A 72,089-nucleotide genomic window follows, 5' to 3' on the forward strand; every position below is an offset into this window, starting at 1 on the left:
GGTTTTTACTGATGATCACTGTACATACAGCTAAGGTTGTGAACCTTTCTGCACTGTAGCAAATAACCTTGGCCTATGGAGATTGAAATAGTTCTTGCCTGGAGGGTTTTTGACACGTTTACTTTCTGTCTGCCAAGAGGGCACGTTGAGTTGGCAACATGGTTTACTGGCTGTAAACCCAGAAACAGACTTTAGCAAAGTAACAATGACCTTTTAGAAGAGTTTTTAGCTACAGCTGGTAGTTTTAATTGGAAACAAACACTCACTCACTTTCTTAACCGCTTATCCAATTAGGGTCGGGGGGGGGGGGGGGGGGGGGTTGTGCTGGAGCCCATCCCAGCTTTTCAATGGGCGCAAGGCACACAGTAACACCCTGAACGGGGCGCCAGACTATTGCAGGGCAGACACACACACCCATTCACCTATAGGGCAATTCAATGTCTCCAATTAGCCTGACTGCATGTTTTTGGACTGTGGGAGGAAACCGGAGCTCCCGGAGGGTAGGTGGCTCGGTGGGTAGCACTGTCGCCTCACAGCGAGAAGGTCCTGGGTTCGATCCCCAGGCAGGGTGGTCCGGGTCCTTTCTGTGTGGAGTTTGCATGTTCTCCCCGTGTCTGTGTGGGATTCCTCCTGGAGCTCCGGTTTCCTCCCACAGTCCAAAGACATGCAGCCAGGTTAATTGGAGACACTGAATTGCCCTATAAGTGAATGTGTGTGTGTGTGTGTGTCTGCCCAGCGATGGACTGGCGCCCCGTCCAGGGTGTTACTGTGTGCCTTACGCCCATTGATAAAAGTTGGGATAGGCTCCAGCCCCCACCCCCCGTTGTTTTTCAACACTATTAAGACTCGAATGTGGCTTTAAGTTCCAAACTGTATGAAAGTAGCCATACTACCATTGCTCTAGCCTCCACAAAAATGAATATCGACCTACCTGTTCGCTATTTTACATTACAACTAAATCCCACCAACAGCAATGAACAGCTTAATTATTAGTTAACACATTTTAAGCAAGTATACCAGATGTTAAAAGACATTAGGAACCTGTGCCTTTAAGTTTGTGGAAGTGAAAGAGTTTAGATGCAGCTCCATGTGCTTAATGAAACTGTCCATTTTATGTCCTTTAATTCCCCATCTTTTTATTTTCATGTACTGTATGTTTAATCATTTATATTTTTGGGTTTTTTTTCTGTCACTGGCAAATTTTACTTTTAGAATTTATATTTGTCATTGATTTCAGAGAAGAGCACTGTTAAACATGCAAACAAAAATGTTTAATAAATGGAAGGTGGTTATGTGTTTGGTCAGTTTTTCTCTCAACTCAACATGAACATTAAACAACACCGATCGGCCATAACATTAAAACCACCTCCTTGTTTCTACACTCACTGTCCATTTTATCAGCTCCACTTACCACATAGAAGCACTTTGTAGTTCTACAATTACTGACTGTAGTCCATCTGTTTCTCTGCATGCTTGGTGGTGTGTTAGTGTGTGTTATGCTCATATGAGTGGATAAGACACAGCAATGCTTCTGGAGTTTTTAAACACCTCACTGTCACAGCTGGACTAAGAATAATCCACCAACCAAAAATATATCCAGCCAACAGCACCCCGTGGGCAGCGTCCTGTGACCACTGATGAAGGTCTAAAAGATGACCGACTCAAACAGCAGCAATAGATGCGCGATCGTCTCTGACTTTACATCTACAAGGTGGACCAACTAGGTAGGAGTGTCTAATAGTGGACAGTGAGTGGACACGGTATTTAAAAACTCCAGCAGCGCTGCTGTGTCTGATCCACTCATACCAGTACAACACACACTAACACACCACCACCATGTCAGTGTCACTGCAGTGCTGAGAATGATCCACCACCTAAATAATACCTGCTCTGTAGTGGTTCTGTGGGGGTCCTGACCATTGAAGAACAGGGTGAAAGCAGGTTAAAAAAGTATGTAGAGAAACAGATGAACTACAAAGTGCTTCTGTATGGTCAGTGGAGCTGATAAAATGGACAGTAAGTATAGAAACAAGGAGGTGGTTTTAATGTTGATCGGTGTATTAAGAAAAGCTTCTGATTTGTGAGTATTTCTGAGACATTAAGAAGAATTGAAACCAATTACATCAGATATTTAAATTATTAGAGGGATTTGAGGTAAAATTTGTAGCATTTTGTATCAGTTGTTAGTAAGATAATGTGCTAAGCTTTTAGCTATGTGCTAACGTTACCTACATACATTATTAGAGGAATTTGAGGTAAAATTTGTAGCATTTTGTATCAGCTGTTAGTAAGCTATTTTGCTAAGCGTTTAGCTATGTGCTAACATGACATACATAAATAATGGGCTTATAAATATAGTGTTTTGATATTTTGGAGATGCCCTTAGCCAGTCAAGTAGTCGATTTAGAAAATTCAGAGAAATCTCAGTCCGACCCGTCTAGTTCTCTGGGCCCCACTTTATCTCAGATGGACTCAAAGATAATGTGTGCTTAAATCAGATGAGTCTACATTTCAGCTTGCCTTTGGGGACAAAATAGAAGTTCTCAGTGCCAAAGATGAAAAAGGTCATCCAGACTGATATCAGCGAAAGGTGCAAAAGCCAACATCTGTCCAGACATGGATGACTCACATTTAAGTGAAGAGACATAATGACTATCTTTGAACATATTGATATACACTCACCAAGCATGTTATCACACACACCTGTTGGTATGTACATTCTTAAGCCACTATTTTATAAGCTACACCTACCATACAGATGAACTTGGACCATAAATGAAGGTATACAATTACAATATACAATGACAGTAGCGTATCTGTTGTACATTTTGTACTGGCTTACTTTACACATTTTAATGGCTTACACAATTAATACTGGTAAAGATAGTAAATAAAATCACTTGAAATAATCTTTATTAAAACATATTGGAATACAGTAAATTACTATAGTAAAATGTAAAGTAATATCAAAATACATATATCTGATATATATACAGTGCTCGTCATAGGGCTGATTTTTACTTCTGTATCTGCAAGTGTGCAAACATGAGCTACTACACAAAAACACCTCCCTTTTCTTTACATTTACTTTCAATAGGGCAAGAATTGCATAGACGTGTCATAATATTTAGCACCTTTATTCCTAATATTAAAAATGACTAAGAAAGGAAGTACCAATAGTTTATTTTATAATGAACAGAACTATAAATAAAACTTATTATTGTAAAATACAGTTACTGTTGGCGGACATAATTAAAGCTATGCCAGCTGAGTCAAAGAAATCAGGGTTGTCGGAATATTTGCAGCCAATTAGAGGTAAAAATGAGCCGTATTTCGAAGATGAAAGCTTTAACGCATTAACCCCCTAATTATTTCACTTGGGTTACAGGTATATTGTCCTCTACATAACCTAAATCATCAAGCTGAGTAATGGAAGTACAAATCAGCCCTCAAATATGACCGGGGTTAAATGCTGACAGTGTGTGGAGACAAACAGTAAAGTACAGGAGGAAAAACAAAGTTAGACATGAGAAACATGGAAGACAAAGAGGATAGACGTCAACAGTCTTTGCTGCTCCTGGGCTCTGTGGCTTTGGTGAGGTTCCCCGTCTCTTTCTTTAAAACGTTCAACAGGGTCTGTGAACTTTCTAGAATCTGAAATGAGAGTAATGAGAATTATATTTACTTAGTTTAAAATCAAAATCAACCATGCCAAAATACATTAAATAACCAAAAGTATGTGGAACAACCCTAATTACTGAGTACAGGTGTGTAACCACTTTTAAGCAAGGTCCATAAAGACATGTTGTGATGAATTTAAATGGTGATTGCTCCCCAGGCAATCTTGTACAATTTAGCATAGCCAATTAGTCTTTCTCGACTGAGGACCCTGATCTCTTCAGTAGAAAGTATATTTGACACATACACAGTCCACCAACCCCTGCAAAAGCCCATACTTTAATAATTGCATGAGGCCAGAGTCACACGCTGATCGCCGCGTTCCTCCACTTCTGTACAAGTGCCTTGGGCTACTAACCATGGTCCTTACACAGCTTTGAAAACCCGACCCCTTCTTTTCCCCACCCAGCAGACTAGTGGCCAATTTTGGGCACCCTTGTACAAAACAGTAGAGTGGATGCTGATATAAATGCAGTTGGAGGAGGGGGGTGATGTCCACATACTTTTGGCCATGAATTTTATGTCAAAACTAGTTAAGTATTGTTTTAAAGTACTAGGGGCTTTAGGGCACTTTAATGTCACTGAATTAGAAGCTGGTTTTAGAATTCAGTAGTAGGTTTCAGTTGTTCTGTGGGTAGTAATAATAACCTTAATGAATGCTGTACATGCAGGCACACTCCCCCCCACATGTGGCTAATTAAAAAACAATACAGGACTGACGAGATCATTACTGGAGTAGCTTTGTGGGGGTGGGATGTGGCAGGAATGTCCACTGGTTTGTGTTGTATTTAAATTAAATGTTTTGTAACATGGAATCAGATAATCTGGGCATGTGCTTTTTTGAAAACCTATTATCTATAAAAAAAAAAAAAAAAGCTATTCTAAAACTATGTGAACCATCTTATGGATGTATTACATTAGTTTAGGGCAAAATAATAGATTTGTATAGAGTGGGATGGTATGTACAGTGGGGTCAAAAAGTATTTAGTCAGCCACTGATTGTGCAGGTTCTCCTACTTAGAAAGATGAGAGAGGTCTGTAATTTTCATCATAGGTACACTTCAACTATTGAACAATTGTAAGAAAATGGAAGACATACAAGACCATTAATAATCTCCCTTGGGGTCAAGATCTCATCTCGTGGGGTCAAAATGATCATGAGAACGGTGAGCAAAAATCCCAGAACTACACGGAGGGAACTGATGAATGACCTGCAGAAAGCTAGGACCAAAGTACCAAGGCTACCATCAGTAACACACTACGCCGAGAGGGACTCAAATCCTGCAGTGCCAGGCGTGTCCCCCTGCTTAAGCCAGTACATGTCCAGGCCCGTCTGAAGTTTGCCAGAGAGCATATGGATGATCCAGAAGAGGATTGGGAGAATATCATGTGGTCAGATGAAACCAAAATGGAACTTTTTGGTAAAAACTCAACTCGTCGTGTTTGGAGGAAGAAGAAGAACCCAAGAACACCATACCTACTGTGAAGCATGGGGGTGGAAACATCATGCTTTGGGGCTGTTTTTCTGCAAAGGGGACAGGACGACTGATCCGTGTTAAGGGAAGAATGAACGGGACCATGTATCGTGAGATTTTAAGCCAAAACCTCCTTCCATCAGTGAGAGCATTGAAGATGGAACGTGGCTGGGTCTTCCAGCATGACAATGATCCCAAACACACCGCTCGGGCAACGAAGGAGTGGCTCCGTAAAAAGCATTTCAAGGTCCTGGAGTGGCCTAGCCAGTCTCCATACCTCAACCCCATAGAAAATTTGTGGAGTCCGTGTTGCCCAGCGACAGCCCCAAAACATCACTGCTCTAGAGGAGATCTGCATGGAGGAATGGGCCAAAATACCAGCTACAGTGTGTGCAAACCTGGTGAAGACTTACAGGAAACGTTTGACCTCTGTCATTGCCAACAAAGGTTATGTTACAAAGTATTGAGTTGAACTTTTGTTATTGACCAAATACTTATTTTCCACCATAATTCACAAATAAATTCTTTAAAAATCCTACAATGTGATTTCCTGGATTTTTTTTTCTCATTTTGTCTCTCATAGTTGAAGTGTACCTATGATGAAAATTACAGACCTCTCTCATCTTTCTAAGTAGGAGAACCTGCACAATCAGTGGCTGACTAAATACTTTTTGGCCCCACTGTAGACTGTGGATGGTATCCTGGGAGATCTCCGCCCAGACCTGGATCAGGGCACCAGTGAGCAACTGGACAGTCTAAGGCACAGCTTGGTGGATTCAGGTCTGGTGGCCAGTCACGGCATCAATGCCTTTGTTATCCGAAAATCAGTTAGTAAGGATAAGGAGGGAATGTGTCTTTGGCCACCACCTGTAAAAGTATTTAATTTTTTGGGGTTGTCTTGTTGGTTCTCCAGTCACTTTCATTTCTGCCTAATAATGCTTTAGCTACATCTTTATCCTTTGAGGTCAAGAACACTCACATAGCATTTCCAATAGTTCCAAAAATGTCCAACAGTTCGGTGCTTTTACACTGCAAAAATCTGGTTCTCAGCCAGAAAAGTTGGTGACGTTCTGGCCCCATAATCTTGTTGGTCTGGAACCAACAAAAATATGACGCAAGTGGCCGATTAGGGAAGGGGGGATGTCGTAGCATCACATAGTATCTGTGGTTACACACTTTTTTTGCCATTGAAGAGAACCTCAGCAAAGGCATAAGATGCTTGTGCACATAAATAGAAATCAGAACAAGTGCCCACTGAGGTCACAGAATTTGACGGTGACAGATGTCAGTGCAACACCCTGCATATAAAAACCGTACACAATCATAACAGATGAAGCAAACGAAGCACTTGCATTGCGTCTTGACTTGCACTGCCGTGCACAGACGCCGATGATAGAACACCCATATCTTCATACATAATCGCTGGGCACTCAAACCGGTGTAAACAAGGGTCCGTTCTTTAAACGTGCACCAGTTCGCAGGAACCCGCACCAGCTTCGACACCACCAACAGCACTTTTGTTTATAAAGGGGTGGTATCACTCTACCTGCATTAGTGTTATTATATTAAAATGACCACTTCAAGTCTAAATCCAAACCTTCATGTAGGCCGCCTCCGTCTCTGCAATGGTGCGATCGAAATCGGCACGGGCGGTGAGGCGGCGGGACAGACTCTCATTTACGCGGCTCAGCTTCTCAGTCAGCACGCGGATGTCGTGCTGGAGACGAGCTTTCTCCTTTTCCTCCTGCTGGATCTGCTTATTCAGCTCCTCCCTTTTAAAGCAGAGCTCCTCTATGCCTGAAGAAACACAACAAATTTAATTACAGAACCCAGATGAATGCATAGCTTATTTCTTAATTAAATCTGACTAAGCTATGCATTTAATGCTCAAGCCCACCAATGCTGAAATCTCAAGCTCTCGAGTTTCACTCTCATCTGTGCAATTGACAGTAGGCTGTGCCTGAGGGTATTAAAGGTTGAATGGGTTCCTCATTGCTGCTGCAATGATGACCTCTACTGGCTGGTCAAGGCACCTGCACAAGTGATGGTTAATTCAGAGATAGCAGTGTGTGATACTGCTCTCTGTGAGACCCTCTCTGACAGGTGAAAAGAAGTGGTCGGTGTCTAAATGCGAGTTGGAAGGGGCACTTGATAGTCTGCGGCTCTCTTTGTTCTGGGTGTGGGTTTATCTAAATTGGGAGGTAATAGGGAAAAGATTTGTAGTCCACTGCACTGCACACCCAAGAAACGGTCCTTGTCTCGTAGGTGCAGCACTGCTCCTGGGGAGCAAGGTTCAATCCTTGGTTCTGTTTAATGTCTGTGAGCAGTCTGGCATCAATTTTCAATGTTCATCTGGGCTTTCTGCACATGCTAGGGTTTCCTTTAACTCTTTAAAACATGCAAATGGTGGATTTGCTGCCTTATTGATCTGTGGTTAATGAATAAGGAAATGATGACTGTTCTCTGCACAACATAATCACCACTAAAAGCATCAGTGTGATGCTCAATATGGTGCAGTGTAAGTGAGCATGGGTCATTAATTTATTCACATGGGGCCAAATTTCCATTTTCAACTAATCAGGACAAATTGAGCATTTGTTTTTAATAAAAAAGAACCGACATGGGAGCATTAACCACTTTCACTTAATCAGTTTCTATATCAGTGCTAAATTTTCCCCTATACACAGTTACGGTCAGTAGCTCTTGATGTAGGATGAATTCCTATTTACAATTAATTTGCAGGAAGATAGGGCCTCGTAGACCAGGCCGTCATGTAATAACCCTCTCACTACAGGAAACCTTTACATTTGTTTACATACTGAGAAGTGAGAAGCGCGTTACTCAGCACACTTTTTGCTGAACCATGCAAAAGTGATAAATTAAGGAGTTAAATCAACAACAAAGAATGCCACATGTCCCACTCATGTAATGAGCTCTGCCTTGGGCAGTGTTAGCTCAGCGGTTAATGTACTGGACTAAAGGGGATGTCGCTAGTTCAAGTCCCACTACTGCCTGGTTACCACTGGTGGCACCCTTTAACTCTAAATTGACAGTGTACTGTCTAAGCAATTGAGGATTAAGAGCCTTACTCAAGGGCCCTACAGTGACAACCTGGCAGTGGTGAGGTTTGAACCAGCAACCTTCTGATGACTACTTCAGTACCTTAACTGCTAGGCTACAACTGCCCTAGGTCGCAACTATAAGTAGCTCAAATGAGATAAAATGCATACACACAATCACTAAAAGAGCAAGTGTCTGTGGGAATTTGTGCCACTCAGTAAAAAGTGTTTAATATGGTCAAGATCAGGCTCTGTATAAGGAAAAGGAATTCCTCAACACCAAACTTGTCAACCATGTACAGTGGGGCCAAAAAGTATTTAGTCAGCCACTGATTGTGCAAGTTCTCCTACTTAGAAAGATGAGAGAGGTCTGTAATTTTCATCATAGGTACACTTCAACTATGAGAGACAAAATGAGAAAAAAAAATCCAGGAAATCACATTGTAGGATTTTTAAAGAATTTATTTGTAAATTATGGTGGAAAATAAGTATTTGGTCAATAACAAACAAGCAAGATTTCTGGCTCTCACAGACCTGTAACTACTTCTTTAAGAAGCTCTTCTGTCCTCCACTCGTTACCTGTATTAATGGCACCTGTTTCACATCGTTATCTGTATAAAAGACACCTGTCCACAGCCTCAAACAGTCAGACTCCAAACTCAACCATGGCCAAGACCAAAGAGCTGTCGAAGGACACCAGGAAGAAAATTGTAGACCTGCACCAGGCTGGGAAGAGTGAATCTACAATAGGCAAGCAGGTTGGTGTGAATAAATCAACTGTGGGAGCAATTGTAAGAAAATGGAAGACATACAAGACCATTGATAATCTCCCTCGATCCCGTGGGGTCAAAATGATCATGAGAACGGTGAGCAAAATATCCCAGAACTACACGGAAGGACCTGATGAATGACCTGCAGAGAGCTGGGACCAAAGTAACAAAGGGACCATCAGTAACACACTACGCCGAGAGGGACTCAAATCCTGCAGTGCCAGGCGTGTCCCCCTGCTTAAGCCAGTACATGTCCAGGCCCGTCTGAAGTTTGCCAGAGAGCATATGGATGATCCAGAAGAGGATTGGGAGAATATCATGTGGTCAGATGAAACCAAAATGGAACTTTTTAGTAAAAACTCAACTCGTCGTGTTTAGTGGAAGAAGAAAAACCCAAGAACACCATACCTACTGTGAAGCATGGGGGTGTAAACATCATGCTTTGGGGCTGTTTTTCTGCAAAGGGGACAGGACGACTGATCCGTGTTAAGGGAAGAATGAACGGGGCCATGTATCGTGAGATTTTAAGCCAAAACCTCCTTCCATCAGTGAGAGCATTGAAGATGGAACGTGGCTGGGTCTTCCAGCATGACAATGATCCCAAACACACCGCTCGGGCAACGAAGGAGTGGCTCCGTAAAAAGCATTTCAAGGTCCTGGAGTGGCCTAGCCAGTCTCCATACCTCAACCCCATAGAAAATTTGTGGAGTCCGTGTTGCCCAGCGACAGCCCCAAAACATCACTGCTCTAGAGGAGATCTGCATGGAGGAATGGGCCAAAATACCAGCTACAGTGTGTGCAAACCTGGTGAAGACTTACAGGAAACGTTTGACCTCTGTCATTGCCAACAAAGGTTATGTTACAAAGTATTGAGTTGAACTTTTGTTATTGACCAAATACTTATTTTCCACCATAATTTACAAATAAATTCTTTAAAAATCCTACAATGTGATTTCCTGGATTTTTTTTTTCTCATTTTGTCTCTCATAGTTGTAGTGTACCTATGATAAAAATTACAGACCTCTCTCATCTTTCTAAGTAGGAGAACTTGCACAATCAGTGGCTGACTAAATACTTTTTGGCCCCACTGTATTTATGGACCTTTCTTAGTACACAGGGCCACAGTCTTGCTGGAACACACAAGTGCCCTTCCCAAACTGTCCTCAAATGTTTTTATACACACGTTGGCAACAGCTGTGGCTGAAACACTTGAGCTGAATATTTTGCATCTTCTTCCAGTATAATGGCAAATCTCTATTCATGACTTGGTGTAATACCTAAGCTACAGGGGTCAGGAAAAGCTTCTTTATTATGATTAGCATGTTTAGTCAGCATTTGTAATGAACAGGTTGTTACAGACTTGATGTAAAATCTATATTATATATTATGTTCAGCTTACTGTTTTACATTACTGCCATGTTAACTGTGGCACTGTATTGTAATCAATAAAGTATAAAGACTTATTGATATGCAACTCAAGTAATAATGTCGGTTAATGTCGGGTATTGGTTAAAAGAAATTGACATCACTAGTGCCATCCTGATAAACCCTGACTAACTTTTAGTTAGCTTAAAGCTAATTAATTATCTGTAATTAAATAACATTTATTTAATTACTAATTAATGAAAAACAATTGGTACTGTATAACGTAAGCTACTATTTTACCTAGTATAGTTAACTAGAGATGTTGATATGCATAGGCAATGTTACAAGTATGTCGATTAAAATTGGGTAGCAACATGCCACATGATTAATTACATTTAGTTAATTAGCTGTAATTAACTATTTAATTAACGTTACTTATTTAAATAATAATTTATTTATTAAGAAGCGGAGGGGCTGCTTCTTATTTTCTTTCAAAGGCTTTAAAATCGCATTTTTTTTCTTTCCCCTTTTGCGCATCCAATTGTTCAATTTGCATCGTGCTTCCTCTCTGTCTATGCCGAACCCCGCCCTGACCGAGGGGATCGAAGCTAACCCATATCCCCTCCGAAACATGGGCAGCAGCCGGATGCATTTTTGCCACCCACACATTGATGAGTTTGGCGCCACCTAGCGTTGCGTGCGGAGAGACACACCCTAAGGGCACGCCTCCTCATCTCTTATGCAGGCGCCTCTAATCAGCCGGCAGAGGTCGTAATCGCATTCTGACAGAGAGAGACCCACATCCGGTTCTTTGTCCCGCCCCCCCAACTGAGAAACCGGCCAATCGTTGCTCATACAGCCACTCGGCCTTGAACCGGTGAAGCAGAGCTGGATTCGATACGAGGTACTCAGAATCCAGCCCTGGTTGCAGCGTGTCTTTTTACCGCTGCGCCACCTGAGCGGCTTAGGCTATAACCTAACATTTTACATTGTAGTTAAGTAGAGATGATGACAAGCATTAGCAGTGATACAAGTATGTCGAATAAAAGGTGGGTGATTTACATTAATTTAATTAGCTGTAATTAAATAATAAATAAATAATTAATTATCTAATAACAACTACTTGTTTAATTACAACCAAGAGATGGTGACAAGTGTTAGCAAAGATACAAGTATGTCGAATAAAAGGTGGGTGGTAGGTTAACACCACACTAAATGATTTACATTAATGTAATTAGCTGTCATTAAAACGCAAATAAATAATTGATTATCGCATAACAACTAATTGTTTAATAATTACACCTAATTATTTAAATAATTCTTAAATGGGCTGCCTTTTATTTCCATTCAAAAGCAAAAAACATCGAAGAACTTATTACATTTTAACAGTATAATGTAAGGCTATAAGCTACTATTTTACCTAGTATAGTTACCTAGAGGGGTTGGTAAGCATAGGCAATGTTACAAGTATGTCGATTAAATACATGATTAATTACATTTAGTTAATTAGCTGTAATGAACTATTTAATTAAAGCTAATTATTCAAATAACTAATTTAGTTGAAATTAGTAGAAATAAAACAGTAGAATTTAAGGCTATAAGCGAACATTTGACATTAGCCATCAAAGAATAAATGATTTACATTTGCATTAGCAGCGATACACGTATGTCGAATTAAGGTGGGTAGCAACACCACATGATTTATTACATTTATTTAATTAGCTGCAATTAAATAATTATCTAATTACAGCTAATTCTTTCAATAAATAATTCATTCTAAAAAAGCTGTTGGGTAACTGAAACGTGAAGTAGAGTATTGTGGCGCCGGCGAGTAGGAAGGATAGCCTCGGGGCCGCAAGTGAGCTGCCTTTGGCAACTCAGTGGTTTAGGGACAGACACCCATTCATACACACATACGATCATACAACAGACTACTTACCCAGCTACTTACCCAGCCCTCACCGCAGCCACCCTACTCCCAACACCAGGATACACAGCTACGGTGAGCCTAGACACCACTGCTGCAAGGCTTTCTGGGTAAAGCCCGTGCCAGGCCCCCAGTGGCGACGCTACATTGCCCCCTCCCTAATGGTCAACCAACCCGGTGACCAACTCACCAGCGTCCACTGGGTGGCTCCATGTCCGGACCGCACCCCATTACACTGCCGAGCCGCCGTTCTACCCACTGCTGCACCTGGCCTACTGGAACACCGCACTGACCCGATCAGTGGGCAGGGCACAAGAAGACGAACACCGTCCTCCCAGCCGCCAGTAACACATGCCCCCGCAGCAACACCTGGGCTAGCGCAATCGGACAGATCGGGCATATTGGCCCACCAAACCATCAGAGCCACCCAAACACCACGATCCCACTTCTGACACCAATGTGGCGCCGGCGAGTAGGAAGGATAGCCTCGGGGCCGCAAGTGAGCTGCCTTTGGCAGTTCACTCAGTGGTTTAGGGACAGACACCCATTCATACACACATATAAGCTACTTACCCAGCCCTCACCGCAGCCACCCTACTCCCAACACCAGGACACACAGCTACGGTGAGCCTAGACACCACTGCTGCAAGGCTTTCTGGGTAAAGCCCGTGCCAGGCCCCCAGTGGCGACGCTACAGTATAATTAAAGGCTACAAGCTAACATTTTACAAGATGGTGACAAGTATGGGCGTAACACCACAGTAAATGATTTACATTAAATTAATTAGCTGTAATTAAATAATAAATAAATAATTAATTATTTAATAACAAGTAATTGCTTAATTATAATCAAAAGATGGTGACGAGCATTAGCAATGATACAAGTATGTCGAATAAAAAGGTGAGGGTTACACCACAATAAATGATTTACATGAATTGAATTAGCTGTAGTTAAATAATAAATAAATAATTAATTATTTAATAACTAATTGTTTAATTGCAGCCAATTATTTAAAAAAAGCTATAAACTAACATTTTACATTGTAGTTAGTTACTATAGATGATGATAAACAGAAGCAATGATACAAGTATGTCTTAAAGGTGTACAGTAACACCACAATAAATTATTTACTATTATTTAATTTGCTGTTTTTAATATAAAGTTTATGTATGGATATACAGATTTTACGAATTGTTTTTTTGTTTTAACTTGACTGATAAAAATCAGAACATTTCACATTAACCGCAAATATAACGTTTGTACACTCATGTGCTAGAGAAGCTGACTGATAGGTGGTGAACCACTTGTTGGTACATTTGCAGAATAACGATTAACGATGTTATAACCCATACAAAATGTTTTATTTCGACTTCATTCATTCATACATACAACTGCTAATGTCAAAAATCGGCGATTTTAAGAACGTTGAGACCATACATCTGTTTTCTTTTTAAAGAAAAACTCACATTAGTTACACAATCACTACATCCAGAATATTTTCGCATTATTAATTAATTAATCAATATTTTATATAATGCATGACGTGTTTACTAGGTGATTTGTAAGAAGCTGGATTAACTGGTTACTTACACTTGACCAGTTCGTTGTTGTAGGTTTGCAGTGCAGCTCCTTGTTGGCTCATTCTGATCCAGTACTGATCGACCACTGATCCCTCATACAGTGCAAATATAAACTTTATCAGCTTAGTTTACTGATGAATGTGTTACTTTATTACTTTTATTAACCAAACCTCGAGTACTGATCAGCTCAACTCTCCCTCCTGTATCCACAGCAACTTCAGAAAGCCGTTTATCAAGGTCCGCTGGCGTTTACGTCATCAAAACGCGATTCATGCCAAAATAAGAGCGGGATACAAATTTTGATGGTACACCGTTGAAACGCATTAAGAGATAAAAGGCTTTGCAGTAAATGTATTCCTGAGAACAATTTTGTTGTTTAAAATTGTGAAAGCTCTTTTTAAATTATGTCTGTGGCTATTTATTATAGTAATAATGATTATCATCATCATTAAAATAATAATAATAATAATAATAATACTTTTTAAAATTACATAATTTAGTCATATGTATTTTCATAGGACGAAGGTTGTAGTAGTTACCAAAGCTGCGTCCGGAATCGCATACTTACAGAGTATGCACTAGATTGGAGGAAGTATGCACTACTCTGCAGGTAAAAAAGTACATACTTCCAGTACAGAAGTATGCAGTATGCACACAACACTGCTACGCACTACATCCGCCATCTTTCCAACGTCAAGTGATGACGTGAGACGTGATGACGTAATATCACCATGGTTACAGACTCATTACAAACCCCACTCGCCAAACTTTTGGATATTTATCGTGTTTTTGTTATTAATTCGTCTTTAAAATGTTTTATTTTATTTATCTTACTTACACTTGTAAACAGAGGACCGCTATCTTACTTGTTTCTTATTACGCTTCGAACGCCTACGCAGCTCCAGTTGCATTATGGGATACATTAACGGACCGCAAGTGTGCATCGCTTGCATACTCAAACATGGCTGCCCAATAAGTAGGTCATCCGGGTACTTCTCGCGTACCTCTTTGTGTATAATATGTATTCGGACATACTAACCGCTCTCGCGTACTCATTTCGCGTACTATTGAGTATGGAAGTATGCGATTCCGGACGCAGCCCAAGTCACTTGCATTACTTACTACAATAGCATTACATAATAAAAGTCTTACAGCATGGGTGCAGTCAATTAATCAATTCCCTCGGCTTCTTCCCGTTAGGGGTCGCCGGCTGATCGTGATCTGCATTATTGACTTGGCACAGTTTTTACGCCGGATGCCCTTCCTTGACACAACCCTCCCTATTTATCTGGGCTTGGGACCTGCACTACAATGCACTGGTTTATGCATCCTAGCAGCTAGATACCTATTGAGTATCTCCAATTCAGTGTCTCCAATTAGCCTGGCTGCTTGTTTTGGAATGTGGGAGGAAACCGGAGCTCCCGGAGGAAACCCACGCAGACACGGGGAGAACATGCAAACTCCACACAGAAAGGACCCGGAGCGCCCCACCTGGGGATCGAACCCAGGACCTTCTTACTGTGAGGCGACAGTGCTACCCACTTAGCCACCGTGCCGCCCAGCATGGGTACAGTAATAAAGAATGAAATATAGAAAATGAACAACAATTGAGAAACATAAATTTTCATATAACCTAGGAAACTACTACAACCTTCATCATATAATGTTTGTTTTACCATTTTTGTTAATTTTTTACATTTTATTCTTTATTACTATACCCACACTGTAGGGCTTTTTCTGTAATTTAGGTGTCGTAGGTGTAACATGTCACTAGGTAACTACATTGCTTATTACATTAAAATTTACTGTCATCATTTTTAGAATTATATATTTTTTTACTGTAGCCGTACTGTAGGACTTGTAGCCAATGGTACATGTTACTAGGTTTGTTTGTTTGTTTATTAGGATTTTAACGTTATGTTTTACAGAAACAGCATTTACTCATTACACAAGATCATCAGTTCACACACGGTTATATCGAACACAGTCATGGACAATTTAGTGTCTCCAATTCACCTCACTTGCACGTCTTTGGACCGTGGGAGGAAACCGGAGCATCCCGGGGAAACCCACACGGACACGGGGAGAACATGCAAACTCCACACAGAAAGGACCCGGAGCGCCCCACCTGGGGATCGAACCCAGGACCTTCTTACTGTGAGGCGACAGTGCTACCCACTTAGCCACCGTGCCGCCCTGTCACTAAGAAATATGTAACTATAACACGGCTTCATGCACTTTTGAGAGGCTCCCTCGGCTTTTCAATGCAGATGAACCTCACAATCACGTAATAGTTATAGATAGCTATAGTTTTTTTAGATAATAATAATAATAATAATAGAATTTTATTTATAAGCGCCTTTCAGGATACACAAGGACACTTTACACATCAAAGAAATTAAAAGAGAACAACAGAAAAGGTATAAAACGAGTAATAAAACATAAGAAAGTAAATAGTACTACTGCAAATATTGAGAATAAAAACAAATTAAAAACAAGTATTCAATAAAACTAAGAATTATGGAAAGCAGTTCTAAAGAGATAAGTTTTTAATTGCTTCTTAAAAATTGTCAAGGAGGAACATGAGCGGAGATAAAGGGGGATGGTGTTCCATAACTTTGGGCCAACAACACTAAACGCTCTTTCACCGTACATGCGCAGCTTGACAGGAGGTACAGAGAGCAAGCTGGCATCAGCAGACCGGAGCGAGCGTGAAGGACAGTATCTGGTCAGCAGAACAGAGAGATAGTCAGGAGCCAGACCATGCAGGGACTTGAATACTAAGAGGAGTATTTTGTAGTTTATGCGATATTGGACTGGAAGCCAGTGCAGATCTTTTAGTATAGGAGTGATGTGTTGCCAAGAGCTTGTATGTGTGAGAACTCTTGCTGCAGAATTCTGAACATACTGAAGCTTCTTCAGACTACGGGAAGGAAGCCCGATTAATACAGAGTTACAGTAGTCCAACCTGGATGTGATGAAAGCATGTATGAGGGTTTCAGCTACAGAGTTAGGAAGAGAAGGACGTAGTCTGGCAATATTTTTTAGGTGGAAAAAGGCTATTTTAGTTACGTTGTTTATATGAGCCTCCAAGGTAAGTGTGGAGTCCAGTATAACACCAAGATTGCGGACCTGGGCCACAGAGGACGTAATGAACCCTGGGATAGATATTGTTGGTTGACCAATCTTCTTAAATGTAGAAGGTGATGCAATAAGAATGGCTTCAGATTTGTTGTTATTCAATTTCAGGAAGTTCTTAGCCATCCATTTTCTTATATCAGTTAAACAGCTGATCAGTGCATCAGGAGGTAATGTATCAGAGGGTTTAGTGCAGATGTAAATTTGAGTATCATCCGCATAACAATGAAACTGAAGACCATGTTGTCGGATAATATCACCAAGAGGAAACATATAAATTATGAAAAGAAGAGGGCCGAGTACAGAACCCTGCGGGACACCATGAAAGAGAGGTACGGTATCCGACCTGAAATTGCCCAGGGAAACAAACTGCAGCCTGTCAGTGAGATATGACCGAAACCACGCCAGTGCCATGCCAGTGATCCCTATCCAGCTCTCCAGCCTGTGCAGCAGTGTGTCATGACAGACCGTGTCAAATGCTGCAGTTAGATCAAGCAGTACCAGAATGTTAACTAGGCCAGAATCAGCTGCCAAAAGTAAATCATTCATAACCCTCACAAGGGCAGACTCGGTGCTGTGGTTAGCTCTAAAACCAGACTGAAATGGCTCAAAGAGGTTATGGGAAGTCAGGTGCTCCTTGAGTTGACATGAAACTGCACGTTCAAGTAGCTTACTCAGGAAAGGCAGGTTAGATATGGGACGATAGTTTTTGAAGTCATCAGGCACAAGTCCCGGCTTCTTTAACACTGGACTAATGCTAGCAAGCTTTAAGTTAGGGGGAACAAGTCCAGAGCTGAGAGAAGCGTTTATGATATTAGTGATAAGAGGACAAAGCGATGGCAGACATGCTTTAACCAGGGTGGTAGACAAGGGGTCCAGAATACAAGTAGTCGATCTGGAACCCTTGATAAGCCTGGCTACAGAGCTAACATCAATAGGGTGGAAGAAGGACAAACAGTGGTTAACTGGAGAACATGGCTCTGTACGATCCAGGGGGCAGGTAACAGAATGAAACTCTGAGTAGATGTTACTAACCTTCCCATTAAAAAAGGACAAGAAGTCACTACAGAGAGCTGTTGAGGGAGTAAGTGGGAAACTATTGGCAGGCCGCAGCAGTTTATTTACTGTAGAGAAAAGAGCTCTTGGATTTCCCTGGCAGTTAGTGATATTAACAGAATGAAAATCAATCTTAGCCTTATTTAGAGCAGTTTTATATGCAAGGATATGATCCTTATAAGCGACCGCATGAATTGTCAGTTTAGTTTTCTTACTGAGGCGCTCCAGTTGGCGGCCTTGTGCTTTCATTAACCTGAGCTCTGGAGTAAACCAAGGGGCAGAATGGCGAAAGGTCACAACACGTTTTTGAAGAGGAGCATGCAAATTAAGTGTAGCTGAAACTATGTTATTGTAATGAATGACAAGGTCGTCAGGAGATGTCATAGTCTGGGGAATAGAGAACTGATCAAGGGTATTCATAAGAACAGCGGGACTGGCATTTCTAAGATTCCTAAAAACAATGCTGCGAGGGGCATGCTTTCTTGTAGAATGGAGTGATAGCAATAGGTCAAATACCACAGCTCCGTGATCAGAAACATGAAACTCTGTAACATGCAAATTTGAAAGGGAGACAGAGGGGGTAGAACAGACCAGGTCCAGGATATGACCATGAGAGTGAGTGGGGGAAGCCACATGTTGAGTGAGGTCAAAACAGTGCAGCACATTAAGAAAATCCGTGGCATGGACACATTTCCCTGAGTCAATGTGAATGTTAAAATCACCCAACAGTATCATTGATGGAAATAATGGACAGAGCGAAGCTAACAGTTCAGACAGCTCCGATAAAAAAGTAGGTACAGAATTTGATCTAGGCGGACGATAAACCAGCAATATCAATAAGGGCTTTGACCCAGCTATTTTCAGAGCAAGACATTCAAAAGAGGTAGTAGGCTGAAGAAACACTGTATGGACCCTGTAGGTAGAGCGATGAAGGACTGCCAGTCCACCTCCGCGACCAGTTGTGCGCGGCTTATCAATATACTGAAAGCCGGGGGGGGTGGCTTCATTCAGTGCCAGGTATTCACCTGGTTGCTGCCATGTTTCAGTCAGCAGAATAAAGTCAAAGTTATTGTCCAAAATGACGTCAGCTATAATAGGCGCTTTGTTGTTAATGGAGCGTACATTAAGCAGAGCGAATTTAGCGATAGAACACGGGGCGGGGTTATGCGTGGCTGACCAATCAGGAATCTTCGGAATTTGCCGCAATAATGAATTATCCACTGAGCGTTGAGGTTTGGAACAGCGGCGGCTCAAGCTCCAGATGCGGGGGATAAATCCAGGTTTTGCCGCTTGATAGCTCCAGAATGGAGTGGAGCGGGAGCCACGGTGAATATAGCGTGGACGACGAGCTATTCCCAAGTGTAAACAGGTATGAAACACAGCAGGAGGGAGCCTGTAGCTCATGTCCTTAAGCTGTATAAGTTCGCTGGCAGTATATGTGGTTGCCATAGTGATTTGCAGAAGCACTTCGGGACCCCAAATGACACAGAAAACTACTCCGATTAGCACCAGGACACCCTCAGCGGCTACAGCTGCTAGGAGCTGGCTAATAAAACTCATTGTGACATACTACAGAAACACAGCCAAGTAAATACATCAAGCAAATACACCACGTTAGCCTACTAGTCACAACCGCTAGCCTACGTCGTGAAAAAGCAGTTTTATTTACTCATCAAGACATAAGGAGGAACAAACACACCACAGACGAGAGAGTACAGACTTACTCGGATGAAGCTGGTTTGTACCGGGCGGGTAGTGAAAGGGAAAGCTCGTGTTAGGCAGGTATCAGTGTACATGTATGAGTAACAGCACAGCAAACAGCAGATAGCAGACAACAGCAGCGGCAGAAGGTCCAGCCGGGAAGATATTCCAGTGTAAGCTTTCGGCAGATAATACATAAAGTCCAGTAACGTAGTGTGTCCAGACACCTAACACCTAAAAGACCCTAAACATAAAAACAACTAAAACAAGAAAAAAAGAAAAGAAAAGAAAGAACCGGAGCAAAGCGGCAGCCAAACGCGCACAGCGTACTTGCAACCCGGAAGTGGGGACAACACACCACCACCATGTCATTGTAACGTCAATAAAAGGCTGTTTAACTTTATTTGGAAAAATAAAGGGCATTTAGTAAGGAAAGATGTGCTGAAAAATGATCTCTCAAATGGGGGACTTCATGTACTGGACTTTACAACCCTCAACCAAATTATCAAAATAAATGTAATTTAAAAAAATGATTACAAGCCGCTCAGGTGGCGCAGCGGTAAAAAGAGACGCGCTGCAACCAGGGCTGGATTCTGAGACCGTGGTATCGAATCCAGCCTTGCTTTACCGGTTCGAAGCTGAGTGGCTATATGGCCGGTTGCTCATATGGGGGGTGGGACAAAGAACCGGATGTGGGTCTCTCTCTGTCAGAATGCGATTACGTTCTCTGCCGGCTGATTGGAGGCGCTTACACAGAGATGGGAGAGGGTGCCCTTAGGGTGTGTCTCTCCGCATGCAACGCTGGGTGGCGCCAAACTCGTCAATGTGTGGGTGGCAAAGATGCATCTGGCTGCTGCTCGTGTTTCGGAGGGGATACGGGTTAGCTTCAATCACCTCCGTCGGGGCAGGGTTCGGCATAGACAGAGAGGAAGCGCGATGCTAATTGAACAATTGGATGCACTAAAAGGGGAGAAAAAGGGGTAAAATAAAAAAAATAAAAAATAAATGATTACAAAAATTCCTCAGATATTATAGCTTATTTGATTTAAATAAGATTGTTTTTTTTTTTTTACTCAAATGTCCTTATAAAGTATCCAAGCTCCCAATTAAACTTTCTGCTTTTTATAAAGCAGTTAATTTATAAACACCCCCCCCCCCCCCCATTTTTGTTTAATCTTTATTTAAAACAAAGTTGATTTTTATCCACCATTTACTTGATAAAAATGCAAATCTTTTTTCCTTTTCTGATTTATTTGATAAGAATAGGAAGATTTGTTCAGAAATACAGTCTAAGAACATTTGTGATGCTATATTAAATGGGTTTTTCCATGCTTAAAGGTAATTTTCATTATCCCAATATCATGTTGTCCTAAGATCTTTATATTTATATTGAAGGGATTAATATAATAGATTAAAAAAATTAATAACTGATACATTAGGAACCTTCTTGTCCAATTTTTTTTTGTTTGAGGAATATTTCTCACATACCTGGAAATAATATAAAATGCAATTTCTTTCAATAATAATGAAATAAGAGATGTTGTTTTTAAAATACTCCACATATGTTACTCAGTTAATTCTAGATTAAGTAGATTTATTATCATCTCTGCTCTGAAAGGTGTGTCTTTTGTTAAAGCTTTAGTGAGTCGATTGATCATTTATTCTTTGATTGTGTCTAAACCTTTTCCTTTTGGGTGGATGTGTTCTGGGATTTGGGAAAAAAAATTGGTAAAGACATTCCAATATATTTTGTATATATTTGATAACCCTCTTTTCAGCCAATTAAATCTTGTATAATTACCATAATTATATTATTAGCTACATATTAGCTACATACATATTACTAGCTACATATTATATTCATTACATATTGTCTTTTATTTCTATTATAAATTTAGATTTGAATACATATTTGCAAACAGTGAATTCCTTGAGCCCCTCAGCCATAACATTAAAACCACCTCCTTGTTTCTACTCTCACTGTCCATTTTATCAGCTCCACTTACTATATAGAAGCACTTTGTAGATCTACAATTACTGACTGTAATCCATCTGTTTCTCTGCATACTTTTTAGCCCCTTTCATGCTGTTCTTCAATGGTCAGGACCCCCACAGGACCACTACAGAGCAGGTATTATTTAGGTGGTGGATCACTCAGCACTGCAGTGACACTGACACGGTGGTTGTGTGTTAGTGTGTGTTGTGCTGGTATGAATGGATCAGACACAGCAGCGCTGCTGGAGTTTTTAAATACCGTGTCCACTCACTGTCCACTCTATTAGACACTCCTACCTAGTCGGTCCACCTTGCAGATGTAAAGTCAGAGACGATCGCTCATCTATTGCTGCTGTTTGAGTCGGTCATCTTCTAGACCTTCATCAGTGGTCGCTGTTGGCTGGATATTTTAGGTTGGTGGACTATTCTCAGTCCAGCAGTGACAGTGCGGTGTTTAAAAACTCCAGCAGCGTTGCTGTTTCTTATCCACTCATACCAGCACAACACACACTAACACACCACCACCATGTCAGTGTCAGTGCAGTGCTGAGAATGATCCACCATCTAAATAATACCTGCTCTGTAGTGGTCCTGGGGGAGTCCTGACCATTGACGAACAGCATGAAAGGGGGCGAACAAAGCATGCAGAGAAACAGATGGACTACAGTCAGTAATTGTAGAACTACAAAGTGCTTTTATATGGTAAGTGGAGCTGATAAAATGGTGTATACTGGTTATTGTTGTATTATATTAGGTGTACTGTTATATTTACTGTATACTGTTTCTTAAAATATAAAAAAAATAGGAAAGTTTTGATTTCTTTACCAACAGTGAATAGATTTTCCTACAGTAGGTGGCAGTAATAGACCGTCAAACCCCACAAGACGAAGAATAAACCGGAAAAGAAGAAGAGCGCGAGTAACTGAAGAGAATGAAGTATACAGTGTTAGTGTCTGATAATAACCTAACAGCTCACATGTACACCACGTATTTATAAACTGTGAATTATCAGACTGAATATGAACGACAGCATGTCGGATTTAATGCCGGAGGGACTGCCAGCAGCCTGGGAGACTGTAACTGCAGCCCTGGTGAGTTTCACTCTTCCACACTCCTCTGTTTACTGTAATACCGAAAAGCCTGGTTTCTGATTATAAAGTAGATCCGGTCAAACGTTTAATCACTATTTTATATCAATGCGCCTGATAACGTCAACTGAATAACTGTTGATGTTTAATCATTATAACAAACCTAAATAACAGTGATGATATTCACATTTAAATTATATTTGCTCGCTGTATACTGTACAAATCCACATTATATTTCCACACACAATGTTTCACTGTAGTTATACATACAAGCAAAAACATTTAAAACAAAATTAAGAGGAAATGTATTGGCACTATATGAAGATGTGCGGTACATTGTCCATTTGGAATAGAATGCCTTTATTTGTCATTTATACACATACAGATGTACAGTACAATGAAATACCTAATTCGCATATACCAGCTTGTTTGGAAGCTGGGGTCAGAGATCAGGGTCAGCCATTGCTCAGCACCCCTGCAGTAGAGAGGGTTAAGGGCCTTGCTCAAGGACCCAACAGTGGCTTCATTGCAGAGCTGGGATTAGATTTCACTAGGCTACCATAGTTCAAAGCATTTCTCAAAAAAAACCCACCTCCTTGTTTCTACACTCACTGTCCATTTTATCAGCTCCACTTACCATATAGAAGCACTTTGTAGTTCTACAATTACTGTCTGTAGTCCATCTGTTTCTCTACATGCTTTTTTAAACTTGCTTTCACCCTGTTCTTCAATGGTCAGGACCCCCCAGGTCCACCACAGAGTGTGTTGTGCTGGTATGAGTGGATCAGACACAGCAGCGCTGCTGGAGTTTTTATATACCGTGTTCACTCACTGTCCACTCTATTAGACACTCCTACCTAGTTGGTCCACCTTGTAGATGTAAAGTCAGAGACGATCGCTCATCTATTGCTGCTGTTTGAGTCGGTCATCTTCTAGACCTTCATCAGTGGTCACAGGACGCTGCCCATGGGGCACTGTTGGCTGGATGTTTTTGGTTGGTGGACAATTTTCAGTAGAGCAGTGACAGTGAGGTGTTTAAAAACTCCAGCAGCGCTGCTGTGTCTGATCCACTCATACCAGCACAACACACACTAACACACCACCACCATGTCAGTGTCACTGCAGTGCTGAGAATGATCCACCACCCAAATAATACCTACTTTGTGGTGGTCCTGGGAGAGTCCTGACCATTGAAGAACAGCATGAAAGGGGGCTAACAAAGCATGCAGACAAACAGATGGACTTCAGTCAGTAATTGTAGAACTACAAAGTGCTTCTATATGGTAAGTGGAGCTGATAAAACGGAGAGTGAGTGTTAATGTTATGGCTGATCGGTATATATTGTAATATTATTATAGTTGTATCATGCTCTAACATAATAACTTCTCTGCTGTAGGTATCTCCCTCAACACCTCCTTCTGTTTCTGATGATACTGTTACTGAAGCTCTGGTGTCACTGTGTGAACAAGGACTGGGTCAGTATGTGGAAGGTTGGCTGCTGGAGACGCTGCAGGTTTGTTTGGCCTCCGATGTGGCTCCAGAGTTTTGGGCTGGACTGAAACAAACAGAAGCAGACTCTCAGGAGAAAGACAGAGCGAGAGCACTGTTAGAGGCTTTTAGGAAACTGCTACGTCGTCTCACACCTTTTCTCTGTAAGCTGTATTCTTCTGTTGTCTGTTAATTAGTTAGTTTGATATGAGTTGTACATATATATACGGTTTAAGGATACATTTTAAGGACAGTAAGCTTGTAATCATGTCTATAAAGCATGCTGGCACGTGTTTACCTTTTATTAGTTAATAAAAATGTTTTATTGTGATGTAAGAATAATCTGGGCATCTGGCCGCTCAGGCGGCGCAGCGGTAAAAACACACGCTGCAACCAGAGCTGAGATCTCGTGTACATCGTATCGAACCTCAGCTCTGCCTTGCCGGCTGAGGCTGAGCGGTCACATGAACAGCGATTGGCCTGTTGTTCAGATGGGCGGGACTAAGCCGGATGGGGTCGATCTCTGTCAGACTGGTGCAATTACGACCTCTGCTGGCTGATTAGAGGCGCCTACACAGAGATGAGGGTGTGTCTCTCCGTACACAACGCTAGGTGGCACACCACTCGTCAATGTGTGGGTGATGAGATGCATGCGGCTTGCTGCCCACGTGTCGGAGGGGGCGTGGGTTAGCTTCGATCTCCTCGGTCAGAGCAGAGATCGGCATAGGCGGAGAGGAAGCGTGACGCAATTGGGCAATTGGACACGCTTAAAGGGGGAGAAAAAGGGGAGAAAATGCATTAAAAAAAAAAATCTGGGCATCGGTAAGATGTGTTTTTAATTGATTAACACACACACGCACAACATATGTTTGCCTAGATCTCATTTTAGTTTGCAGTCAACATCCCAATTCCTCTCAAAAGTCAGGACTCTGTGCAGGCCACACAGACTTGCCTTGGGTATAGTTATGCTGGACACAAAGTTGGAAGCATAAAATGTGTTATTTTATTAAAATGACAAACTGTTCACTGGTATTATTCGTATAACTAAATGATCTAAAAGATCATTAACCTCTGCATAAACCCCTTTTTCTGTTCTTTCGTCCCAAGGTGGTCTTGAGCGCCTCGGTTCGTGGCAGGATGAGGCCCGAGGGGGTCTCTCTGGCCCCGGAGCCCACGGTCTGCGAGAGAGAGCCTACTCTATCATCCGAGCCATTTTGCTCTTCTCTCCACCTCCAGTGCTGCAGGATCGCGTGCTGGAGTTCTACAGCCGCACGTTCTCAGCGCACATGAGCCAGGCAGTAGAAGAGTTAGAGACTACAGAGGAGGCGGCGGCGGAGGCCGAGGGGAACGAAACGTGCCCGGGTTGCGCCGCTCTGCCGGAACTCTGCTGGTGTAAAGAGGCTCTGGAGCGACTGCAAGAGTTCAGCCACATTCTGTGAGATCCTGTTATTGTATTATTATGAAATGTACAAAATATAATACTTTGTTATATTATATTATTGGGACAGTTGTAGCCTAGTGGGTAGAGGTTTGGGCTATCAGTCAGAAGATTGTGGGTTTAAATCCAGGCTCTGCAATGCAGCCACCGTTGGCCCCCTAAGCAAGACCCTTAACCCTGTCTGCTCCAGGAACGCTGTACAATGACTGACCCTGCGCTCTGAACAAAGCTTTCAAACATGCTGGGATATGCAAAAAACGATTTCATTGTACTGTACACGTGTATAAATATTTTACAATGAGTATTTTATTATTATAGGCCTTATTTACACAGGACAGCAAAAAAAGTTAATGAACCAACACTGATGACTTGTTAATGAACTGAAGTAAATGTATCTGTGCTGGTGTTTATGTCTTATGTTGTAGTTCCAGATTGCAGCTGTTAGAGAGAGTGAGCTCAGAGGCAGTAACAAATATATTGCACCGACTAATTGAGCAGAGAATGGAACAGCGCTGCAGAGGCGAATATGAAAGTTCCTTTTTGAAGGACTTTGAAAATGTAAGTACTATTTTTTTATTAAAAAATTACCCTGACTTACCCTATAGGGAAAACATCAACTATGTTTTCCCTATTGTTCCCAGTGGTTCTGTTCTTTCTCTACATTTGATTTAGCCATTAAAAATTCTGAGTGTGTCTCTTCTTTTTCCGTTTCAGTGGTTGGAGAAGGTGCTTGACTGGCTCGGCAGGGTGTTTGCCAGTGAGGTGGGTGAAACCAGCACCAGTCCTTTGCTCATGGATGGGAAGCCAAATCCTCCAGGCAGTGCCATCCTCCAACGCTGGCGTTGCCACATGCACCAGTTTTTTTGCCGTATCTACGTCAACATGAGGATTGAGGAGCTTTTCAGCATTATTCGAGGTAGGAAGATGAGAGCTGCACATTTTGCAAATTATTTTTACTCACACTGGGTGTTAACTGTTGTTTTAAACAATTTTATTTTAAATTGATAAAATATGTGGAATATTTAGTTTTTTCTGATGTCTTGGAAAATAATATACATGGTCTAGGAACATATTTACTGTCATCTATTGATGTTTATAATAATGCAAATTAAAAGCATTTTACTTCTATATTTTTTAAAAACCTTTTTATTTAAAAGTAGCCGAATCTGTTAAATTTCAAGTAACAGGGTGGGTGGTGCCTCGACACTGAAGTGCCAGGTGTAGCCCCTGCAGAATTGAAAGTGAACCCAGTATACAGGATGCTTAACCGACATAGAACAATACTGTAACGAAAAAAAAACATGACCAGTAGAACAAATAAATGACACAAAAACATCCGCAGCCTGCAACAAAGAAAGTGGATAGAACAGGGATCGAGCAAAAATAAAAAACTGGTTGTCACAATATGGCAAGATGCTCAGAGCGCCTGCGACAAACAAGGAAAGTAAGGAAACGGGGGACAGCAACGCACAAGCGGCATCACATCAACTCGCACAGCTTGCCTCCAGAATCGGTCCAAATGTGGGACCTGCTCTGGATAAGGCAGCTTGCTCTTCCGGAGCTGTTCTGTCGTGACACTAGAAAGATGTCGCAACACCAGCTGAGTTTTAAGAAAGAGGTAACATTGTGCTGCCCTCATACGGCAGCAGAAAACCACACCGGATTGAGAGGAAAGCAGGTTGCCAACAGAGGAGCTCATTTGAGAGGGAGAAACCATGATAAATAGAAACACTTCCACCTGGAGCGAATTAAAGTTCAACCATAAAATAGAAAATATAAAATTGGCCAAAAATATGAAGACAGGATACAATAAACAGACTCAAGCGTAATACCAATTGTGCCATAAAATGACACAAATATGTGTTAAACATGGCCATTTGATGTTGAATAGGCAGCAGGAGGGTTGTTTAAGCTCTGTAAGGCCTGTCTTTTATAATCCGACTACGTTTAAATGAGCGAACTTCCCAATTTCTTTTAAAGTAGATTGTGTGAGACTAAATTTATGCTAGTGTCTGATTTTTCTTTGGGTCAGTGGTGGCTATGTGATATTGATCAAAGGTTAAGAGTTCAAACTCCTGACAGCATGACAATATACGCTCTCTTGTCTATCTAGATTTTCCAGAGTCCCTTCCTGCTGTCGAAGACTTGAAGTTTTGTCTGGAACGGACCAATCAGAGACTGCAGCTACTCACCTCCCTCAAATCTGCTTTTGAGACGCGCCTGCTGCACCCAGGTCAGCAGCTAAACCCGGAACCTCCGATACCTCCGTTGTTTTCCCGAAATCGAATAAAAAATAATAATATTAAGTTTTCTCTCATCATCGCAGGTGTTCACACATCTGATATCATTACAGTTTACATCTCAGCGATTAAAGCCCTGCGAGAGCTTGATCCCTCAATGGTCATCCTTCAGGTGGCCTGTCAACCCATTCGCAAATACCTCAGGTTAGACACGCCATCTCTCTGAATCGTACTACTGTGAATGGAGAATCCATTATTGGTTTTAATTTCATTTCAATATACAACATTTAAATAAACTTTTTTATAATTGGCCTGATGACATTTCCCACGGTCACTTTCACAGTTGTTGAATTCAGATACTGTTGTAGTTTGTTGTGTCCGGTTGGCTTAAGCTGCACTTCATTTTAATTCAGATTGGTTGTGTTTTTATCTTTTGTGGCGCAGGACCCGCGAGGACACAGTGCGTCAGATCGTCGCGAGTCTGACAGGTGATGCTGAAGGCTGCAGCGAACTGGCCAACGAACTCTCCCGGGCAGATCCTGTTACCCTGGAAACCCAGGACAGCGAGGACGAGGGAAGCGATCCAGAGGAGTGGACCCCTGACCCTACCGACGCTCTTACTGGTTAGCATAAGCCATGAAAACGCACACGAGCTCGCATTCTGTATAATTGCTGAATGGTTAGCGGTAGGGCTGGGTATCGCCACCAATTTCCTGGATCGATTCGATTCCGATTCACCAGGTCCCGATTCGATTCGATCTTCGATTTTCGATTTTCGATTCGATTTTCGATCCAATTTCGATTCAACACATTTAGGCATATTTGAGTTACATTAACAGGTTTTGTTTACATATGTACAGATGTTCAGAGAACGAATGTGATAATTGTACAAAGAACACTCATTATTAAAAATATTTGTGTATTTTGTTTACATAAATAATTAATCCAAAACAGAAAACAGTAACATTCAACAGCCAGGTGTATGTTTACATTACATTTACAATGTTGTAGCATGTCAGACAAATGAAATAATAATAAAAAATGAATGTTACTGTTTTCTTCCATTTGTCTGACATGCTACAACATTGTAAATGTAATGTAAACATACACCTGGCTGTTGTACAGCTTATGCCAAGTTTACACTACACGACACTCTGATTAACACGTGGTCACTGTAATGTTCACACTACACGACTGATCGGCGATGGGGGGTTTTACACTACACCATCTATCACCAGGGGGAATCACAGGCGAGCTTCTCTGGTCTCCAAAACTACGTTTTGTCACGAAAACACACGTGAGAAGTGATGAAAGGTTTAATGATACCACGTCCAAACATGCACATCAACAAGTAGCGAGCAATCAAAGTTTGTGCGCTGATGAAATAAATGAATCTGAGTGGATTTGGCAACACGAGCAGCATGGATCGTTCTGTAGTGAGTTGGAGGTTAATAAATATTTTGTTTTGTAGAGAACGATCTCGCGTGTGCTGATGTATTCTGATAGAAACTATATTGCGCTCCACCACCTGTTTCCAACCTCTCCCCTGTGTTTCCCCTCGCTGTTTCTCACATTGATTGAGAGCCGAGTTTTGATCGCAGAGCGAACACCGAGTTCCTCCCGAATCCAGAGCCGAGCGAAAATCAGTGCAAAAAGTTGTGTAGTGGTCATAACTTGAGCTTCTGCCATGCTAAACTGATGTGCAGGTCAGATCTCGTTGCATGAAAAAACAGTGGCTGGTCACGCGAAATTAAAGGGGGTAACAATAGTAATAGATTTCCGTGTGCACCGTAAAAAGGGGCGTATTTAAAAAATCGATCTCGCATTTATATGAATCGATATCGGATCGTTCAAATAAAGATCGATTAAAATCGAAAAATCGATTTTATAAACCCACCCCTAGTTAGCGGTCTTACTGACATATTTTGCTGATTTTATACTGTAGATAAGTCAGGCTCGAAGCGGCGCTCGTCGGACATCATCAGTCTGCTGGTGAGCATCTACGGGAGTAAAGAGATCTTCATCGATGAGTACAAGACTGTGCTGGCAGACAGACTGCTCCACCAGCTCAACTACAACACAGCCAGGTGCTTTTAATGAGCATGGACACTAGGAGCATTTAATGCTGATTATGTTGTAGCTTTAGGGTTCATACATAACATTAAAACCACCTCCTTGTTTCTACACTCACTGTCCATTTTATCAGCTCCACTTACCATATAGAAGCACTTTGTAGTTCTACAATTACTGACTGTAGTTTATCAGTTTTTCTACATACTTTTTTAGCCTGCTTTCACCCTGTTCTTCAATGCTCAGGACCCCCACAGAGCAGGTATTATTTGGGTGGTGGATCATTCTCAGCACTGCAGTGACACTGACATGGTGGTGGTGTGTTAGTGTGTGTTGTTCTGGTATGAGTGGATAAGACACAGCACTGCTGATGGGGTTTTAAACACCTCACTGTCCCTGCTGGACTGAGAATAGTCCACCAACCAAAAATATCCAGCCAACAGCGTCCTGTGACCACTGATGAAGGTCTAGAAGATGACCGACTCAGACAGCAGCAATAGATGAGCGATCGTCTCAGACTTTACATCTACAAGGTGGACCAACTAGGTAGGAGTGTCTAATAGAGTGGACAGTGAGTGGACACGGTATTTAAAAACTCCAGCAGCGCTGCTGTGTCTGAATCACTCATACCAGCACAACACACACTAACACACCACCACCATGTCAGTGTCACTGCAGTGCTGAGAATGATCCACTACCTAAATAATACCCGCTCTGTAGTGGTCCTGTGGTGGTCCTGACCATTGAAGAACAGGGTCAAAGCAGGCTAGAAAGGTATGTAGAGAAATAAATTGACTACAGTCAGTAATTGTAGAACTACAAAGTGCTTCTATATGGTAAGTGGAGCTGATAAAATGGACAGTGTGTGTAGAAACAAGGAGGTGGTTTTAATGTTATGGCTGATCGATGTATCTGTGTGGTATAGAGTTTATATAAGGGCGTTTTTTTACATTTGTTTCTGTGTTTCTAGGGAGATTCGGAATGTGGAACTGCTTAAGCTGAGGTTTGGAGAGTCCCACATGCACTACTGTGAGGTGATGCTAAAGGTAACGATTAGCGGACCCCTTCTTTACGCCCGTGCTTCTACACAGGTGCCTCGTTCTGCTAACCAGGGTCCTTGCAAAGCGTTTGAAGACCCCACCCCACTTGGTTTGGTTATTTCCCCACCCAGCAGACACGGTGGCCAATTAGTGGCCAAATGCAGGCACTGCCATTTGTGCTCGCTAGATGCCGCCCAGCTGCTAGATGGCGCCTTCCTGACACAACCCTCCCTATTGATCTGGGCTTGGGACCGGCACTACAATGCACTGGTTTATGCATCCTAGCGGCTGGGTACCTATAGGACAATTCAGTGTCTCCAATTAGCCTGGCTGCATGTGTTTGGACTGTGGGAGGAAACCGGAGCACCCGGAGGAAACCCACGCAGACACGGGGAGAACATGCAAACTCCGCACAGAAAGGACCCGGACCGCCCCACCTGGGGATCGAACCCAGGACCTTCTTGCTCTGAGGTGACAGTGCTACCCACTTAGCCACCGTGCTGCCCAGACCCACAATTATATATTGTATAAAATTATTCGAAGCTGATCTGGAATCAGCCTCCAAAAATGCGTATGGGAGTGGGGTGCACACATGCATATAAAGAAGAGGTTAGCTTAAAAGGGGCACAGAGTGGGACAAATAAAGGGAAAATGTGTCCAAACAAAATGTCCAAAGAGAGTATCTCCTATGTATAAACAAAAATATGCTCCTACATTTCAGGATGTGGCGGATTCACGGCGAATCAACACTAATGTTCGCGAGGAGGAGGCACGCCTGCCTGAGGAAGAGCGGCCTGCTATTCCCCTGTCAGCCATGATCTTGTCCTCAGAGTTCTGGCCTCAGCTCAAAGACGAGAAGATGGAGTTGCCGTCCGCGGTCTCCAAGGCAATGGAGGCCTACACACATCGCTTTGAAAAGCTCAAGGTTTTAATATTGCTGTTTTTATTGCTACATTGTTTAATCTGGAATAAATAAGGTAGTCCTGATCTTATAAACATAAAATTTAAGCGTCTTTGATGGGCGCATGAGATTTTATAGATTGCAGGGGTGAAGGTTAGGAAGCAAGGCATTTCAGCTTTAGTCCTTCAAGTCTAAAAATATAAAGTGGCTCAACATATAAAGAAACAAAACTATAAGTAGTCTCGAACGTAATACCTAACATGCCATAAATGGCACAAATACATGGTGTTAAATCCAAATAAAATAAACAATCATTTTGTGTCGGTAACGTCTGATATTCAGATTATTAGACATTGATGAGATCCAAACGTGTCTGTTAGTATTTTGTTAGCCAGTCTACTATCCAAGCCTATTAGGTAGGATGCCTGTGGTACCTCAATACTGTGAATTGATTATTATTGTGGTGTAATTGCCAGCATTTTAGTCAAGACACTTTTGTCTACACATTCCCAGTACTGGCATGTAGCAGACACTTTAATCCAAAGCTACCTTCTGTTATGACCTAATATCATTTAAGCATTTGAGGGATAAATACAGGGGCCCAACAGCTGAAATATGGTGTTAGTGGGAATTGAACCAACAACATTGTGATCACTAGTCAAGAATATTAACCACTAAACTACCACTGCTCAGTATTATTAGCAGTACAGTTTATTGTGGTAGTATGTAGTTTGGGACACAGCCAATGTGAATGTTTTAGTGTGTTGAAGATATGAATAAATGTAAGCCAAATACCATAAATAATCATACAAAATATCATAAAATGACATATATAAATACCATAAATATATATTAGATATATTTTTTAGACCTGGTTATTATCTATCAAGTCAGTAAAATATAATAATACAAATTAAAACTTTTTACTATTTATTAATTAATGTATTTTATTAAATACAAATAATAATACTAATACAAATGCAATTTGGCCACTCAGGTGGCGCAGCGGCAAAAACACACGCTGCAACCAGGGCTGAGATTTGTAATACATCATATCGTATCGAATCTCAGCTCTGCCTTGCCGGCTCAGGCTGAGCGGCCACATGAACAACGATTGGCCTGTTGTTCAGTTGGGGGGCGGGACTAAGCCTCTCTCTGTCAGACTGGTGCAATTACGACCTCTGCTGGCTGATTAGAGGCGCCTACACAGAGATGAGGAAATTCTGCTCTTAGGGTGTGTCTCTGCGTACACAACGCTAGGTGGCACAACACTCGTCAATTTCTTGGTGATAGGATGCATGCGGCTTGCTGCCCACGTGTCGGAGGGGGCGTGGTTTAGCTCCGATCTCCTCGGTCAGGGCAGAGATCGGCATAGGCGGAGAGGAAGCGTGACGCAATTGGGCAATTGGACACGCTAAAGGGGGAGAAAAAGGGGAGAAAATGCATTAAAAAAGATTTAATTTGATGTATTAAATGTAATTTTTGGCAGTAATAATTTTAAACAATGGTTTTATAGTATATCATACTAATATAAATTATCCAGTTTAATTCATTGCTTGAAACTACTATAAACCATGTCTATTTTGTTGACATTTACATTTTAAAACACATGTGCGGTACATTTACAGACTTGTAGGTGACTAAGGCATTAAAAATCCTAAAAAGTTTGTGTATGTCATGTTTTTGTAATTGGTGTGAAGGCCATGAGGACTCTGAGTTGGAAGCCTCACCTGGGCTCAGTAACTCTGGATGTGGAGCTGGAGGACCGAACTCTTACCAACCTTTCAGTGTCACCCATTCATGCTGCCATCATACTGCACTTTCAGGACAAAAGTAAGAGCTACAACTCAGCTTAAAATGTTCTTTGTAAAAAAATAAACCACCCCAATGCTCCAGCAAGTGGATGCATGTTCATAACACACGACAGAAATGCAGATGCCTTGTTTAGACAGCAAGTGTGACACCCCAATTGGCTTTTCTTCTCTCAGACATAGCCAGTTGTGTCTGTGAAGCCTTGACCAGGCTGGTTGTCCAGAGTCTCGGCAGTGATGGGCTAGAGTAATAGACTGCCGCTGGTCAAGACAAGAAAGCCGCAAGTCCGAATTAGATATTCAAAAACCATATTACGTTATGTGTCTTTGGTAATTTTCCATTTGAAACACTTACACATTTAAGTTTTAGCCTCCCGTGATTACACTACCACCGGGTGGCTCAGTGGGTAGCACTGTCGCCTCACAGCAAGAAGGTCCTGGGTTCCATCCCCAGGTGGGGCGGTCCGGGTCCTTTCTGTGCGGAGTTTGCACGTGTCTCCGGTTTCTTCCCACAGTCCAAAGACATGCAGTGAGGTGAACTGGAGATACAAAATTGTCCATGACTGTGTTTGACATTAAAAACTTGTGAGCTGATGAACCTTGTGTAATGAGTAACTAGTGTTTCTGTCATAAATGTAACCAAAAGTGTAAAACATGATGTTAAAATCACAATAAACAAACACTACCACCACCATGCTTTACATGCTTGTATACATATAGTATTGTTGGGTTTAAATACTCTTTTCTTCACTGAACATACAATTTGCATTCAAATGCTTTCACAGATGTTCTTGGGAACTAAAGTTTATATTAGTTGGCTAAAGTAACATTCAGTTATTCTTTTTTTCTGCATTTCCCTTTTTATTTCCCAATTTAGTAATTTTTACTTCCCGATTGTAAATCCACTGCTGCTTGCATAATCCTTGATCTTTCATAAATTATTAAAATCTAAGCATCCTGTTTGCCGGTATAGCTTTAGAAAAAGAAAATAGTGTGTTCAAGCACACGTTAAAGCTCTGTGAAAATCTATTGCTGGCTGATAAAATAGCAGTCTGTGCCTGCACACGTGTCAGTGGTGGCATGTGTTAGCCTGTGGTCTTTTCCAACCAGTGCGAATATCATGTATGTAGCAGATAAATGGCATTGGGGAATTGGAAATGGAGAAATTGAGAAAAGAAGTAAAACAAATCTAAAAAAAAAAAAAAAAAACCCTATATGATTAATATTCAATAATTAATTACAATAATAAAGTGTAGGGGTGGGTTTATAAAATCGATTTTTCGATTCGAATCGATCTTTATTTGAATGATCCGATATCGATTCATATAAACGCGAGATCGATCTTTTAAATGAGCCCCTTTTTACGGTGCACACGGAAATCTGTTACCTTCTTTAATCTCGCGTGACCAGCCGCAGTTTTTTCGTGCAACCAGATCTGACCTGCACATCGGTTCAGCATGGCAGAAGCTCCAGTAATGCCTGGTTCACAACTACATGATTTCTGCCCTGATTTTCGGCGACTGGTCTGCGCTAGATTTGCCGGCTCGGGAGCAACTCGGTTCTTAATGTGAAACAGCGAGGGGAAACAGTGAGGGGAAACACACGGGAGAGGTTGTAAACAAGTGGAGCAGGGGCGTAATATAGTTATCGTTCTCTACAAAACAAAATATTTATTAACCTCCAACTTCAGAACAATCCCTGTTGGTCGTGTTGCCAAATCCACTCAGATTCCTTTATTTTTTTCTCTTTGATATTACGCTGCTCATCAGCGCACAAACTTTGATCTCTCGCTACTTGTTGGAGTGTATTTTAGGACGTGGTATCATTAAACCCCTCGTCACTTCTCACGTAGTTTGGGAGACCAGACAGACTCATCTGAGATTCCTCCTGGTGATAGATGGTGTAGATGTGAAACCCCCCCCATCACCCATCAGTCGTGCAGTGTGAACTGTACAGCGACCCGGCAAATCAGAAAGTTGTGTAGTGTGAACTTGGCATAAGCTGTGCAACAGCCAGGTGTATGTTTACATTACACATACACTGTCAGACATATAAAATAATATTTAAAAAAAAATAAAAAAAATTTAATGTTACTGTTTTTTGTTGTGGATTACTTATTTATGTAAAAACAAATATTTTTAATAATGAGTGTTCTTTGTACAATTATCACATTCGTTCTCTGTACATCTGTACATATTTAAACAAAACCTGTTAATGTAACTCAAATATGCCTAAATGTGTTGAATCGAAATTGAATCGAAAATCGAATCGAAGATCGAAGATCGAATCGATCCAGGAAATTAGTGGCGATACCCAGCCCTAATAAAGTGTCTACCGATCTGTCTGTCTAGAGATTTTCCTGACTCTAGCCTATATCAGATACACACTCATAGAGACCTCATTGAAAATCCTAATAAATAAATACATTATTAAATAAATATAATTCTTAGTACAATGCTTTCCATATAGTAACTTCATATGGGATGCTATAATTATTTTGTTTGTACTGAAGATGTTCTGAAAGCCTAAAGCATCACTTTAAGTGAGCAAAAACATGGAACAACCAACATTATCCTGAGCTCAGGTTTAATTTGGGGACTATTTCTTGCAGTGTTTATTTAATAGGCTTTTAGCCTTTAGTAAGAACTTTTGGATCACACATTACTACTGTTTTCATGAAGTATGTCTCAATTATTGAATGTTTTTTCTTCCAGGCACCTGGGCACTTGAGGAGCTGAGCAGTGCTTTAGGTGTGCCACAAGAGCTACTGCGCAGAAAGCTAGCATTCTGGCAACAGCATGGCGTGCTCCACGAGGAGACGTCCGGCCACTACAGCATCCTTGAGAAAGCTTCCGCTCGAGAACGGCCTGACCGAGGCGTGATGCTCATAGACAGTGACGAGGAAGGGGACTCCAACACCACCACACAGTCCGAGCAGAGGGAGGAGAAGCTGCAGGTGGGTGGAATTACGATACAGAGACGCACAAGAGCAAATAAATTACACGAGCAATATCAATGTTTATGTTTTTAGTTCTTTTTCTGGAGTGGGTGTGTAAACTGCACCCTGCAGCAGGAATGCAAAGTTGTGTTATTAAAAATGTAACAGTCTATCATGTTCCATTATGCAATTATAGGTTTGCATAGTCATGTCACAATTACTGCATAAGGTTTGGGTGGTGCAGTGGTCTTTCATCTGGATCCGGACATCTACACAGACATGATTCGATATATTTGATGGATTCCTGCCTTGCGCCCAGTGTTTCCCAGTGGAATCTGACCTGTTGCGATCCTGTCCAGGATATTATGTATGTAATGCAGTGTGGCTCAGCGGGTAGTTTGAGTCCCACATAACAACCTTGCTTCTAGACACTGTGAGTAATTTGGGATGTTTTGTTTATATTGGCATTGGTTCCCTTGATCTACAGATAAATATACTGTACTGTTAATGCCAAGTTCTTTGCCTCGAAACCCACAAATGCTTAAATTATATCTTGCTACAATTGTCTGGATGAAAAATGCATTTGCAAATGCATTTATGTAAAATGTAAAGGTAGGCTGACTACTCTAAGTTGGTGCTAGGTGTGAATGGGTAAGTATTTGTGCCCTGCGGTGGATTGGCGTACTGTCCAGGGAGTATTTATTCCTTGCAGTTGGTGTTACTGGGTGGTTCTGGACCCATGATGACTATAATAAGGATAAAAGGGTATATCTTTGAAAGTCATTTCAACTTTTAACACAAATGCTTGGAAAGGAAATGCTACATCCTTGTGTGGGTATTGCTTCTGGTTGCTGTTTAAAATGGAAAACAGGAGCTTGTAAACGATTGTTTAAAGCCAAATTAAAGTAAAATATCATTATAAATCACTAAATAGTCTTAATAGTTTTTAGCACATACAGCAGGGGTGTCCAAACTTTTCATTTTGGGGGGGGGGGGGAGTTAAAAATATGCTATGTGTGTACATATATTGGAAATGTAGCGTAGAAATAAACAAATAATCTGTAAGTTCAGATAAAAAAACAACAACAGATTAGTGACTGTATTTTGCCGTTTTACATAGTGCCTTATCAGCTTAAACTGATACGTTTTGTTTTCATTGCAAATTACGGCACAGCGGCCAAAATCCAAAACACAGCAAAAAATCCATAATGCTGCTTACCTTAGCTTATGTTCTTCCAGATGCTATTAAATTTATAACCGTGTGTCCCATTAGGAATATAATTTATTATTTTGTAAATGTGCTTATAATTAAAAACCTCCAAACTTTTCGTTACAAAGCCGATCGAGCGTTTCATTGACACATCATGTGTGTGACGCTGCAAACTAAATAAATGCAAATAACAGCATTTCTTACTAAAAATTACAATCAGAAGGTCTGATTGGTTCAGAAAGCGGCTTTTTTAAACATTAGCGCCAATTCTGTAATAATATACGAGTCATGAGTCGAGTCCGAGTCATTTCGAACGAGTCCAAGTCGCTGTGTGCGCAGACTCTAGTCCCTATCTCTGGTTGTTAATGCGTGGTACACCTGTCTCTTTGTGGTTCTTGTATAACATTGAATCCAGACAGCCTTTAATGAGCAAAAATAGTGTTAGATGTATGTTTTGTGTCGGCTAGTGTTCTTGTTCAGCATTCACATATTGAATGTGGTCTTGAAGTGTAATTGACTGTCTTAAATAGCCACTAACCCATTTTTATTCTTTTTCAGTTGTTCTGGGCCTACATTCAAGCCATGCTGACCAATCTGGAAAGCATGACACTAGAGAGGATTCACTCCATGCTGCGCATGTTTGTGGCTACAGGGCCTGGCATCACTGAGATGGATGTCAACGAGCTGCAGGGCTTTTTGCAGAAGAAAGTTCGTGATCACCAGCTGATTGTGTCAGCGGGAGTCTACAGGCTGCCCAAGACCACCCAGTAAAAGGAAACATACAGTCAATATTATTTTACTTTTATGTTCTGCCTAAAATCTAGAACAAGCAAACCCAAATTGTCAATAAAATATCTTGATTGTAAGATGTACAAAGCCCGTCACATTACATGTTAAAGTTGCAATAAAAATATCTGTGAATAAGTAATTCTCTTTTAACTAAAAAAGCCCCGAACCTCTTTCTTTTATTTGCCTAAAAATAATAATGTTTGGACTCGCAAAGGTGGCGCAGTAGTAAAATACCCTAGCACACCAGAGCTGGGTTTTCGAATACATCGTATCGAATCTCAGCTCTGCCATCCGGCTGGGCTGGGCGGGGCGGCTGCATGAACAACGATTGGCTGTTGTTCATAGGGTCAGGGGCGGGTCGGATCATGGGTCCTCATCACTGGTGCAATCACGACCCCTGCTGGCTGATTGATGGTGCCTGCACAGGGCTGAGAAACGATGCTGATCAGGGTGTGGCTCTCCGTGCACAGTGCTGATCGGTATATATGAACTCGAATCGCGCAGGTGAAAAATGCAGTCTGTACTGAGCGCGTGTGGGAGGGGGCGTGTGTCGGTTGAGAAGCGTCCTCAGTCAGCGGTGGAGGGTTGAATCGGTGGAGGATGCAATCAGGGTATTTGGACACGACTAGATTAGGGGAGAAAATTGGGTTTTGGGTCAGAGGCACCACTACTGGTACCATGGTTAAGTCCTAAATGCAGTGACATAGACCCTATGCAGTGGAAACATGAATTCATTTATTTTTAATTAACCGCTTCATCTTTTTGGCATCCTGCTGACTCACTAATCATTGTCCGCTGCATACTATACTCTTCCTCGTGGTCCAATTTCCTTCTTGTCAATTCATCATGTGATGCTACCAAGTCCACATTTCCTCAAATCCCTGCCTTAAACAGCATGCTGTGTCTCCGCTTAGAGCCTTGCCTCTTTAATCCATCCCATTGTCGTCACCTTGTCAGACACTGGAACCTTTGGGTTACTGGATTTACTGTATTGCACACCATCAATTGTTTGAATGACCATCTACATACTTTCTGGGCAGTGGTGGCTTAAAAGTTAATTTTAAGATAATTGCTGATACACTGCCAAGTTGCCACTGTTGGGCCCCTAAGTAAGGCCCTTCACTCTCAATTGCTTGCACTGGATTCAGTCACAATTGTTAGTTGCTTTGAATAAAATGTCAGCTAAATGCCATATATGTAAATGTAAATCTGCCTGTGAAGAAATGAGATGACCTCTTATTGCCTTTTACTGTAGAAAACTGGACACTGTAGATCTGAAGGGTCCGAAAGGTTTTGAGAAAGGTAGGTCTGATATGCCAAAGTTGGGACAGCATGGAAAATGCGAATAATAATTACAGTACAGTAAAGCATTTACCACTTTGTAATGTTGCCATTCCTTTTCACCACACTTAAAAGACGTTTTGGCACCGAGGAGACCAAGTGATTTAGTGTTTCAGCTTTTATTTTGTCTCATTCTTCCTGCAAACACGTCTTAAGATGTGCAACAGTACGGGGTCGTCGTCGTCACATATTTCGTTTGAAAATTCTCCACACGTTCTCTATTGGGGACAGGTCAGGACTGCAGGCAGGCCAGTCCAGTACCCGTACCCTCTTCTTCCACAGCCATGCAGGCATTCTCTGTATTGTAGTGCTTGACAAAGGTTTGCCAAAGTAATCCCTCACCCATGTTGTTATATCAGCTATTGTTGAGTGGCGGTTCTTGACGCGTGGTCAGCTTAAGACTGCACATTTGGCCTTCACGCACTGAAATTCCTGATTCCTTGAATGGTTTAATGATATTATGCACTGTAGAGGGAGAAATATGCAAATCCCTTCCAATCTTTATTTGAGGTACATTGTTTTTAAACATTTCAATCATTTTCTCACACATTTGTTGACAAACTGGAGATCCTCTGATCATCTTTACTCATCAAAGACTCAGCCTTTCCTGGATGCTGCTTTTGTACCAAACCATGATTACAATCACCTGTTTGGAGTCGCATCATTATTTATTTTTTTGACCTCGTTACTCTGCCTAAATTGCCCCCATTCCAACTTTTTTTGGAATGTGTTGCAGGTCTGAAATGCAGGAATGGAGGTTTATTAACAAATGAAATAAAGTTGAGCAGATAAAACATGAAATATCTTGGGTTGTAATTGTAATTAACACTGTTTTTATTTTTTTTGCATTTTCCATACTGTTTAACTTTTTCTGATTTGGTGTTGTAAATGTATATATATATATTTAAAAGCTGGGATCAGCCATTGCATGGCACCCCTGGAGCCAAGAGGGTTAAAGGCCTCGCTCAAGGGTTGGCAGAGCTGACGTTTGAACTCTCAACGTTTGTATTGACAGCCCAAAGCTCTCCCCACTAGGCTACCACAGTCATTCATACAGTGTATATATATATATATATACTGTATATATATATATATACAGGGGTTGGACAATGAAACTGAAACACCTGGATTTAGACCACAATAATTTATTAGTATGGTGTAGGGCCTCCTTTTGCGGCCAATACAGCGTCAATTGGTCTTGGAAATGACATCTACAAGTCCTGCACAGTGGTCAGAGGGATTTTAAGCCATTCTTCTTGCAGGATAGTGGCCAGGTCACTACGTGATGCTGGTGGAGGAAAACGTTTCCTGACTCGCTTCTCCAAAACACCCCAAAGTGACTCAATAATATTTACATCTGGTGACTGTGCAGGCCATGGGAGATGTTCAACTTCACTTTCATGTTCATCAAACCAATCTTTCACCAGTCTTGCTGTGTGTATTGGTGCATTGTCATCCTGATACATGGCACCGCCTTCAGGATACAATGTTTGAACCATTGGATGCACATGGTCCTCCAGAATGGTTCGGTAGTCCTTGGCAGTGACGCGCCCATCTAGCACAAGTATTGGGCCAAGGGAATGCCATGATATGGCAGCCCAAACCATCACTGATCCACCCCCATGCTTCACTCTGGGCATGCAACAGTCTGGGTGGTACGCTTCTTTGGGGCTTCTCCACACCGTAACTCTCCCGGATGTGGGGAAAACAGTAAAGGTGGACTCATCAGAGAACAATACATGTTTCACATTGTCCACAGCCCAAGATTTGCGCTCCTTGCACCATTGAAACCGACGTTTGGCATCGGCACGAGTGACCAAAGGTTTGGCTATAGCAGCCCGGCCGTGTATATCGACCCTGTGGAGCTCCCGACGGACAGTTCTGGTGGAAACAGGAGAGTCGAGGTGCACATTTAATTCTGCCGTGATTTGGGCAGCCGTGGTTTTATGTTTTTTGGATACAATCCGGGTTAGCACCCGAACATCCCTTTCAGACAGCTTTCTCTTGCGTCCACAGTTAATCCTGTCGGATGTGGTTTGTCCTTCTTGGTGGTATGCTGACATTACCCTGGATACCCTTGATACATCACAAAGACTTGCTGTCTTGGTCACAGATGCGCCAGCAAGACGTGCACCAACAATTTGTCCTCTTTTGAACTCTGGTATGTCACCCATAATGTTGTGTGCATTGCAATATTTTGAGCAAAGCTGTGCTCTTACCCTGCTAATTGAACCTTCACACTCTGCTCTTACTGGTGCAATGTGCAATTAATGAAGATTGGCCACCAGACTGGTCCAATTTAGCCATGAAACCTCCCACACTAAAATGACAGGTGTTTCAGTTTCATTGTCCAACCCTGTATATACAGTATGTTCATTAAATTCCAGTCAATTCAATTTAGATGTAGCTTCAGTTAACCAGCAGAGGGCGCTGTTGCTTTAATGACAGATAATCAACGTGACGCGTAGGGGCCGTGCTGAGGGGGCGAAGGGGGCAGCTCACCCCAACTTACTCATTCGGATGAATGTTATCACATTGAGCACTCCGAGGAGAACTGGAACTGCAAGCTTGAAAACTTTTTTTTTTATATATAAAGGACTTGAATTTGCATTTTGGAGTTCATGTTCAGTCGGTTGTTTTGCAGAAGAGGCTGACAGTGGAGGCAGAGAGACGCGTAAACCTCTCACCTGGGTTTTACCGAAACTCATTATTACGTCGTAATGAGACGAAAAGCAAAACTCGTACCTTGTTTGCTTCAAATATTCGCCTGCTATGTTCTAACCGAGTGCATTAATGCGGAAAACATCACGGTTGCGGTGTTGCTCCCGGACAATATTAAATACCCGTGGGCATCGCCGAGGGTCCTGCCCGCGATTCGCATGGCCAGAGAGAACATCATGAAGAGCGGACTTCTAGGAGCGCATTCCATCAACGTGTTAAACTTCAGCGTGGAGGACTCCACCGGATCCTGTTCGGAAAACAAAGCACAGATCATCGCAGTGGATACCAAACTGTACCACCAGCCGGACGCTTTTATCGGACCCGGCTGCGTGTACGCGGTCGCGTCCGTGGGAAGATTCGCGTCCCACTGGAAACTGCCGCTGATCACCGCCGGTGGTCTGGCGTTCGGCTTCGATAACACCGAAGAGTTCCGAACTATTTTCCGAACCGGTCCGACCACCACCAAACTGGGAGATTTCGTTAACGCGCTTCATTCCCAGTTTAACTGGACTCGCCGAGCGCTCATGATCTTCCACGATTTGAAGCAGGACGATCGGCCGCATTTCTTTCTATCCGAGGGTATTTACCTCAACCTAAGGGAGGAGAACATGACCCTGAACGCCTTTCCCTATGGAGAAGATCATTCCAATTATAAAAGCATTGTCACCTTTATGAAGGAGAATGGCAGAAGTAAGTTTGATCTACATCCTTAAAATAGAAAGATGCCTGGAAAGATTTATTTGTGCGTGTCTTTTATAGCCTATAATAAATACATCATAATAAACCACAATAAACTGCACAATCATTTCCCATAATAAACATATAATATAAGTTAACTTATAGACTTTATTGTCATTACAGTTATACAACGAAACTTTGCAGCAATAATAAATAATACAATAAAATAAGATAAAGAAATATCAAAATATAGACTCGGTGCAGCACAAAATAGGCTAAAATGATCAGAAATATGAGTATTTACGTGGTGAGACAATATGGATATACAGTATATACATGGTTATATAGTTGGTTATATACACTGGATATAGTCTAGGCTATTTACATTTTTGTCCAAAATTCCATTAAACTATTCCATCAAAATATATTAAATTGGTCCCATTTAAGGTTCAATAATAATTTCTAAGAAATTTCAGCCATAACATTACAACCATCTCCTTCCATTTTATCAGTGTGTGTTAGTGTGTGTTGTGCTGGTATGAGTGGATACGTTTATAAACACCTCACTGTCACCGCTGGATTGAGAATAGTCCACCAGCCAACAGCGCCCCATGGGCAGCGTCCTGGGACCACTGATGAAGGTCTAGAAGATGACCGACTCAAACAGCAGCAATAGACGAGCGATCGTCCCTGATCGTCTCTACAAGGTGGACCAACTGTGTAGGAGTGTGTAATAGAGCGGACAGTGAGTGGACACGGTGTTTAAAAACTCCAGCAGTGCTGCTGTGGTCCTGTGGGAACATTGAAGAACAGGGTGAAAGCAGGTTAAAAAGCATGCAGAGAAACAGATGGACTACAGTCAGTAATTGTAGAACTACAAAGTGCTCCTATATGGTAAGTGGAGCTGATAACATGGACAGCGTGTGTAGAAACAAGGAGGTGGTTTTAATGTTATGGCTGATCGGTGTATATCTGTACTGTTTGTAATGTGGTACAAATCAATCAGTAACACTCATGCAATGCAAAGCATTTAATTACAATTGTATTAATTTATTTATTAGGATTTTAACGTCATGTTTTACACTCTATTAACATTCATGACAGAAACGGTAGTTACTCATTACACCAGATTTATCAGTTCACACGTTTTAATGTCAAACACAGTCATGGACAATTTTGTATCTCAAATTAACCTGGACTGTGGGAGGAAACCCATGCAGACACTGGGAGAACATGCAAACTCCACACAGAAAGGACCCTGACCGCCCCATTTGGGGATCGAACCAAGGACCTTTATGCTGTGAGGCCACCGTGCCCCCCCAACTGACAGGATAACGTTTGGTTAAAATAAGTCCATTTAAACAATTTTTTTTTCAACATAAACTGAGTGATATGACGACAGTTCCATCTAATAATAGAAATGTGCCTACAGAATAGATATACTGTTTATAATGTGGTACAAATCAGTCATTAAAGCTCAACTTTGGTCTTTGACAAAACACTAAGAAAAGAAAGCATGACTAAGGAGGAAGATTTAATCTCCATAAATCTTAAACTACGATTATAATAAATAGAAACACCAAATCCACAGTGGTAAACTACCCGTATTGGTCATCTACATTCTCCCTAAGACAAAAATATCAGTCTCTAAAAATTAATTTATACAGTCATCAGTATCTGGCATAACATTATGACCACTGATGGGTGAAGTGAATAACACTGATTATCTCTTCATCACGGCACCTGTTAGTGGGGGGGATATATTAGGCAGCAAGTGAACATTTTATCCTCAGAGTTGATGTTAGAAGCAGGAAAAATGGGCGAGCGTGAGGATTTGAGCGACTTTGACAAGGGCCAAATCGTGATGGCTAGACGACTGGGTCAGAGTAGTAGTCCAAGGAAGGAACGGTGGTAAACCGGCGACAGGGTCATGGGCGACCAAGACTCATTGATGCACGTGAATGCTGGTTCTGATAGAAAGGTGTCAGAATACACAGTGTATCACAGTTTGTTGCGTATGGGGCTGCATAGCTGCAGACCAGTCAGTTAGGAAGGTGGTCATAATGTTATGTCTGATCAATGTACTGTATATAGACATATAGATTTAATTAATGTTTCATTTACTTCTTTTCTATTTAACATTAGCAGCATGTGGTTCATAATGCAGTGCAATTTTGTTACCTTTAATTTCCCTTAGACTGGTTCCCTTCTGTAGATGTGACATCACAACCATCTCACCGTACCAATGTAAATTAAGAGAGTCAAGCTTAAGCGTCGTACTTTACCAATATTCACCCTTCTATACAGATTCTAATTTTCATTTTTATGCATAGATTTAATCAAGAAATCAGTATTAATTATTTAAACAGGTTTATAAATTAATAATAATGCTCCAGACAAACATCAGATTGCAAAACAAATGCAGCTGCGGTATGAAAGTTTTGGGGGTGGGGGGAATATTAGGTTTGGGAAATATTCTAAAAATGAATGTTCTCGCTTGCACTGCTGCACAAGTGATGAAATCCTTTCAGAGATACTTACTGCTGAATACGATCTTTAAAGTATCGATATTGAATAAGACATTATAAAGACGATTTCATTCTATTTCAAACACCAGCTTGTACACCGTCTAGCGTCATACTACCTAACGTGGTAAGATAAACATCCTAAACAAAGCCTATTAATCTTGTTGCTGCATTACGAAGGTCACTTGGGGATTTTTGTGATGCAACACCCTGTCCGCTCTTTTCCTCAAGGCATTTTAAAGCCTTCTTGTGCGTTGTGCTATTTAATTTTAGAATGTTAGACAAAAGTTTTTCATTGTTGGAATAGTTTTAGAGATTTCAGTTGCACTAACTGACATTATTGACGTGTATTTTTTTTTAACAAATCATGGAATCTGACTAGATGTGTCCATCGTGGTCATAAGACTATACACTGATCAGCCATAACATTAAAACCACCTCCTTGTTTCTACACTCACTGTCCATTTTATCAGCTCCACTTACCATATAGAAGCACTTTGTAGTTCTACAATTACTGACTGTAGTCCATCTGTTTCTCTGTATGCTTTGTCAGCCCCCTTTCTTGCTGTTCTTTTTTAATTGGTGGATCATTCTCAGCACTGCAGTGACACTGACATGGTGGTGGTGTGTTAGTGTGTGTTGTGCTGGTATGAGTGGATCAGACACAGCAAAGCTGCAGGAGTTTTTAAATACCGTGCCCACTCACTGTCCACTCTATTAGACACTCCTACCCAGTTGGTCCACCTTGTAGATGTAAAGTCAGAGACGGTCGCTCATCTATTGCTGCTGTTTGAGTTGGTCATCTTCTAGACCTTCATCAGTGGTCGCAGGTAGGGGTGGGTTTATAAAATCGATTTTTCGATTTTAATCGATCTTTATTTGAACGATCCGATATCGATTCATATAAATGCGAGATCGATTTTTTAAATACGCCCCTTTTTACGGTGCACACGGAAATCTATTACTATTGTTACCCCCTTTAATTTCGCGTGACCAGCCACTGTTTTTTCATGCAACGAGATCTGACCTGCACATCAGTTTAGCATGGCAGAAGCTCAAGTTATGACCACTACACAACTTTTTGCACTGATTTTCGCTCGGCTCTGGATTCGGGAGGAACTCGGTGTTCGCTCTGCGATCAAAACTCGGCTCTCAATCAATGTGAGAAACAGCGAGGGGAAACACAGGGGAGAGGTTGGAAACAGGTGGTGGAGCGCAATATAGTTTCTATCAGAATACATCAGCACACGCGAGATCGTTCTCTACAAAACAAAATATTTATTAACCTCCAACTCACTACAGAACGATCCATGCTGCTCGTGTTGCCAAATCCACTCAGATTCATTTATTTCATCAGCGCACAAACTTTGATCTCTCGCTACTTGTTGATGTGCATGTTTGGATGTGGTATCATTAAACCTTTCATCACTTCTCACGTGTGTTTTCGTGACAAAACGTAGTTTTGGAGACCAGAGAAGCTCGCCTGTGATTCCCCCTGGTGATGGATGGTGTCGTGTAAAACTCCCCATCGCCGATCAGTCGTGTAGTGTGAACATTACAGTGACCCGGTGTTAATCAGAGTGTCGTGTAGTGTAAACTTGGCATAAGCTGTACAACAGCCAGGTGTATGTTTACATTACATTTACAATGTTGTAGCATGTCAGACAAATGAAAGAAAACAGTAACATTCATTTTTTATTATTATTTCATTTGTCTGACATGCTACAACATTGTAAATGTAATGTAAACATACACCTGGCTGTTGAATGTTACTGTTTTCTGTTTTGGATTAATTATTTATGTAAACAAAATACACAAATATTTTTAATAATAAATGTTCTTTGTACAATTATCACATTCGTTCTCTGAACATCTTTACATATTTAAACAAAACCTGTTAATGTAACTCAAATATGCCTAAATGTGTTGAATCGAAATTGAATCGAAAATCGAAGATCGAGAATCGAATCGGGACCTTGTGAATCGGAATCGAATCGATCCAGGAAATTAGTGGTGATACCCAGCCCTAGTCGCAGGACGCTGCCCACGGGGCGCTTTTGGCTGGATATACTGTATGAAATGATGAGGCACAGTCCTTTCCTTAAAGTTGTTAGTCTCCAGAGTTTAATTTTTAATCACTGAAGGACCAGTACGTCTATGTCCAAGTGTCCTTTAAAATATTGAATAAGTAACCCACATTAAAAAAGCAACTGCATCGACTTCAGAAATTTGTAGAACTGTAATATTCAAGAGTGGAGCAGGTACCATTAAGAAGGGAGATGAAACACTGCTGGGTAATTATAAGGCTTAGGTATTACTATGTTTTATTATTTCTTTCTTTTATAAAGCGGTTAGTTTTTAGCAGGACTTGATGATAAAATGATTGTTTACATGACTAGTTGCTCATAAATGTCTGAAGTAATTTATTACTTAAATGACTCTATATTTTAGATTTTAGGGATGTAACGATACACCCTACCCTCGATGCGATGCAAACAAAATGAAATTGAAGACAAATTATGACAAAGTTTCCTTTTATTATTTCTCTTTAAAAAAATAAAATACTGTATTTGTGCTTATCTTTTATTTATCTAAATAATGAATGTCCTTTTATTTCTGAGGTAGGTACAAACGATGCAAAACAATGCTGCACATTTCCCTTTTTGTGTGAAAAAAAAAACTGAAATGAAATTATAAAACAAATCCCACATTAAACAAATAAATGAATAATACAAATAAAGAAAGTATCCTCAGATGAATACATTTGGCTGGAAAATTCCGAACCTGGCAACCCTATAGTGACGTCAAGCAGGCGAGGTGAATAGCGCCAGCGCCCTCTGCTGTTTAAAGTGAATATCGATTCATTATACATTTAAACCGATTTGAATCGTTACAGGTGTGAGTCGATTTTTAACTGTCTTGTGGTGCATCGTTACATCCCTATTAGATCTCCTTTGCTTTTCTGTTTTCTAACTGTTAACTAAACAGGAGGCTCTTTTGTGTCACCGTGACAAACTAAAAACAGTAACACTAGAGACAACTGTACATTATAATGCTAATTTTGAGTTAGCAAACAACAGATTAGCAAAGCTAGCAACAAAACAAGAAAGAAAATCTCAGGTAAAAACAGAGTGATTCGTCAGTATTTCTTAGTTTCGGTAGGTTATATTTAAAAATATCAGATATAAAAACATATTACCAGGCACTTTAAAACAAATTACAAATTACTTACAACTTACTTATTTAATTTATATAATGACACACAACATTCCATACACTTGCCTCTTCACACTTACTATAACACATTATGTGTTTCCTAGTTATATATTTTTAATATTGTACATAAGAATACTGTACCTGCCGCTCAGGTGGCGCAGCGGTAAAGTACGCTAGCTCACCAGAGTTGGGGTTTCCAGATACATCGTATTGAATCTCGGCTCTGCCTTTCCGACTGGGTTGGGCGGCAGCATGAACAACGTTTGGCTGTTGTTCAGGGGCTTAGGGGTAGAAGTCGGAGCATAGGTCCTCATAACTGGTGCGACTGCGGCCCCTGCTGGTTGGCTGATGGCGCCTGCACAGGGCTGAGGAATAACATTGAGGGGGGGTGTGACCCTCCGTGCGCAGTGTCTCTCGGTGTATGAACTCGGCTCGTGCGGGTGAAAAATTGCAGGCTGTACTGATTGCGTACCGGAGGGGGGTGCAAGTCAGTTGAGTGGCGTCCTCAGTCAGCGGTGAAGGGTCGAATCAGTATAGAGGACGCATTCAGGCTGATCAATGGATTGGCCCCCTGTTAATAGAATAAAACATTATTATACATTATATACAGTGGGGCAGTAGTAACATGGTGGTTAACGTACTGGACCAGTAATCAGAATGTTGCTGCTTTAAGCCTCACCACCACCAGGTAGCCACTGTTGGACCCCTTAGCAAGGCCTTTAACTCTCAATTCCTTAAATCCTAGTGGTGCTGTTGGCCAGCACGGATACAATTGGCTGTGTCTTGGGGGGTGATCAATGGATTGGCGCTCTGTAAATAGAATAACATGTTATGATTAAGTGAGAATCATGTCACCGGCGAGCAATTGATCATGTATTACATTGAACCAAACCAGTCCATCTTAAATTAAGTAGTCGTGTGTGCTATCAAGCTAGTGATTCTGTAAAATGTATTCAACTGTTAGCATTGAGCAAATAAATTCTTCGAATACAGAAATTAATTAATGCTAGATGTTGAAGAGTGACATTTGGAGGCAAACGGATAGAACTCAGACCCTTAAAATCCATTCATCAATTAGTTTTAATGATTACCTAAGTGCAGGCAGCAGTAAAACATGCAGACGTGTTTATTAACCAGTGTTGACATGCATCAGTATTCACAGCGTCAGGCTATTCTCGCTCCCTAAAGCGAATAATAAGATGTTCTAAATGCTGGATGCCTAGTTCGGTGCGGTGTGTGTAGGCATTATCAGTGTTTAATGCTGAAAAGTGCAGCTCGTGGTACCATGGTCTCACTACCATGGCAACGTGCCTCCATGTCAACCTCTTAGTGTCCTCTTTCAAGAGAAGATCAGCACTGCATCCTCCGTTCTCCAGCTCTCGGTTTCTAGCCATTTGTCTCTTCATTGTTAGCAAGCAGACGTGCAGCAATCGGCTCTTTTAGATGTTATTAGATACCAGGCAGTATTTGTATTTTTAGAAAAGCCTTCGTCTGTCTTTATTCTTGTAATCTTCTCCAACTTCTGATGCAGTGTTATGATGCTTACAATTCCGGTGAACAGCCCAGTGTATGTTCCAGTGTTTACAGTTTTTAAATGACAACGCTATTTAGCCAAAAGTTTGTGGATATCCTGTCTAATTAATAGGTTTATGTGTTTAAACCAGACCACCTCTTTGTTTCTGCACTCACTGTCCATTTTATCAGCTCCACTTACCACTTATAACACTTTGTAGTTCTACGATTACTGACTGTAGTCCATCTGTTTCTCTACATACTTTTTTTTTTAGCATGCTTTCACCCTGTTCTTCAATGGTCAGGACCCCCACAGGACCACTACAGAGTAGGTATTATTTAGGTGGTGGATCATTCTCAGCACTGCAGTGACACTGATATGGTGGTCCACTCACTGTCCACTCTATTAGACACGCCTACCTAGTTGGTTCACCTTGCAGATGTAAAGTCAGAGACGATCGCTCATCTATTGCTGCTGTTTGAGTTGGTTCATCTTGAGTTGGTTCACCTTCATCAGTGGTCATAGGATGCTGCCCACAGGGCACTGTTGGCCGGATATTTTTGGTTTGTGGACTATTCTCAGTCCAGCAGTGACAGTGAGGTGACACTGACATGGTGGTGGTGTGTTAGTGTGTGTTGTGCTGGTATGAGTGGATCAGACACAGCAATGCTGCTGGAGTTTTTAAACACCTCGCTGTCACTGCTGGACTGAGAATAGTCCACAACCAAAAATATCCAGCCAACAGCGTCCTGTAACCACCGATGAAGGTCTAGAAGATGACCAACTGAAACAGCAGCAATAGATGAGCGATCGTCTCTGACTTCACATCTACAAGGTGGACCAACTGGGTAGGAGTGTCTAATAGAGTGGACAGTGAGTGGACACGGTATTTAAAAACTCCAGGAGCGCTGCTGTGTCTGATCCAGTCATACCAGCACAACACACACTGACACACCACCACCATGTCAGTGTCACTGCAGTGCTGAGAATGATCCACCACCTAAATAATACCTGCTCTGTGGTGGTCCTGGGAGAGTCCTGACCATTGAAGAACAGGGTAAAGCAGGCTAACAAAGTATGTAGTGAAACAGATGGACTACAGTCATTTATTGTAGAACTACAAAGTGCTTCTATATAGTTCTATATGATTCATATTTTCTTAGTACACTGTAGCGACAAAGCAATTGCTAACAACAATTCATCTATAACAAGCTAACAGTTGTTATAAATCAACGATATATTGGCGATAATAGTAAGTAAGTAAGTAAGTAAATTTTATTTATAAAGCACTCTTAAAACAACTTACGTTGACCAAAGTGCTGTACATCGAATAAGCATACATAACACAACATTATATTAAAAAAGTAAGAACCAAATAAAAATACAGAGTAAGAGACAAAATAAAACAGATAAAAATAGACTAAACAATTAAAATTAACACAGCTCCTCACTGTTCAAATGCCAGCTTATAAAGGTATGTTTTTAGGAGTGATTTAAAAACACACACTGACACACCATAGAGGTATTATATGCTTCCAACTTTGCCCCAACAGTTTATGGAAGGCCCTTTCCTGTTCCAGCATAACTGTGCCCCTGTGAACAAAGCAAGCCATAAAGAAAAACCTTTAGCCCCACTGAACAGCTTTGGAATGAACTGGAACATCAATTGAGGTTTCTTGACCAACATCAGTGTCCAGCCATACAAATTCTCTTTTGGTCACATGGGATGAAACAGGCTCATGGTCAGGTGTCCAAATACTTTTGGCTACATAGTGTATTTTACATAGCAAAACACACACACACACACACACACACACACACACACACACACACAAAACAAAAACAAAGAAGTAAGATGGTTGATATCATCTCTGAACAGCATTTGCCTAATTACATTCAGTCATGCATATACATGTGTTTCATAACAGACTGTTGTGCCATAATTATTCTGCCATTTTACTATAATTTCACAGGCATTAATTGCTAATTGCTAGCAGTCGCTGAACTGTTTGGTTTACTTTTTCTTCTAGTGATTAGCATCGTGTGTTATGTTCGCTACCATTTACCAAAAATTCTTAAAGGTAATTTAAAACGGCCCTAATTGTTTATAAGAGTAAAAACAGACTATGATTGTTTAAAAGAAAAACAGGATAATTTATTCATTCACTGTCTTTATCCTATTCGAGGTCACTTTAGGTCAGATTCACTGGGCGAAGGCAGGAAACACAGGGGGACTTTAGTAGCTCCAATTAACCTGACTGCATGTCTTTGGACTGTGGGAGGAAACCAGAGCTCCCGGAGGAAACCCACACAGACACGGGAAGAACATTCAAATCCACACAGTAAAGACCCGAATCGGTTCACCTGGGAGTCGAACCCAGGACCCTCTTGCTGTGAGGCGACGGTGCTACCTACCCAGCCATTTTAACGTTTTCTAATTAATACAGAGATACAAATATTCATAGAATTTTGCTAAATGGCCTTGCAGTGTTAAAAATGACTGGCACCTCATTTTTTTTTGCTGAGCCTTGATACGGGATAGATCGCTTGAAATGGATAAACTTGCCGCTCAGGTGGCGCAGCGGTAGAAACACATGCTGGGACCAGAGCTGGGATCTCGAATACACCGTATCGAATCTCAGCTCTGACTGCCGGCTAGGCTGAGCGGCCACACGAACAGCGATTGGCCTTTTGTTCAGATATGGGCGGGACTAAGCCGGATAAGGTCTCTCTCTCATAACTAATGCAATTACTTTGCTGGCTGATTGATGGCGCCCGCACAGAGATGAGAAAAGAGTGCTCTCAGGGTGTGTCTCTCCGTTCACAGTGCTGAGCTGCACTGCACTCGTCAAAGTGTAGGTGATAAGATGCATACGGCTGCTGCCCACGTGTCGGAGGGGGCGTTCTCCTCAATCAGAGTGGGGATCGGCATTTGGTGGAGAGGAAGCGTGACACAATCAAACAAAAAGGGAGAAAAAGGATTACAGGACTGCAGGCAGGCCAGCCCAGTACCTGTACCCTCTTCTTTTACAGCTACAGTGTATCACAAAAGTGAGTACACCCCTCACATTTCTGCAAATATTTCATTATATCTTTTCATGGGACAACACTATAGACATGAAACTTGGATATAACTTAGAGTAGTCAGTGTACAGCTTGTATAGCAGTGTAGATTTACTGTCTTCTGAAAATAACTCAACACACAGCCATTAATGTCTAAATAGCTGGCAACATAAGTGAGTACACCCCACAGTAAACACGTCCAAATTGTGCCCAAATGTGTCGTTGTCCCTCCCTGGTGTCATGTGTCAAGGTCCCAGGTGTAAATGGGGAGCAGGGCTGTTAAATTTGGTGTTTTGGGTACAATTCTCTCATACTGGCCACTGGATATTCAACATGGCACCTCATGGCAAAGAACTCTCTGAGGATGTGAGAAATAGAATTGTTGCTCTCCACAAAGATGGCCTGGGCTATGAGAAGATTGCTAACACCCTGAAACTGAGCTACAGCATGGTGGCCAAGGTCATACAGCGGTTTTCCAGGACAGGTTCCACTCGGAACAGGCTTCGCCAGGGTCGACCAAAGAAGTTGAGTCCACGTGTTCGGCGTCATATCCAGAGGTTGGCTTTAAAAAATAGACACATGAGTGCTGCCAGCATTGCTGCAGAGGTTGAAGACGTGGGAGGTCAGCCTGTCAGTGCTCAGACCATACGCCGCACACTGCATCAACTCGGTCTGCATGGTCGTCATCCCAGAAGGAAGCTGACGCACAAGAAAGCCAGCAAACAGTTTGCTGAAGACAAGCAGTCCAAGAACATGGATTACTGGAATGCCCTGTGGTCTGACGAGACCAGGATAAACTTGTTTGGCTCAGATGGTGTCCAGCATGTGTGGCGGCGCCCTGGTGAGAAGTACCAAGACAACTGTATCTTGCCTACAGTCAAGCATGGTGGTGGTAGCATCATGGTCTTGGGCTGCATGAGTGTTGCTGGCACTGGGGAGCTGCAGTTCATTGAGGGAAACATGAATTTCAACATGTACTGTGACATTCTGAAACAGAGCATGATCCCCTTCCTTCGAAAACTGGGCCTCATGGCAGTTTTCCAACAGGATAACGACCCCAAACACAACCTCCAAGATGACAACTGCCTTGCTGAGGAAGCTGAAGGTAAAGGTGATGGACTAAACCCAATTGAGCACGTGTGGCGCATCCTCAAGTGGAAGTTGGAGGAGTTCAAGGTGTCTAACATCCACCAGCTCCGTGATGTCATCATGGAGGAGTGGAAGAGGATTCCAGTAGCGACCTGTACAGCTCTGGTGAATTCCATGCCCAGGAGGGTTAAGGCAGTGCTGGATAATAATGGTGGTCACACAAAATATTGACACTTTGGGCACAATTTGGACATGTTCACTGTGGGGTGTACTCACTTATGTTGCCAGCCATTTAGACATTAATGGCTGTGTGTTGAGTTATTTTCAGAAGACAGTAAATCTACACTGCTATACAAGTTGTACACTGACTACTCTAAGTTATATCCAAGTTTTATTTCTATAGTGTTGTCCCATGAAAAGATATAATGAAATATTTGCAGAAATGTGAGGGGTGTACTCACTTTTGTGATACACTGTATGTCTTTGTAATCTGTGCAGCATGTGGTTTTGCACTCTTGTCTTGTTAAAAAATGCATGGACGTCCCTAAATTGCCCCTGTCCCAACTATTTTGGAATGTGTTGCAGGTCTGAAATGCAGGAATGGATGTTTATTAACAAATGAAATGAAACTGTCCAGACAAAATATGAAATATTTTGGGTTCATATTGTCCGCAATGTGGGTTTTGTGGGCTACATATTACTAGAAACTTTTAAGGCATTAAGGCATAAGTCTCCCATTTAGCATGCTAACTTTAACAAATGCTAAATAAATTATTAAAATATTCACGTAAATTAAGACTCTAATCCAAATTGTTTTGATCTTCGACCAGTTTAAGCTGCTTCATTAGCAGTTAGCTGGCTGCTCTGTTGGCTACATGGTACTGCTAGCTATGTGTTTAGGGTGGCCAGACGTCCGGTTTTAGGTCGGACAGTCCGGCTTTTCAGCTGCCTGTCCTCCGTTCACGCAACGCAAGGACGGACACTTAAAAATCCTCCTTTTGGAGTGAACTGGTTTAATTTTTGATTCATATTATCTGTCATTGGCTCAGGTACATGTCAAAACAAATGCTTTGTATTTCATTGGTTTAACAGCCTCATTTGACTGCTTATAGTGCTACCACTGGCCAATCGCAGAAGGTCCGCCCTCTAAATGCTAGTCTGTGATTGGGTGGTGGAATTTCGCCCGCCCGCTCTGTTCTGTATACACCTCTACCTGGGTCAGTTAGTCAGCTCTCATGCTCAGGAACGCTGTGAAAATAACAAAAAGTAAACTTTTGGAGGCAGCGAGGAACGGACTTAAATATGAAAAGTAGACACAACATTTAGTGAGTAAAACGCTAATTTGTTATAGAATTCTTGCTTAAATTGTTCAAAAACTCTGTTATATGGGTTCTGGATTCATTCTGTGTGTTGTGGTATCATGTCCCCCTGTTCCTAATATGACGTCCTCCTTTTGGGTGTAATGTCCTCCTTTTTGTTACCATGAATGTGGCCACCCTATATGTGTTATGCTATATTCTGGCATGTCTGACTTGATTAAATGCAAGCTGACAATTTAATGATGCAAATCTGATATCTCGGTCAAAGTACACAAAAGGCTGTATCCCAAACCACACACCGCATACTACATAGTGTGTCAAAAAGGTTATGACAACTTTACTAGTTTACATAGAGCTACAATTGTGGCTTGCTTATATCCGGCACTTCTGGAAGTTTCTCTGGAGAACACATACCTTAACTGTAAATGTATTTTGACAGACGTGGCCACAAGTACATAAGATGCTGGAAATATATCAAGGAAAATTAAGACACTGGAACTAAAATCTCACTCACATCTGTATAGTAAAGCAGTTGGTTTTTAACCTTTTTGGCAAGTAAGGGCTCAAAAATGCAATTCTACCACAATCCCACTTCCCATCCCACGTACTTTTTACATTAGCACATTACTGTAAATAGTTTGGTATTGTACAAATTATAGCTAAGGAATTGTGTGTCAAATATTAGAAGATAATCTAACCAATGATAATAAAACCAATGTGATTACGGTTGTACATATTGTATTGACCGAGCACTTTACCCATCTTGTACATACACTCGCTCACTTCTCACTCACTTTCTTAACTGCTTATCCAATCAGGGTTGTGGGGGGGGGGGGGGGGACTGGAGCCTATCCCAGCTTTTCAATGGGTGCACGGCACACAGTAACACCCTGGATGGGGTGCCAGTCATACACACACCCAATTCGGTGTCTCCAGTTAACCTGACTGCATGTTTTTCCACTGTGGGAGGAAACCGGAGCTCCCGGAGGAAACCCACGCAGACACGGGGAGAACTCCACACAGAAAGGACCCGGACCGCCCCGCTTGGGGATCGAAGTGCTGTGAGGCGACAGTGCTACCCACCGAGCCACCTAGCCACCCTTGTACATACATTTATTGATTATTTTATTACCGACTGCTTGTTGCTCTGTACACTTCATCCCCACCCCCTGACCCACATTTATCAATCAAAAGAAACCCACATAGTACCAACACTGACCAAATTATGTCTGGATGGTGGACAATTCTCATCACTGAATGACACTAACATGGTAATAACAGGGAAGTGTACATTACACCCTTACTGTCAGTAATACAAGGAGAATAGTGCTCAAACCAAAAAGGTAACAGCGTCCTGTAGTCATAAAGTGCTCACTGATAAAAGATATGAGAAAGTTTAACACACAATGTGCCCCACATAGAAACTGTACTCCTGCAGCATGTGCTAATGGGGTATGTGTTTTTATTAAAGAGGCCAGTAAGTTTAAGCAGTGTTGTAAAATCCCTGATATACTCATGCCAGAACAACACACACAATCATGTCCTTACCATGTTAGTGTTATTGCAGTGCTTAATTATTACTACAGTGGTACCTTGTAACTCAACATCCTCTAAACTCAAAATCTTTGAAACTCAACACCCTTCATCGAGAAATTTGTACTCTTAAACTCGACGTGTTCAGTTTGTTTTTTCTTTTTTAATTGTTCATTTAATTTCAAATTAATATCGGCCTGAGTGGTGCTGTAAAACGTCGTCAAAGTGTGCATATGAGACAAAACTGCATTTGTGTTGAATAACCCGTCAAATCCACTCTGACGGCTTCACATGTATCTGTGTTTAGCTGGATTTTCCTCCTGTTTCACTTTTAAACTTGTGTTATAGCTATATTTTCAGTGTGTAAGTGTCAAAAACAACCCCATTATTTTACATGAGCCTAAAGTATATGCAGTTCCACGGGACCATAGAACACATTAACTGGTTTCCCGTACATCCTTATGGGAAAAAATACCTTGAAACTCAATGCCTCAGGGTACCACTGTATTTTATTATTATTATTATTATTATTATTATTGTTATTATTATAAACATGTGAATTAATCTGCCATTGATTTGTAAAAATGAACCCATCTGCATCAGAGGTGACACCACACAAGATCCTGACCTCACCTCAGTGTTAAAAAGTGCTACAGCTGTTAGGAAAAATAAAATTCATACACTTTTGATTCCTTGTATTTGCAACACACACACACACACACATATATATATACTGTATATATATATATATATATATATTATATATATATATATATACCAATCAGCCATAACATTAAAACCACCTCCTTGTTTCTACACTCACTGTCCATTTTATCAGCTTTTTTCGTATGTAGACGTAAGAACGATACATATGATAATATAAACTGTTACTAGATACATATAATAAGTGATTAGAAATGCAAGCGCTACTACAAGCTTGTGGTGACTTTGGTGCTAATGCTAAAGCTAATTGCACAGTGGTTAAATGTGCTAAGCTAATATTAGTAAATGCCAATATGACTAGATGTTAGTATGAGATAAATTGTTAAACCTGCCCCCGACTATAAAAGATAATAACTGTACAATACTAACTAGAACTAAGAATGAGTGAAGTAAATAAGAAGCAGAGCGAGGGTGCATGAGCAGTATAATGCTATGCAATGAATAGATGGACTGCAGAAGGTTAGCGTAATGCAAAAGGTGAACTCCAGGTGTTAGTACTCAGGTGATTTAGATTTATAAAGATGTATGAGATAATGCACTAGATAAATATAATAAACACATAATAAACATCATGAAGGTTTTGAACACAGACACAACCAAAGTGATTAGAAATGCAAATGCCAATACAAACTTGCAGTGACTACTGTGCTAATGCTAAAGCTAATTGCACAGTGGTTAAATGTACTAAGCTAATGTAAATGCTGATGTGACTAGAAGAATTTACTAGATACATTGTTAAACCTGCCACCGACTATGAAAGATAATAACTACTCAGTACTAACTATAACTAAGAATGACTAACTTTAAGAGGGTACATGAGAGGTACAGTGCTATGCAGTGAAGAGATGGACTGCAGGAGGTTAGTACTCAGGTGATTTAGAATGCTATGCTATGCTTGAGCGGTGAGGGCAGAACTGTGAGTTGGGGCTGCTAGAAATTGCCCCACTTTAGGAACTGACCCCGAGGCCACTGAAGAATGTCTTCAAGAGCTGGGCTATCACGGCGATTCCATCCTGAGTTGGGGGTCTAGGACATTACCAGCTGGAACCCTCGAGACCAGACCACATCTTTCCATACATTAAGCCATACATTAACATCATGCAGAAACCTGGCTGAGTTCTCTGGCCACTCTCAGATAGATAAAAGACAATGGATATCAGTGTGTGACTCTCCGTGTGCAAGACCGACCTCAGGCAAATTAGAAGGGGTTGGTGGACTGTGCACGTGTCAGGCAAATATACCCTCCGTGGACTAGGTCAGGGTCCTCTGAAATGGAAGATTAATTGGCTATGCTAAACTGCAAGAAAAGGGGAGAAAATGCATAAATAAAATATAAAGAAATTATATTTAGCTGGACGTCGGGGTCTTTCCAGGGTCAAAATCTCTACTTGCAGAGATGGACAATTTCCACTGTAACCATGTATTCACATAGATGAATGTTTGATCAAGAGCGTCCGACATTCTTGTATCCTGTCCTGTCATAAACAATGCTATTGTAAAAACCTTAGGACGAATGAATGCGACTGTCAGGGCTTGTTTGGCTTTTTTGGTTTTGACATTCCATTCATTTTTGTCTGCAGAACACGAGCTTCACCCCGAGGCTGATCATATTGTCACAGCTGTTTTTTACTTATTGCTTCAGCTTTAAGAAACAGTGACTCACTGGACTGGAATTGGTTTTAGATATTTATGGTCATTTTGTTTAAGTGTAAGGGTAGTTGTGTTTGAACCACACTTGAAAGGCAAGATGCGTGTTGTTTGAATAGTAAATGGATTTAGTAGGGACAGAGTTGATCTTTTAATCTAAAATCCAAAGCCAAAAAGGAAGGGAAATTCTGTAGAGGTATTACTGTTTAAGCTTATACATGAACATGTTAGTTACGTATGAAACCATAAGCCAAGATGCTGAACCAAAACCATGTTTTCATGGATGTATATTTGCATGCATCCAACTTAATCATAAGCACTTTATTTCTACAAGTATGTTACACATAAGAACCATTTTATCAGCTCCACGTACCATATAGAAGCACTTTGTAGTTCTACAATTACTGACTGTAGTCATCTGTTTCTCTACATACCTTTTAAGCCTGCTTTTCACCCTGTTCTTCAATGGTCAGGGCCCCCACAGGACCACTACAGAGCAGGTATTACTTGGGTGGTGGATCATTCTCAGCACTGCAGTGACACTGACATGGTGGTGGTGTGTTAGTGTGTGTTGTGCTGGTATGAGTGGATCAGACACAGCAGCGCTCCTGGAGTTTTTAAATACCGTGTCCACTCACTGTCCACTCTGTTAGACACTCCTACCTAGTCGGTCCACATTGTAGATGTAAAGTCAGAGACGATCGTTCATCTATTGCTGCTGTTTGAGTCGGTCATCTTCTAGACCTTCATCAGTGGTCACAGGATGATGCCCACAGGGCGCTGTTGGCTGGATGTATTTTTAGTTGGTGGACTATTCTCAGTCCAGCAGTGAGTGTCAGTGTCAGTGTCAGTGCAGTGCTGAGAATGATCCACCACCTAAATAATAGTCCTGACCGTTGAAGAACAGCATGAAAGCGGGCTAACAAAGTATGCAGAGAAACAGATCGACTACAGTCAGTAATTGTAGAACTACAAAGTGCTTCTATATGGTAAGTGGAGCTGATAAAATGGACAGTGAGTGTACCCCAGTGAGCGGAACCCTTTTTCACCTATGCTTCTGCACAGGGGTCCTTTTACAGCCTGCTAGATGGCACCCAGCTGACCGGTGGCAATGCCGAGGAGTTCAGAATCTCGGCGCTGGTGTGCTAGCGGAATATCCCGCTGTGCCATCTGGGCGCCGTACCTATGAATAGAAATATACTGTAGTATAAAAAACTAGTATAGACAGGAAATTACAGAATTATATGAATATAGTGGTAATTTTATATCTGTACAGTTGTGGAAATAAGCATTACGTTACAGATGACATACTGTAATACCGTAAAAAGCTTTACTGATTAATGTAAGTTTAAAGTGTGATTATTCTTTAAGAAAAATCATAGTTATTCTTTGAGGAAAATGGACACAAATCCCCCCACAAATCAACCCTAATTCTGCTATTTTACAATCTGCATCCTTATCCTCCTGTAATAATCCTCATTGATTCCAGCAATTAAAAAACCCTTAGTTATTTTTGTATGATTTGTCTTGGTGCGTGTCCAGGAGACAGCAGGACGGCTCGGTGTGAGTCAGTCTGCATGGAGTGGAAGCTTTTGGGTTTGAGTGGTGGACTGGGGCCCGGCCTCGCAATAACATCTGAGGAAATGGCTGCTAACTCGGAAGCCAGTCAACTAATGGAAATAATGCTTAGGAGGCAGACATGAGGAAAAACAGTCCAGGGTTGTTGGAACACATTCAGTAAATGAAATGCTCTATGATTTTTAATCAGATTTCACTAAAGCTGTTGTTTCATTTTTTTATGCTGTAATGTCTGGGCTTTTTGGCTCTAGAAATGTTAGATTTGTGCACCAATTATGGACAAACATGCTTTAGTCTCTTTGGATCACATTGATATTACCAAACTTGTCTTATTTTTCACTTACATATAGACTGATCAGCCATAACATTAAAACCACCTCCTTGTTTCTACACCTCTTACCATATAGAAGCACTTTGTAGTTCTACAATTACTGACTGTAGTCCATCTGTTTCTCTGCATGCTTTGTTAGCCTCCTTTCATGCTGTTCTTCAATGGTCAGGACTTTCACAGGACCACTACAGAGCAGGTATTATTTAGGTGGTGGATGATTCTCAGCACTGCAGTGACACTGACATGGTGGTGGTGTGTTAGTGTGTGTTGTGCTGGTATGAGTGGATCAGACACAGCAGTGCTGATGGAGGTTTTAAACACCTCACTGTCACTGCTGGACTGAGAATAGTCCACCAACCAAAAACATCCAGCCAACATCGCCCCGTGGGCAGCGTCCTGTGACCACTGATGAAGGTCTAGAAGATGACCGACTCAAACAGCAGCAATAGATGAGCGATCGTCTCTGATTTTACGTCTACAAGGTGGACCAACTAGGTAGGAGTGTCTAATAGAGCGGACAGTGAGTGGCTACGGTGTTTAAAAACTCCAGCAGCGCTGCTGTGTCTGATCCACTCATACCAGCACAACACACACTAACACACCACCACCATGTCAGTGTCACTGCAGTGCTGAGAATGATCCAATATTTAAATAATACCTGCTCTGTGGGGGTCCTGACTATTGAAGAACAGTGTGAAAGCAAGCTAAAAAAGCATGTAGAGAAACAGATGGACTACAGTCAGTAATTGTAGAACTACAAAGTGCTTCTATAAGTGGAGCTGATAAAATGGACAGTGAGTGTAGAAACAAGAAGGTAGTTTTAGTGGTATGGCTGATCAGTGTATTTCAGACAGTGTTAAACAGACCATAATGTGTGTTCTATAACATGGTCAATATTTATAGAAGAAATCTATCAGATCACACTCAAGTTAAATCTGTGTATTTGGGATCAGGGCCAAATTGATGCCAACTATAAGATAAAGTAAAATAAAAGTTTAAAGTTGATTGTAAATTATGTTGACTGAATGACTTCAACGCAAACATCTCGTCTTTCCCCAGTTGTGTACATCTGTGGACCTCTTCAGACATTCTTTCAAATCATGCAAGTGTTTGAGGAGGAGGTGAAGAATCCAGAAGACTATGCCATCTTCTACCTGGATGCATTTGGTGAAAGTCTCATTGATGATGCCCACCGACTCTGGCAGAGCTCAGATATCCAGTGGAAAGATCCTATCAAGCTATTTCAGGTAAAAAAAAAAACCCAGAATGCTTAAAATAAATACCAGTACTATGTTTAGAATAGAAGTGGAAGAGGGGTTTGGGTGTTTCACTGTAAATGTAGTAGCTATTGGGTTTGGTATTGTTTTACAACCCCATATCAGAAAAAGTTGGGACAGCATGGAAAATGCAAATAATAAAAAAACACAGCTTCTTACATTCACTTTGACTTGTATCTGATTACAGACAGGATGAACCTGAGATATTTCATGTTTTATCTGCTCAACTTCATTTCATTTATTAATAAACATCCATTCCTGCATTTAAGACCTGCAACACATTCCAAAAAAAGCTGGGACAGTAAAGCATTTTTGGCACCGAGGAGACCAAGTGATTTAGTGTTTCAGCTTTTATTTTGTCTCATTCTTCCTGCAAACACGTCTTAACATGTACAACAGTACGGGGTCGTCGTTGTTGCATTTTCGTTTGAAAATTCTCCACACATTCTCTATTGGGGACAGGTCAGGACTGCAGGCAGGCCAGTCCAGTACCCGTACCCTCTTCTTCCACAGCCATGCCTTTGTAACGTGTGCAGCATGTGGTTTTGCATCGTCTTGTTGAAAAATGCATGGACGTCCCTGGAAAAGATGACGTCTTGAAGGCAGCACATGTTGCTCTAAGATCTCAATGTACTTTTCTGAATTAATGCTGCATCACAGAAGTGTAAATGACCTTTGCCGAGGGCACTGACACAACCCCATACCATGACAGACCCTGGCTTTTGGACTTGTTGCTGATAACAGTCTGGATGGTCCTTTTCGTCTTTGGTCCGGAGCACACGGTGTCCATTTTTTCCAAAAAACACCTGTAATTTTGATACATCTGACCGCAATACACGTTTCCACTGTGTGATGGTCCATCCTAGATGCCTCTGAGCCTCAAGAAGTCGACGCCGCTTCTGGACACGGTTAACATAAGGCTTCTTCTTTGCACAGTAAAGTTTTAAGTAACATTTGTGCATGTAACTCTGTATTGTAGTGCTTGACAGGTTTGCCAAAGTAATCCCTCACCCATGTGGTTATATCAGCTATTGTTGAGTGGCGGTTCTTGATGCAGTGCCGTCTGAAGGATCCAAGATCACAGGCGTTCAGTTTAAGCTTGCACCCTTGGCCTTTACGCACTGAAATTTCTCCTGATTCCTTGAATGGTTTAATGATATTACGCACTGTAGAGGGAGAAATATGCAAATCCCTTCCAATCTTTCTTTGAGGTTCATTGTTTTTAAACATTTCAATCATTTTCTCACACATTTGTTGACAAACTGGAGATCTTCTGATCATCTTTGCTCATCAAAGACTCAGCCTTTCCTGGATGCCAAACCATGATTACAATCACCTGTTTGGAATCACATTATTATTTAGTTTTTTCGCCTCAATACTAGCCTTAAATTGGCCCAGTCCCAACTTTTTTTGGAATGTGTTGTATGCCTGAAATGCAGGAATGGATGTTTATTAATAAATGAAATGAAGTTGAGCAGATAAAACATGAAATATCTCAGGTTCATCCTGTCTGCAATCAAATAAAAGTCAAAGTAAATGTAAGGAACACTGTGTTTTTATTTCATTCGCATTTCACATACTGTCCCAACTTTTTCCTGATTTGGGGTTGTATATAGCTTATGTATAAAACAGTGTTAATTTCGTTGATGAATGATTTTCGTCATAGTTTTCGTCAACGAACCTTTTTTTCATGACGAAAACGAGACGATGACTAAATAAAAACTACAAAAAAAGATAAAAACTATGACGAAATGAATCGACACTTTCGTCAACGAATAAAAACGATACGAAAATGTTTGGCAGGGACGACATCCAATCAGAACTTATTTAGTTTTGTGGAAGGTAGGGACAAGTTAGGAAGAGATCCAATCATAACTACTTTAGCATATGAGGAGAGGCGGGACAAGCCGATTAGCCATCCAATCAGTACTAATCTTTTGCAGTACCGCAGCAGAGCCGTAGATAGAGGTAGCTCTGTACCGCGGTAAGACCACACTCGCACAAGTTTGATCTAAACCCGGGAAGACCAGACTAGCCTGTGAACTTTCTTTACTCATGGAACTAGGTTAACTCCACAATGTCAACAGGGAGAAAGATGAGAGCCGATATACGGACACATTTCTCATTTGACGTCGTGAAAAACAAGACGATGTGTAAACCATGTGGGGCGACGAGTAAAAACACAGCAAATCTGAAACATCTGGCACTGCTGGCAGTATAATGGCAACATAATGTCACAGCTGCTTTTACGGTACCCAGTTTTATAAAGAATGTAATATGCAATTTGTTATGAACAATGCATATATTTTTCAGGCAGAGCAGGCCTACTGGTCATTAATATTTTGTTATTGTTATGCTCAATAAGCGAGGTCAGGTAAATAAAGATGTTTGAAATAAGTTAAATCTGTTTTTGTGTGTTGCACATTCAAACATTAATAATATTCCATAACTGGTAAAAATGTTTCATTTTGTGTAAGTGTATATAATGACTTAAATAATTTAAGGGAAGTGATAAAAAAGCATTTACATTTTACACCCTTTATATGTATTTTAGGGCGGCACGGTGGCTAAGTGGTTAACACTGTCGCCTCACAGCAAGAAGGTCCTGGGTTCGAACCCCAGGTGGGGCGGTCCGGGTCCTTTCTGTGTGGAGTTTGCATGTTCTCGCCGTGTCTGCGTGAGTTTCCTCCGGGTGCTCCGGTTTCCTCCCACAGTCCAAAGACGTGCAAGTGAGGTGAATTGAAGACACTAAATTTGTCCATGACTGTGTTTGATATAAACTTGTGTAATGAGCTACCGTTCCTGTCATGAATGTAACCAATGTGTAAAAACATGACGTTAAAATCCTAATAAACAAACAAACAAACAAACATGTATTTTAGTCGACTGAATCGACTGTAGATTTAGTCGACTATATTCTTATGATAATTAGTCGACTAAAACTAGACTAAAACTAAAACAATTCAGATGACTAAATTATGACTAAAACTAAATCAAAATTTGCTGTCAAAATTAACACTGGTATAAAAGCATTTTACTCCTTTTTGTTTAGCTTTTCCAATTATTAAGTAACAATTTAACATTAGTGTACTTTTACTGGTTATGTATATATTTTTGAGATGTCTGATGTCTTAATGCCACCCAAAGACGGTATTCCCATGATATGAGCCTGTGAGAAGTGAACATTTGTAGGCAGCCGTGCAAAGAAAGTCCAGACTCCAGAGTGGGACTCCAGAGCCACTTGAAATATTGCAAAACTGCAAGTGCAGATAACACAGAGCTATGAGATAGCTATGGTGCAACAGTAAATAGTTCAGGCTACGTGTATTTTGTTTACTGGACAAAGTTCAGCTGAATAATAACAGACCCAACACGGTTAGAGAGTAGCTTAAGCAGAAAGCAACTGCATTATATTTGACTTTTAGTCACATTTTAATCAGTTTTTTAACATTATGACCACTGACAGGTGAAGTGAATAACACTGATTATCTCTTAATCACGGCACCTGTTAGTAGGTGGGATATATTAGGCAGCAAGTGAACATTTTATCCTCAAAGTTGATGTTAGAAGCAGGAAAAATGAACACGGAACAAGGATTTGAGCAGCTCTTGTGCGTTGTTCCCGGTCTGCAGTGGTCAGTATCTATCAAAAGTGGTCCAAGGAAGGAAAGGTGGTAAACCGGTGACAGGGTCATGGGCGGCCAAGGCTCATTGATGCACGTGCGGAGCGAAGGCTGGCTCGTGTGGTCCGATCCAACAGACGAGCTACTGTAGCTCAAATTGCTGAAGAAGTTAATGCTGGTTCTGATAGAAAGGTGTCAGAATACACAGTGCGTCACAGTTTGTTGCGTATGGGGCTGCATAGCCACAGACCAGTCAGGGTCTGGAACTGGAGTCTGGACCACTGGAACTGGAGCAATGGAAGAAGGCGGCCTGGTCTGATGAATCACGTTTTCTTTTACATCACGTGGATGGCCGGGTGCGTGTGCGTCGCTTACCTGGGGAACACATGACACCAGGATGCACTATGGGAAGAAGGCAAGTCGGCGGAGGCAGTGTGATGCCTTGGGCAATGTTCTGCTGGGAAACCTCGGGTCCTGCCATCCATGTGGATGTTACTTTGACACCTACCTAAGCATTGTTGCAGACCGTGTACACCCTGTCATGGAAACGGTATTCCCTGATGGCTGTGGCCTCTTTCAGCAGGATGATGCGCCCTGCCACAAAGCAAAAATGGTTCAGGAACGGTTTGAGGAGCACAACGACGAGTTTGAGGTGTTGACATGGCCTTTAAATCTCAATCCAATCGAGCATCTGTGGGATGTGCTATAGAAACAAGTCCGATCCATGGAGGCCACACCTCACAACTTACAGGAGTTAAAGGATCTGCTGCTAACATCTTGGTACCAGATAACACAGCACACCTTCAGGGGTCTAGTGGAATCCAACTCAATATTAGGAGGGTGGTCATAAGTTAATATTCATACACAGTTACTGTCTGGGTTAATATCATAGTATATCATTAAATACTGCGTCACTTCAGCCAGCATCACTGTTCCCACATTAATATTTATCATGTCTCTGGTTTTTGAACCACTTCTTTGTTTTTTATTTATGGATTTAAGGTTTTGCTTCTCTGGCTTCGTATATCTGTTTTCTGCCTGTCGTCATTGTGCTGTGGGAAGTGTTTACCTTCTTCCCTGATTGCAGGATTTTCATTCCATGAAACCCATGTCTGTTTTCTGAGCGTACTTGGATTTTGGTCTGGCACTGTCGCTGTGTTTAATAAATCAGCTCTCTGGTCTTATAGCCATTGAGTCCTTAATTACAGTAACGGAATCAGAGAGCTTGGAGCTAGTCTTTTTGTCTGTGTTAGCAAATCACACATCATATTAATGTGATCGGTTGTTACGTCTGGTTTTTGAGGCTGAATGCAACTTTCTGATCCTGAATGGATCATGTTTTATCAAAAGCTGATCCTCTTGACATGGATGAAAGAATGTACGTACATACTTACTTAATGTAATATAATGTACATGCAATATACTGTACTTATTATTTTATTATTTATGTACTTATCCTGTACATAAGACATTAATAAAATTTTTAACACAGTACATTTTCATAATAATCACCTGGATGCATCCTAAAATTGTCAGGTCTTCATTTACTAAGATCTAAAATTATATGCAACATAATAGATGAAGTGTGTAAGTAGTGGGAATGTACAGATGTTTCTCTACATACTTTTTAACCTGCTTTCACCCTGTTCTTCAATGGTCAGGACCCCCACAGGTATGAGTGGACCAGACACAGCAGCGCTGCTGGAGTTTTTAAGTACCGTGTCCACTCACTGTCCAATCTATTAGACACTCCTACCTAGTTGGTCCACCTTGTAGATGTAAAGTCAGAGACGATTGCTCATCTATTGCTGCTGTTTGAGCATCTTCTAGACCTTCATCAGTGGTCACAGGACGCTGCCCACAGGGCGCTGTTGGATGGATGTTTTTGGTTGGTGGATTATTCTCAGTCCAGCAGTGACAGTGAGGTGTTTAAAAACTACACCACCCAAATAATACCTACTCTGTGGTGGTCCTGACCATTGAAGAACAGCATGAAAGGGGCCTAACAAAGCATGCAGAGAAACAGACAGACTACAGTCAGTAATTGTAGAACTACAAAGTGCTCCTGTATGGTAAGTGGAGCTGATAAAATGGACAGCAAGTGTAGAAACAAGGAGGTGGTTTTAATGTTATGGCTGATTGGTGTATATGTTTAACAGAGCAGTGAGTCTTGGTGGGAGCCAGTTGTCTGATTCTCCACATGATAAAAGTCCCAACTATTGTATAATATTCCACCACGACTATGTTAACACCAACCAAACTGGCACATGCACTGTGTTTGTGTAACTTGTTTTAATTAATAGGATTACAAATGATAAATCTTAATTACTGTTTGCACAGACTGCATAGGGCACAGCTGGTGAAGTGGGTCTACACAGCCAAAGGCGTCCCAAGAGCCTGTTATTGGTGTTTGACTCTGGTCACATGTTTTCCCTGTATTCCTGTTGATTTCTTTGGGATTCTTTTTACCCCTTAATATACATGCATTGCATCAAGGGAAGTCAAGCCAAATTTATTTACATGGTCTCAAAGCAACTTTACAGCATCCAGGACCAACAGACCAAAAACCAAGTCAAGGGTGACAGTGGCAAGGAAAAACTCCCTTAAAATTACTGGAAGAAACCTTGAAAGGAACCAGACTCAGCCGGAAACCATTGCGTAAAGTGGATCGGCTGCTCTAAATTGCCTGAAGATGTGAGTGGTTAAGTTGTGTGTTGTCCTGTTACGGACTGGTGCCCAGTTCAAAGAGTATCGGGGCTCATAGGGGTTCTCAACCATGTAGTAGCGCGTCCAATTGCCCGATTGCGTCATGCTTCCTCCCCCTTAATGCCTGCCCCGGCTCTGATTTGAGGAGAACGGAGCTAACCCACGCCCCCTCCGACACGTGGGCAGCAGCCGTATGCATCTTTTCACCTACACTAGACGAGATCAGCTGTGGATCAGGTATGTGTACAGAGAGACACACCCTGATCCACACTCTTTTCCCAGCCAGCAGAGGTCGTAGTTGCATCAGTTATGAGAGAGTCCCTATCCGGCTTAACCCGCCCCTATATGAACAACAGGCCAATCGTTGTTCATGTGGTCGCTCAATACGTTGTATTCGAGATCCCAGCTCTGGTGTCAGCATGTGTTTTTACCGCTCCGCCACCTGAGCGGCATGTATGGGTGTTTTGACACATTTTGGCTGTTTAATGAGCCTAAAACTCTTTATAGATCTCACAATATTAGCTGAGTATTTAAAGTAGCTGAATAATCTCGGATTATATTAATGCTAAATATAATCAAATTGTTCAAGTGTACTAGAATGTGGAATCAATTAAATTGATGTAAATAAAAATAGATAATCTGTGGAACTTTCAGTTCTTAACAGTAATACACTGGTCAAATGGCCTCTGGGGTGAGAAGTGGGGGTACAGTAAGGCAGTGAAAATTGGACTTGCTTGTTTGCTGTATAGTGGAAGGAGTCAGTGAGACATCTGTAGAAAATACACTTCTACAAAGCAAACACGGACCATTAAAAGTAACCAATGGCAAATCTGACATGGTGTGGAGTGTTGCTTTTTGGCACAGACACAGTCCAAACAAACACAGTATATAATCTTGCGCAGACTTTCTCAACAAAAAGCATTGCTGAATAAGCTATATGTTAGTCTTTACTCTTAGGGTTTTCATTATTGATGATCTGTTTGTTGTTGTGCTTTGTCACAGTTGCACAACTGCAGCCAAGGTGCAAATTGGTTTGACAAATTTGGCTTCCTGGCAGCACAAATGCTCAATAAAAATGGGTACAGATTCCAACAGAGATGGGGACTCGAGTCTGCGATATATAATGTACATTTTCGTTACCTTTGGATTGGAATCTCACTTAAAATGGTGGAATACCCTACGTAGTGCACTTCATAGGAACAGCTGGGGTAAATGGAACGCTTATGGTTGAAAGACCGCTTTCTAAACCAATCAGACTTTCTGATTTTAATTTTCTGATTTTAAGTGGTACTGGACTAGTAAGCAGAAGGTCGCTGGTTCAAATCCCACCACTGCCAGGTTACCACTGTTGGGCCCTTGAGCAAGGCCCTTAACCCTCAGTTGCTCCGACTATATACTGTAAGTTGCTTTGGATAAAAGCGTCTGCTAAATGCCGAAAATGTAAATGCTGTTATTTGCATTTATTCAGTTTGCGTCACACAGATGACGTGTCAATGAAACGCTTGATTGGCTTTCTAACGAGTTCATGTTTTACTTCACAACCGGGAAAAGTTTGGAGGTTTTTTATTATGAGCACACATTTACAAATTTATTCCTAATGGTACACACGGTTATAAATTTAATAGCATCTGGAAGAACATAAGCTAAGGTAAGCAGTGGTTATGATTTTTTTTGCTGTGTTTTGGATTTTGGCCGCTGTGCTGTGATTTATCAGGCACTTTTGTTTTGCAATGAAAACAAAACGTATCAGTTTAAGCTTTTAACTGGTACCTTCTTGTTACGGAAATTACACTGATTTGCACAATGACTAGGAAAGTAAAGGCACAAAGTAACACGGCAAAATACACTCGCTAATCTGTTGTTGTTTTTTATCTGAACTTGTATATTATTTGTTTATTTCTGCGCTACATTTCCAATATATGTTTTGTGTATGTTATATTGACTCGTGACTTGACTCGGACTCTAACCTAAAGACTTGTGACTTGACTCAGACTCTAGGATAAAGACTCGTGACTTGACTTGGACTCTAACCTAAAGACTTGTGACTTGACTCAGACTCTAGGCTAAAGACTCGTAACTTCACTTGGACTCTAACCTAAAGACTTGTGACTTGACTCAGACTCTAGGCTAAAGACTCGTGACTTGACTTGGACTCTAAACTGAAGACTTGTGACTTGACTCTGACTCTAGGCTAAAGACTTGTAACTTGACTCGGACTCTAACCTAAAGACTTGTGACTTGACTCAGACTCTAGGCTAAAGACTTGTGACTTGACTCAGACTCTAGCCTAAAGACTCGTGACTTGACTCGGACTCTTTTGTATTTTGTGACTTGTGAACATCTCTGGATTCCAACAGTTTTTTGTAGACAGTGGCTCTTGTCAAGTGTACAAAACCGTTTTTAAATGATGGCATCAAAATGTTATGCTTTGATAAATGGCGATTTGTGTC

General features: G+C 41.3%; 3 protein-coding genes across 5 annotated transcripts in view; 2 read left to right on the forward strand and 1 right to left on the reverse strand.

Moving 5' to 3' along the window:
• Window positions 1–2,896: 2,896 nt before the first annotated feature.
• ssna1 (Sjogren syndrome nuclear autoantigen 1) lies at window positions 2,897–20,107 on the reverse strand. 2 transcript variants are annotated; one of them, XM_062989044.1, is made up of 4 exons: window positions 19,773–20,107; window positions 13,865–13,939; window positions 6,751–6,950; window positions 2,897–3,654 (listed from the first exon to the last, which is right to left on the reverse strand). In XM_062989044.1, coding segments are annotated over exons 1-4 (372 nt in total). In that variant the 5' UTR covers window positions 19,774–20,107; the 3' UTR covers window positions 2,897–3,558. The 2 variants fall into 2 exon arrangements, with proteins under 2 accessions (XP_062845114.1, XP_062845115.1); XM_062989045.1 differs by lacking the exon at window positions 19,773–20,107 and adding an exon at window positions 14,721–14,881 and having other exon boundaries at window positions 13,865–14,096.
• Window positions 20,108–22,619: 2,512 nt separating this feature from the next.
• On the forward strand, window positions 22,620–38,896 carry anapc2 (anaphase promoting complex subunit 2). 2 transcript variants are annotated; one of them, XR_010007636.1, is made up of 15 exons: window positions 22,620–22,835; window positions 24,229–24,484; window positions 25,428–25,755; window positions 26,184–26,316; window positions 26,473–26,674; window positions 27,872–27,991; window positions 28,085–28,202; window positions 28,443–28,621; window positions 29,944–30,085; window positions 31,039–31,114; window positions 31,830–32,033; window positions 33,710–33,842; window positions 36,535–36,776; window positions 36,955–37,191; window positions 38,527–38,602. XR_010007636.1 is itself a non-coding variant. In XM_062988649.1 (14 exons), the coding sequence occupies exons 1-14, from the start codon at window positions 22,764–22,766 to the stop codon at window positions 38,737–38,739; spliced, it is 2,418 nt and encodes an 805-aa protein (XP_062844719.1). In that variant the 5' UTR covers window positions 22,620–22,763; the 3' UTR covers window positions 38,740–38,896. The 2 variants fall into 2 exon arrangements, 1 of the variants encoding a protein (XP_062844719.1); XM_062988649.1 differs by lacking the exon at window positions 36,955–37,191 and having other exon boundaries at window positions 38,527–38,896.
• Window positions 38,897–42,818: 3,922 nt separating this feature from the next.
• Window positions 42,819–72,089, forward strand: part of npr2 (natriuretic peptide receptor 2) — an 89,578-nt gene continuing 60,307 nt past the window's right edge. Inside the window, exons 1-2 of the mRNA XM_062989191.1 lie at window positions 42,819–43,509; window positions 63,094–63,281. Of these exons, the coding sequence (XP_062845261.1) occupies window positions 42,819–43,509; window positions 63,094–63,281 (879 nt within the window). The remainder of the gene's footprint in view (window positions 43,510–63,093; window positions 63,282–72,089) is intronic.

Source organism: Trichomycterus rosablanca, chromosome 26 (assembly GCF_030014385.1).
Source record: "Trichomycterus rosablanca isolate fTriRos1 chromosome 26, fTriRos1.hap1, whole genome shotgun sequence".
NCBI classification, from domain to species: Eukaryota; Metazoa; Chordata; class Actinopteri; order Siluriformes; family Trichomycteridae; genus Trichomycterus; species Trichomycterus rosablanca.

What these genes read in the sequence shown, in the direction of transcription:
- anapc2 (XM_062988649.1), top strand. Translation starts at nt 22,764, where the DNA reads ATGAACGACAGCATGTCGGATTTAATGCCGGAGGGACTGCCAGCAGCC. An exon ending in GCTTTTCAGCATTATTCGAG is followed by an intron (nt 26,675 to 27,871) that starts GTAGGAAGATGA and finishes TTGTCTATCTAG; the next exon opens with ATTTTCCAGAGTCCCTTCCT. An exon ending in ACTGCACTTTCAGGACAAAA is followed by an intron (nt 33,843 to 36,534) that starts GTAAGAGCTACA and finishes TTTTTCTTCCAG; the next exon opens with GCACCTGGGCACTTGAGGAG.
- ssna1 (XM_062989044.1), bottom strand. An exon ending in CAACAACGAACTGGTCAAGT is followed by an intron (nt 6,951 to 13,864) that starts GTAAGTAACCAG and finishes GTGTTTCTTCAG; the next exon opens with GCATAGAGGAGCTCTGCTTT. An exon ending in CGGAGGCGGCCTACATGAAG is followed by an intron (nt 3,655 to 6,750) that starts GTTTGGATTTAG and finishes CTCTCATTTCAG; the next exon opens with ATTCTAGAAAGTTCACAGAC.